Below are 72089 nucleotides of genomic sequence, written 5' to 3' on the forward strand. Positions count from 1 at the left end.
TAACTAAATAACATATCCTAGGCTGACTCTCTTCAGACCACCTTAACAGTAAGCAGATGGATTGCATGAAAGAGGACCTTCAACTTCTCATTGAGTGAACTATTGGATTTCACCCATATGTACATATTGCAATGAGCTCCCGTTAGATTTAAGCGAGTTTACTCATGAATGGCTATGCATAGGATCTCTAAATACTGGTATTGGTTAGACTGATATGAACAGTTGTGTGGCATGCACATTGGTCACATGAGGATGATTTCTCTTTTGAGACTACTAAGTGTATGCACATTATTGCCATGCATTATAAAAAAAAACTAAGACTCTGCAAGTAATGCAAAGTTATTTGTAAAGCTTCATTTCTGTTACTTGTATGAGCAATATAAATGACCAAATGCCATTACTTGCTGTGATACTGATACACATTACTTTTACACTACCCATAACTGTTATGGGTCCTATTTTCTGTCCCTTTTTTAAGAGAACATCTTCGCACTGATAACAGAATGACATCCATTTTTCAACAAAAGCCTCTAAAATGCCCTGGAACTGTGTTTCTGAAATGTAACTAGAAATGGTTATGCCAATAACGTATCTGAACATGTGCGTCATTGCCTTTGAAGTGTGACTTTGTTACACCCTTATGGCACAAAACTTTCTTTGTTACCACCAAAGGAATCATGGCGTCATAGAGTTGGAAGGGACCTGAACAGCTATTGAGTATAATCTCTTGTTCCACGCAGGAAATCCAGCTAGACCTTCTCCAGCAGATGGTTGTCCTGCCTCTTTTTGAAGCTGACCCTGAGTAATTGTTTCAATTACCAAACTGCTTTTACCATCAATAGGTTCCTTCTAATGTGTAATTGAACTCTATTCTTTTGTAAGTTAAAACCATTAAACCCGATTCTACCTTCTGGAGACAGCAGTGAATAAACCTATATCCTCCTCCATGTGACAGCTTTAAATATTTAGAGAATTCAATCATGCCATCCCCCAATCTTTTCATCACCAGCCTGAACATGTCCAACCCCTTCAGTATTTCCACATATGTTTTTCTCTTCATACTTCTTATCATTGTTGCCCTATTCTGATCCCGCTCCGGCAGCAAAATGAATCCAGAGCTCAAAATAATGTGTGCACACTCTGGTCCAACCATCCAACCATGGGTTTTAGAAAATATCTGAGAAGAGCTAGTTTTTACTGTATTCCAAATATGGTACACCCACAACACTGGATGAATATAGAGTGTGGAACATAATAAGGCAAGCAATTTTTAAAAATTGGGCACTCTACTAAAAGGACGTTGACATTTTCCATTTTGGTAGCCTATTTCTAATGAGGCCACCACCCACTTATATAGTCCTAGAAATGTTTGGCAGAACAAAACTGGCACATATATATCTAGCAGCCTCTGTCAAAATTAATGGTATGTTTGGCAATCTGAATGACTTTGCCTAAAAGCAAAAGCACACAAAGGCCAATATATTCTCAACTTTACACATTGCTGCTTCCTGCATTTTTTGTTTCTCATTTCCACAATGGGAACGCATGTCCCTTCAGTTTTCTTTTTCATTTGAAAATGAGCAAAAAGAAGAAGAAGAAGAAGAAGAAGAAGAAGAAGAAGAAGAAGAAGAAGAAGAAGAAGAGAAAAAGTACCTTGTGATACTTTTGCGACTAACATAACCACTTGTGGATTAGAATTCACTTCCTCAGGTGTACTAACGCCAGGCATGTAGCCGGGGGGGGGGGGGGGGGCTCGGGGGGCTTTAGCCCCCCCCGAAATTCTCACGGTGGTTCGCAAAAAGGCCTTACTGGTGCATTATTTAAACTGTTATGTTTATTAATATCATGATTTGATCACCATTCTCAATATATCCCATATGTATGGGGGTATTGGGGTAATGATACAAAAGGTTTGCTAGGCTAGACCCTCTTTCACTCAGACTCAGCCCCCCCCCCCCCCGAAACTCAGTCCCCCCCCCCCTGAAACCCCCCCTGAAAATTTTTTAGCCCCCCCCCCCCCCCCCCCCCGAAATGAAATCCTGGCTACGGGCCTGACTAACGCCATATATTCCATCAGTGTACCTGAGGAAAAAGGCTTTAACTCAGTGGTTCTCGGCCTTCCTAATGCCACAACCTAATTCTTCATGTTGTGGTGACCTCCAACCATAACATTATTTTCATTGCTACTTCATAACTGTAATTTTGCTACTGTTAGGAATCATAATATAAATATATGATATGCAGGATGTATTTTCATTCACTGGACCAAATTTGGCACAAATACCTGATATGCCCAAATTTGAATACTGGTGGGTTTTTTTAGGGGTGGGGATTGATTTTGTCATTTGGAAGTTGTCGTTGATGGCATTTAGAGTTAGCCTACAATCGAAGAGCACTCTGAACTGCACCAACAATGGAATTGAACCAAATGTGACACACAGACCTCCCATGACCAACAGAAAATACTGGAAGGGTCTGGTGGACATTGACCTTGAGTTTGGAATTGTAGTTCACCTACATCCAGAGAGCACTGTGCACTCAAACAATGATGGATCTGGACCAAACTTGGCACAGATACTCAATATGCCCAAATGTGAACACTGGTGGAGTTTGGGGAAAATAGACTTTGACATTTGGGAGTTGTAGTTGCTGGGATGTATAGTTCACCTACAATCAAAGAGATTCTGAACACCACCAGTGATAGATTTGGGCCAAACTTCTCACACAGAACCCTCATGTCTTGAAGGGACTGGCTGGTGTGAGCCTCCCTTCAACCTCACACACTCTTCCTTTCCCACACATGCACACCATGCTACCATGTGCCAAACATGTCTGATCTCCCCTCACTGCTTCGAGCCTCAGAAACAGCCCTCCCCCAATCACAGAAGAGGAGGGCTTTTGGTGGGAGGATTCGCTGTCTGTTTCCAAAAATGAACAGGACAGGCAGAGAGATCTACAGCCTTCTCTGCCAAAGGAATTTCTAAGACCATCAGAAATTTATGTTTTCTGATGGTCTTTGGTGACTCCTCTGAAACCCCCTTGTGACTGCCCCCTCCAAGGGTCCTGACCCCCAAGTTGAGAAATGCTGCTCTGACCCATCAGATACTGTGCTAAAATAAATATGTTAGTCATAAAGGGCTCTTTCCCCCTTACTTTCCTTTCTATGCTGAAACAGACTAGCATGGCTATGTATTAGAGGGGAAATTACTTTGTTATTGCCCTTACTATATCCTTACTATAATCAAGTATTTCTTTGACAAGGTTTTTTTCCCCCATCTACTCTTTAATCTTCTGTTTAACAGTTTGTGTACTTATACCCGCCTTGGATGTTTTATTTTGCTTTGGACATATTCCTGTTTATTTTATAGCTCTGCTTTTTTTTTATTTAAGCAAAGCTCCTGTTTAATGATTCTGTACAACTAGTTCATATACTCCTGCACTTTTGTTTTAGAAGTATTCATGAATTTTGTTGTTATTGCATGTCTTCTGGTCATTTTTGATTTCGCTGTGACCTAAGGTGAAGCTACCATGAGGGTTTCTTGGCAGAATTTCTTCAGGGGGGATTTGCCCTTGCCTTCTTTGGAGGCCAAAAGAGTGTGACTTTTTCAAAGTCACCTAATTGGGTTTCTAAATCTGAGTGAAGATTCAAACTCTGCTGACCCCCCAAGTTTCCTAAAGCTATACTCAAAACTATACCACACTGGCTTTCTTCATTAATTTTATTTCCCATACATGATTCAGATTCTTTCCATGATGAAATATAACTTTTCTGAAATTACACAGCAAACTGGAATAAAAGACTACCCCTAAAAATGAATGGAATAAAGATGATCTCAGACTCATCAAATATTTTTCTATACAGATAATTTACTTCCGGAAAAATCTTTGGCTTTTACCAGAATGGCTTGAACTATGCCCTTGGCAGCAATTGGCACATTATTTGAATTGTCCAAGCTTGTCTCAGGAGAACAAGGTTCTGACTATGCTGAGATATGATCTATATTCACAAATGATGTACTTAACCAAATCAATTGCAAGTGGAACCATGTTGAGACATTAGGCATCAGATAGAATGAAAGCAGTTTCTTTGTACTGGACAAGAAGCTTTTCCAGGAGAAAGTCATTTTCTGATCTTACCTCTCCTTCCTCGTATTGCTGACTGTGAAATATAATGCTGTCAGCAGCTCTGTATTATCTGCCATTGCTGGTAATATTTTGGCCCACAGAACCAATGTCTTATAATCAAGGAGGTGTTTGTCAGCTATATTTAGAAAATCAATTAACTTTACTAAATAGATTACTTTCGCCAACTTCATGGTGCTATTGACGATATCACAATCCCAGTCCGATCATCGTATTTCAGTTCAACACCATTAACACCATCATCATCCTTTGTAATCTGAACATAAACTGGACTTGAAAACCCATACAGTTTCCCTTTCCTGAAGTCACTTTGGCACAAGTGGCATTTCTGGCATGTTCACATGTTCACCGTATCAAGTTATTTTGGCTCACACAACTGCAGCAGCTGCAGGTTTGTTTTTTTGCTTCTTTCTGGTATGCATGAGAACATACATTCATCTGAATATCCAAATTGACCAATTGCTTTTTTGTTTTTCTATCAGTCTTGCCACTTACCTGCTCTCCCATTAAATTGTTCCTTATCTTTCATGTATAGGATGTAAAAAATGGTGACACCGTGTTTGGGATGACAAGGTAACCACCCACTAACCTGTCCCACTCGCCAACTACCCCACCTCAATTCCAGTTCAGGGTGCAGGATGCAAGTTACAACCACCCACTGGTTTTTCCTGGTAATTGGGAAGTTAAAGGGAACAATTTTTTATTCACTTCAAAGCCCTGCATTCACTTAGATACCAGAGGAACATTGTGAGTTAAAACAACATTGGGACTATTTTGCAGGTGTGGATTCAGCCTGGAACTCTTCTGGGCAATTGATTTCATAGCTCTACTAATACATGCTTCCCAAATAGAAAAAGAGCAAAAAATAGGAACCTGCCATTAAAATCTACAAGTGAAAAAGGAGATGCTTAAATGACCGACTTTTATTAATATATTATCACATTGGCATCATCAGTGCTTTTATGTATTTGTAAACATATCTTTCATCTTCAACTAAAGAGATTTGGTATTTTTGCAACATTAAGTGAGTTTTTAATCCAACAAAATCTCATTTAGATGTGAGTGAAGATAGATTTTTGTAAGAGCTAAACCTAGTAATTTACTGTTGGCATATTCTTCAGCGTTATCTACACTGTGTCAGTTGAGGGTGTTATTACTTCTCACTGAGTTTGAGCTGCCAAAGTGTTTATTAATAACAGTATACTTTCCATCTATATGTTTTCCTATCATTTTCTAAATGGATGAATATTGAATAGCACTCTTTCTGAAGAATGCATCCCATCCAGTGAGAACACTCACTTTTGAAAAGGGAAAGGAAGGAAGAAAAGCCCCATGGGGTGAGAAATATAAACATAGTTCATATTCTACCTAAACAGATAAAAGGATTTAAGAAGAGCTTGAAGAGCTTGATAGAAAAGATCTCTATGAGTGGGGCGGGGGGGGGGGGGGGGTGAGTGGGTATAAGCTAATTGGGAGGAATTCAGAAAAATGCAGCTCTTTTTTTAAAAAAATTATTAAAGTTTGAATTATTTTGTACCAAAAATCTTCTCTCTCTAAAGTTTCTCTTTTTGTCCTTATTGTAGTGATCTCTTATTTGCATAAGAGGGGTCTAGAGTGCATCTGGAGGAAATCTCACAATGCATCTGACCAAGCACAGTCTAAAGCTGTTATTAGGGCTTACTCCGCGGCTTTGTGAGCAGCCAAGAAAGCATTCTTGACTGCTCGCATAGCATCTGCAGCAAATAGACCTTCGGAGTTGTTCCAAGTTGTTGGGAAGCTCCTCCGGCCTCCTGAGGTTGGGGAGCTTCCTGACGACTCGGCAACTCGGTACAGCGATTTTGTGCACCATTTTGCAGGCAAAGTTGCTCAGATACGTCTTGAGCTGGACTCCAGTTTAAACGCAATGCCAGATGAGGTAACTGAGGCACCTGTCTGTTTGATCTTATGGGATTCTTTCCGCCTTGTTCTTCCTGATGATGTGGAGGGTCACGTCATCAGTGACTACTTGCGCTCTGGATCCTTGCCCGTCCTGTCTAGTTAAACTGGCCAGAGAGGGGTTGTTGGAATGGTTTGTTGCAATAATAAATGCTTCACTGGGCCAGGGGAAATTCCTGTCCTGCCTCAAGCAGGCTGTGATAAAACCTCTATTAAAGAAAATCTCCCTTGACCCAACCATATGTAAGAACTACAGACCAATTTCCAACCTTCCTTTTCTGGGCGAGGTTCTGGAGCGGGTGGTTGCCTCACAGCTTCAGGGATTCCTCTATGACACCGATTTTCTGGATCATTCGCAGGTACTGTGCCCAGGCTTCAGGTCTGGGCACAGTACCGAGACAGCTTTGGTTGCCTTGGTGGATGACCTCTGCAGGGAACTGGACTGGGGGAGTGTGACCGTGCTGGTTCTCTTGGACATCTCAGTGGCTTCGGTACCATCGATCATGGTATCCTTCTGGGGAAACTCACTGGAATGGGTCTTGGGGGCACGGTTTTACTGTGGCTCCGGTCCTTCCTGGAGGGTCGTTCCCAGTCGGTGAAGCTGGGGGACTTCTGCTCAGACCCCTGGTCATTGACCTGTGGGGTCTCACAAGGATCTATTCTGTCCCTCATGCTATTTAACATCTACATGAAACCACTGGGAGAGGTCATCCGGAGTTTTGGAGTACGGTGCCATCACTATGCAGATGACACCCAACTCCACTATATATTTCCACTAGATTCCAAGGAAGCCCCGAGGATACTGGACCAGTGCCTGGCTGCTGTGATGATCTGGATGAGGATGAACAAGCTGAGGATCAATCCTGACAAGACAGAGGTCCTCCAGGTCAGTCGCCCGTCTGACTGGGGTATTGGGTGGCAACCTATGCTGGATGGGGTTGCACTACTCCTGAAATCACAGGTCCGCAGTTTGGGAGTCCTCCTAGATTCAGTGCTGACACTTGATGCACAGGTGGCCGGGGGGGGGGGGGGCTTTGCACAATTAAAACTTGTGCACCATCTGCGACCTTAGTTCGTGAAGTCTGACTTGACCATGGTGGTCCATGCCTTAGTTATCTCTAGACTGGACTACTGCAATGCACTCTACATGGGGCTATCCTTGAAGATGGCCCAGAAACTAACGTTTGGCAGCCAGATAAATAACTGGGGCTAGTTACAGGGAACAATTGACCCCCCTGTTTTAGAAGCTCCACTGGCTGCCATTTATCTTCCAGGCCCAATTCAAGGTGCAGGTTATCACCTACAAGGCCCTAAATGGTTTGGGACCCACTTACCTTCGTGACCGTATCTCCCTCCAGGAACCAGCCCGGGCCCTCTGATCTTCGGGGGAGACCCTCCTTTAGCCTCTGCCAGTTTCACAAGCTCACCTTGTGGCCCCTTGACTCTGGGACTCATTACCTGGAGAGATTAGGAAAGCCCCTTCCCTAGAAACCTTTAAAAAGGACCTTAAAACCTTGCCCTTCCGCTGTGCCTTTGGTGAGCAGGTACACAACCTCACATTATTGCTTATCCTCAATGTTTCTTTTACTAGAGTACATGCCCCCCCCCCCACCGTAGGAAAGCTTGATCCCACAACCCTGTTTTTTTTATGGGCTCCCCTTCTCAAATAACCTGCTCCTCCTTTTATCTCACCCAAGTTTTTAAAATCATTTTATTCTGCACACGTGGCCCACCCATTGTCACTGTTATTGTGTTATTGTAATTTTATATTGCTAATGTATTCATATATTTTAATGTAATTATGATGTTGTTGTTTGTTGCTTGTGTTTTTGGTTTTATTTTACTGTAATTTGTTGCTTGGGCTTGGCCTCATGTAAGCTGCCCCGAGTCCCCGTTGGGGGAGATGGTGGCAGGGTAATAATAATAATAATAATAATAATAATAATAATAATAATAATAATAATTTTATTGCATGTACTGAAATGTAGGAACATGCAAGACTAGGTGATTTTCATTATATTCAGCATGGTCCCTACACCCACGGGGACTTCATGTGACTGTGTAACACTGCAAATAATAGAGCAGCCTATTTTTTCAATGGGATGAATTAGGGAGGTATCAGGTAGTCAGAAAAGGTCCTCACTTGTACAGGTTGCATTAGGTGAATAAGTGAAGCTACGAATAAGTGAAATCATGTATATTAGTTTCAAGAATACAGAGGTTATACTGTATTATTTTAATATAGGGCTGTAGTAAGAAATATGTGAAATAGCCATGGAAGGGTGATTTAGTCATTTTCTTCTAGTAAATGCAATCTGGATCAAATTGTTCTCAAGCAACACATTTTCTTTATAACTGAGAACCTATTTGATGAATTGACAGAAAAATTATAGAAACAAGAGAATGTGCTCACGTTACTGAAATAACACATTTAACCATACCACTGTTCACATTTTCCTTATCCCTGTTCCATTCCTGAAAGTTTTAAGCTATCTTAAAGGAGCTGCATTCAGGCCCATAGATTACAAAAATAAACCAAGTTGTGGCTACCCATGAACGTACATCAGCAGTTAAGCCAGGTTACCCAGTCAGGGCTGCTGTTGACAACCCGGAAATCCAGAGGTGGACCTCTAGCAAGTTGGGTCTTCCCTCCAAAAATGTAGTTAAGTGCCCATATCTCCATTCTACCTGCACCTAGGCCATCAGAAACAAAGCAGACACTCCTTTGGCATGGCATTGAGCAAGTTGTGGGAAATGATAGAATGAGCAAAAAGCTGGACCAGTAAGGACTTTGGTTTGACTCACACAGCAATTGACTTTTCTTCTAATCATAATTGGACTCCTGGTTGCTGCTGCTGAGTATATCATTCTGCCAAATCTGTAGTATCTTTCCCATAACTATAACACTTTGACCACACTTCATGCAACCTTGCCAAACAGGATTTCTTTTTTCAGTAGCTTTGAGGTTGCACTGCTATTGTGTAAAAATCGATATTTTCAATGACTTTAGTTTCCCAACAAGATAGACACCAAAGCAGAACCTAATGAGGAGGTCTTGATTACTGTGGGTGCATATATAAAAGGGACAAAAACACTGACATTGGGATGCCGAGTAGCTGTATTTATTGTGAGAAGAAGGGGAATATTTAGTATGGGACACTGGACTCCTTTTAATGTTTACTCTAGAGAATGATAATGTTGAGACGATGGATTCCCAGGCAACCAGTCAGGTCTTATCTCTTTGCACCTGCCTGCTTCTTTCATCTCTTGTGCCTGACATGGTAGAGAGAACTTCTCTGTCTCCCCAGCCAGGCTAGAGACGTAGTAGGTGCCTAAACTTCAGTAAAGATGGGAACCTTGTCCAAGTTGGTGCAGTATGAATAAGGATTTATGCCTTGTTGTAGTCCAGATATGGACCAGGACACTGCAGCTGCAAGTTACATGGTCCCATTTCAGCGAGACAACTTCTATCAGTATAATTTTTCTTGTGTACCTTTACTTCATTTCTGATTTATTGTGGCCCTGAAGTGAACCCATCACAGGATTTTCTTGCCAAGATTGTTCAGAGGGGGTGGACGTTGTCTCTGAAGCTAACAATGTAAGACTTGTCCAATTACCAAACACGACACCTTCCTTCCTCTGTATATATAAATATTGGGGAGAACTAATCTGGGATTTACCTGGGATACTACATGTGCCTTTAGGAATCCAGTCAACTTGCCACATTTGCCGTATTTAACTTTTGGAGATTTGATTATTGGTGGATTTGATTACTATAATCTCTCTAAGAATCTCTATGTCCTCTTGTGTGATTTTGATCTACAAAGTCATGGTGGGGGACTTAGAGGTCCCTAGAGAAGTCTAATGTTTTGAAATTCATAGGTTTTTAAAAAACTTTCACTGAAGTCTTGCACCCCTAACACCAGTGAACGTGGAGGACTGACTGTACTTTCTGCTCCCAGATTTGTGTATGCTGCTCATGAGTGCTTCGTTTGAATATGAAAAGATTATCCTTGAGTTTAAAAAGCAAAAGCATATTTGATTTGATGTTTGCTTTTAAAATATGCTCACTACATGAATTACAAAAGCTTTTTTCCATTTTATTAAAAACACATTTCAACAGATTAAACATAATTTAGAATAACAAGTATCCATTTATTGAGAGCACAGTATTTCTAAAATACGGTAATCTCTCTAATGAAGAAATAAATACCGATCTGCAGGTGTTTCCAATATGCAATGGATGTTCTAGGAAGCATAGGCATTATTTAGATCTTATACATCAAACAACAGTGGATGCCATAATATTTTTAAGAAATTATCTTTAGAACAAAGTGAAATCTATTGTAACTCCAATGTAGGGTGACTGGACATTGCAAGGTCAATGGGGAATGAATTCACTTCAGGTTTAGGTTTAAACCAGGGGTCCCCAAACTACGGCCCGTGGGCCGTATGCGGCCCGTCGAGGGCATTTCTCCGGCCCGCGCGGCATGGCCTGGCCTGGCCACGCCCACCAATAGTGGGAACCCTCTTCTCCGGCCGCTCTGCTCGTGTGGGAGGGAGAAGCCTCCCAGGTGGGACCTCTGGAGACCAGAGCGGCCGGAGCAGAGGGTTCCCAGCCGCTATTGGCGGAGCGGCGCCAGGTGGGCGTGGCCAGGGAACGGAAGCATTCCCTGGCCACGCCCACCCGGCGCCGCTCTGCCAATAGCAGGAACCCTCTGCTCTGGCCGCTCTGCTCGTGTGGGAGGGAGAAGCCTCCCAGGTGGGTCCTTTGGAGACCAGAGCGGCCGGGGCAGAGGGTTCCCAGCCGTTATTGGCGGAGCGGCACCGGGTGGGCATGGCCAGGGAACGGCAGCATTCCCTGGCCACGCCCACCCGGCGCCGCTCCGCCAAGAGCGGGAACCCTTTGCTCCGGCTGCTCTGTTCTCCGCGGCCACAAGGCGCCTCCTACTCCACTCCTAGCCGCGCCAGGAGAACAGGCCCCGCAGTGCCGCTCTGAAAAGGTATGACATATTTGGGCACATCAATAATAATAATAATAATAATTATTATTATTATTATTATTATTATCAGTGGCAAGTTTGGTCCAGATCCATCATTGTATGAGTTCACAGCAATCTCTGGATTCTATTTCCCCCAAACTCCACAAGTGTTCACATTTGGGCATCTGGAATATCAGTGCCAAGTTTGGTCCAGATCTATCATTGAGTCCACAGTGATTTATGGAGGCAGGTGAACTACAACTCCAAAACCAAAGGACACTGCCCACCAAACCCTTCCAGCATTTTCTGTTGGTTATGGGAGAACTGTGTGCCAAGTTTGGTTCAATTCCATCATTGATGGGGTTCAGAGTGCTCTTTGATTGTAGGTGAACTATACATCCCAGCAACTAAAATTCCCAAATGTCAAGATTCTATTTTCCCCCAAACTCCACCAGTGTTCACATTTGGGCATATTGAGTATTTGTGCCAAGTTTGATCCCGATCCATCATTGTTTGAGTCCACAATGATCTCTGAATGTAGGTGAACTACATTTGGTTTGGTTCAATTCTAATTGAAGTTTGGTTCAGTTCCATCGTTGGTGGGGTTCAGAATGCTCTTTGATTGTAGGTGAACTATAAATCCCAGCAACTACAATTCCCAAATGACAAAATCAATTTTTTGAGTGAAGGACATACTTTGGGTTGTTAGGTGTCTTGTGTCTGAAATTGGTGTCAATTTGTCCAGTGGTTTTTGAGTTCTGTTAATCCCACAAATGAATATTACATTTTTATTTATATAGAAGTGTGGGTTTTTGTTTTTTGATTTTTTCTGGGGGGGTTTTTGCACTGCAAATAATATATGTGCAGAGTGCATAGGAATTCATTCATGTTTTTTTCAAAATATAATCCGGCCCTCCAACAGTTTGCAGGACTGTGACCCGGCCCTCTGTTCAAAAAGTTTGGGGACCCCTGGTTTAAACTTTCAAGGAGTTGTCTAAGGTTGGATCTACACTGCCATACAATCCAGATTGTCAAATCACATTGTCATCTTTGAACTTAATTATATTTATTTATTTAGTATTTAAAACATTTATATTCCACCCATCTCACCCCGAAGGGAACTCAGGGTGGAGCACAGCATATATACGGAAAACATTCAGTGTTGGGACATGAATTCATTACGTGCATACATAAACATTAACAACAATTTTCTCAATATTAAAATACAGTGTTTAAAACTATCTTATAGGAGTCTACATTGCCAAATAATCCAGATCAAAGAACATAATCTGGATTTTATACGGCAATGTAGATCCAGCCTAAGCTTTCCAACCTAGCTGGAGGAATAAGAACCTGAATCTTGGGTAGCTCTTTAGCTTAAACCAGAACATACACCTGACCCACTGACATTGCCTAGCCTAGTCAGTGTGATGGCATGAGTGGTGCTACCTATATGTAGAACTTTAATTTGCAAAGGTTTAAACGGTGTAACATGCCCCAACTTGTCTGTTTTCTCTATAAATATATAGTTGGATTGATTGGTTATTTATAGCTGTCAATCAATGTTGTTTACACCAGTTGAGTTGCTCCCTCAGCTCAATTGTTTGGCCCCACATCTTCCTACAAGAGGAGGGCAGTGTTTCCTTCTTCATTCTACCATCAGACAGCTTTACAGACAGATGTGAGAAAGACTTGGCTCTAAAGCCCTTGTTTTAAGCTATCTCTCATCACCAATTCTCAGGTTTTTACCCTTAAGACTCACGCTTCATGCCCAGATCTTCCTGGACGACACTGAGGAGTCTCAAGCGCCTTCAAACCAGTCCTTTGGCACCAGAGGAAGACTTTGTGTCTTCAAATATAGGCCATTTGGACTGGGGTTGTGGATTGCACAGGCATTCACAGCCATAGAGAAAGAGGGAACTTGGAAAACTTCTCAGCTGCAAAATTCCTTGGACCCAAGGCTTCAGAGACTGTAACGTATATTTTCTTTATCCCTATTGAAACATTAAGTTTGTGCCTAAGAAAGATAACTCATCGTGAACAATAAATACCATTTTGAGTTATCTGTTGTGTCTTAGTCCTTGGGAGTTCCAGTTTCCTAAAGGAGGGCAAGAAGCAATCCCCTGGAGAGAGATGTCACATCCATGTTTCTTTCACTAAGATCCATAGACTCTGGAACTCTCTCCCACTGGAGATCAGAACCGCCCCTTCTATCCTGACATTTAGGAAACAGGTGAAGACTTGGTTATGGAGACAGGCATTCGACGAGTGAGCCAACACCCTGAGACATGGATGGAGGATAATGAGCAACGATTTTAGTATGACGACTGACCATTATAGTTATTGATTGTAATTGCTGTTTTAAAGTTTTACTGTAATATGTATTATGATGTTTTATTGATTGTATGTGATATTATGGTTGGAAACCGGTCTGAGTCCCTCAAGAGAGGTGAGAAGTTCGGTATACAAAACTTTTAAATAAATAAATAAATAAATAAATAATAGACCTCAGGCACGACAGCACAGTCAGTTCTACCAACTGAAGAACCATTATAGTCTGACAAAATATGTGGGATATATCTTACTCTGAAATTCCTGGGAAAAGTTTAAAATCACTGAATCATAGAATCATAGATTTGGAAGAGACCTCATTGGCCAAGAAAAAGGAAAGTTGCATTCAAAGCATAGACTATCATACATACAGATTGAGAGTCTGAAATTTGGTACTAATAACAAGAACAACTGCTGGTATTAGTGGTCCTTCTGGGAAAGACCCATTATCCAGCAATTTAGCTATAAACAAATAGCTAAGAAGAAAATATCAATAGAAGGATGAGATTGGTAATAATATCAATTTTGGTCCCCATCATTTGCTAGCTAGGAGACTTGATGATGAAGTCTGCTGAACTACACTGATTGATCCTGAATAGATTCAGGAGTGATGGTCCAAATTGTCTACTAGGAGAAACTGGTTGCATTTCCCCTCTAGATATTGTGGACACCATGGGCTAATTTAGACCCAGGGGAGTTCTCTTTTGGTGAAAATACTCTTATATTCCCAAGAGACATTTTGGGAAAAACATTTATTTTTCCCTTTTATTTTATTTTTTGCAGGACCAGTTGTAACCATCCAAGGAAGTAAATGCCATTTCATAGTCTTCTGCAATTGCCCACCCCTGTTGCAGGACCTGTTTAAACATTGAAGCCGTGCAAAGGGTAGTAGGTCTCCAGTCTATTACTGGGCTTCAAGACATTGGTAGTATTCAGAATGACTAGAGGGATATTTGGTAACTTGGACAAATCCTGTTCTCATGATGAGTCTCAAAATGTTATTTTGTGGACTGCATCTTCCAGGATCCTCAAGGTAGTCCTTTGGTCTTGCTGGCTATGGGAATCCAGGAGATTCAGCCTCAACCTCCCCCATCCCTCCCTCCTCCAAAAAAACTTTTCCAAGCTTTGATCCTGGATAGGCATTGTTATATTTTCATTCAGGTATAGCAATGCAGCAATTTTACACATTTAACTTTTCATGCGAAGTCAGTAGTTCAGCGCATAAGAAAACTGTAGTCCTCTTACAGAGATTCAGTCTGAGTTACACTGACAGCATGCTGTTCATACTACATAAAGAAGTTCTTGGTTCATAAAATATCTGTATTTTGTATGTTGGAGCCACACATCATATATAAACTTGTCCTGCCAAACTAAGAATGAAAAATAGCACCATCTTCTTTTATAGGTGTTACGCAAGCTAATTTGTTTGTTTAAACAAGAGTTATGCTCAATCAACATGCCCAACCCAACGATTCTGCCAGTTATGAATTACTTTATGGGAAAATGGCTAATATCACTGCAACCAAATTCTGTTCACTGAGCAGTCCATAAACCTTAATGGATTTAGAAATAAATTGGCTGGCTGAATTCTGTTAATTTGTGAAAGAAAATCAACTACTTTCTCTGGCCTGATAAAGTGGAAACACAAATTAATACCTAATGTTCCTAATTGCCTTGTAGTAAATGATATAGCCAAGCATAAGCATTTTTCAATGATTGATGAGACAGAGCTAAGAATATTTTTTATCTCAATTAACATAAGATATTTTAAAGTGCTTGGTATTATCTGCATATACACCTATCATTAGCATGCCAGGCAATTAGAAATATGATTTGATTTTTTTAAAAAATGTGGTCTACTTCTAACTTTGCATTTAATATTGTCTCCTTATAAAAGTAATCTTGTAAGGTAAGAAAATAGACTCCACTTTGAAAGCTTAAACAAACTACATTCAAGTTGTGTTTCTAAAAGGTCTCCAAAGACCTGTTAGGCCAGCGTTTCTCATCCTGGGGGTCAGGACCCTTGGAGAGTGGGTCACAAGGGGGTGTCAGAGGGGACGCCAAAGACCATAAGAAAACACAGTATTTTCTGTTAGTCATGGGGGTCCTGTGTGGGAAGTTTGGCCTAATTTTATCTTTGGTGGGGTGCAGAATACTCTTTGAATGTAGGTGAACTGTAAATCCCAGCAACTACAACTCCTAAATGTCAAGGTCTATTTTTCCCAAACTCCACCAGTATTTACATTTGGACATATTGAGTATTCATACCCAGTTTGGTCCAGATCCATCATTGTTGAGTCCACAGTGCTCTCTGGATATAAGTGAACTACAACTCCAAAACTCAAGGTCAATGCCCACCAAACCCTTCCAATACTTTCTGTTGGTAATGGGAATTCTTTGTGCTAAGTTTGGTTCAATTCCATCATTGGTGGAGTTCAGAATGCTCTTTGTTTGTAGGTTAATTCTAAATCCCAGCAACTACAACTCCCAAATGACAAAATCAATCCCCCCAACCTCACCGGTATTCAAATTTGGGCGTATCAGGTATTTGTGTCAAATTTGGTCCAGTAAATGAAAATACATCCTGGATATCAGATATTTACATTACAATTCATAACAGTAGCAAAATTCCTGTTGTGAAGTAGCAACAAAAATAATTTTATGGTTGCGAGGTCACCACAACATGAAGAACTGTATTAAGAGGCTGTGGCATTAGGAAGGTTGAGAAACACTGTGTTAGGCCAAAATAATCATTAGGAAGAGAAAAATGATATATTATTTATTAAATATTATTTATTTAAAGCATTTATGTTCCGCTCTTCTCACCCTGAAGGGGACTCCAGGCAGAGCACAACATATATACAGCGAACATTCAATGTTGTATCATAAAACAAATTATAAATATACATAAACATTAAAATCAGTCATATCCACTTTAAAATCAATTGCTTTAAACCATCTCAGATCATACCAAATCTGGTCACCAGGTAAAGTTTCCTATTGCTTCCTTATTGCACTGTCCAAAAGGCTTGGTCCTACAGCCAAATTTTTGCCATCTTTCTGAAGGACAGCAGGGAGAGGGTTGATCTAATCTCACCAGGGTGGGAGCTCCATATCCAAGGGGTGATCACTGAGAAGGCCCTCTCTCTCATCACCACCAATTGCGCCTGTGACAGTGGTGGGAATGAGAGCAGTCCTCCCCAGAAGATCTTACTCTCCACGATGGTTCATTCCCCGAAAGATCTTAATCTCCACAGTGGTTGATAGAGGGAGATGCATTTGGACAGGTAGATTGGGCTTATATATGGTACGTATTGTACATAAAAAGTCACAATGTTGCCTAATGTTAATTAGTTTCCACACAATAAACACATGCTTATACCCAATTATTGTCAATAACTGCAAAACTCAGATTACAAACCATTTGGGATCCATAACCTCATATTTTAGCATCTTCCACTGCCAATAGACAAAACAAAGAATCATGAACAATCTTGCACATATAAACCCACTGTTGATGTAGCTTAGCATGACCTGCCCAAATTATTCCCAGACCTAGGAAGAAGAGATCAGTTCTGTACAATGATCATGCCAACACTGATCATGCCTCTTCTGACCATGGAAGGTGTGCATTGCTGAGACCTGAGTAGAAGATTTGGGAGGAGCTAGTTTCTCATACCTGTATCCATTTGGGCATTTTGCACTATATTAACATTGAGGAGGGGGAAACTTTTATGAGTTACATTTTTTCCTTTTTGATCTCTGGTCCAAGTGAGTACTTATTTGTAGTGACTATATATTACTTTGGGCTATTGGAAAAGACTGCTGGCACACTGTCCTTCCCACACTTCATCAGGAAATATGATAATGCTTGGTATAGGAGGGAGCTGACATAATATGTTTTACAGAGACTTGGCTGGGAAATAATAGTGGCTCAATATAGGCTCAGTGTCTCCCATCAGGTAACTATGCTAAGCTCACTGAACTGGTTTCAGAGTTCATGCTGGAGTCATTCACAGACTCTTGGTCTTGGGTGACCTCAACATCCTATTTAAGCCCAATCTGCCAAGGTTGGTTAAGTAGCTCATGACATCCATGACAAACAGGGGCCCATTCCAATTGATCTCAAAGCCCACACACTCAGCAGGACATAACTTTAATGGTGTTCTCCTTTCTAAACATATGGATCTGTGGGTGGAAGTAATTAACATCACAGTTACAGTGGTTGCTGGTACTTGAGTCTGTTCACCTTTTTTGGCTGTGCCTTTGACTAGATATTTCCCCAAACATTCTGGTTCCAAGTTGATCCATAATTACATCTTGCCCATTATCACTGTTCCCTTTTAACGACATAGTGCTCTCCTTATACTACCTCCCAGGTCATCTGCCATTAGCACTTTATCCATCAAACCTATCCTTTGGCAAGTGATTTGCACCAGCCACTGCCCAAGCTCATAACTGTGCACTATTCAGTCACTTGAAAGTCGTTAGATTTCGCTATGTATTGTATTCTATGGTTGTTTCATATTGTTGAAATGTTTTTATGAATTTTGTTGTTACATTTTATTTTATTTTAACTATGTGGAATCTTCAGATTGTCCCCATGTAAGCCGCCTCAAGTCCCTGTGGGAAGATGGAGGCGTGGTACAAAAATAAAGTTGTTGTTGTTGTTGTTGTTGTTGTTGTTGTTGTTGTTGTTATTAATTATATCACTAAAATTGAGGTGCACATTAAATTTGACACTCCATGCAGTCATGCCGGCCACATGACCTTGGATGCGTCTACGGACAACGCCGGCTCTTTGGCTTAGAAATGGAGATGAGCACCACCACCCAGAGCTGGATACGACTAGACTTAATGTCAGGGGAAACTTTTACCTATTAGATCTGATGGCGAGTTGTCTACACTGTAAAGGCAAGAGATCCCAGCTGGGGAAAGAGGAGGGAGAGGCACTGGTGGCCACAAAAAGGCTGGTGGGAAGGCCAGACAGAGGGGTTTGGCTTCCCAACAGCCTTTTAGTGACCACCACCACTTCACATTATATTTAACAGATTATTTTTCTATTGCAATGCGTACTTTCAAAATTGAGGAGCTGATTAAATTTAATTGTATGTTATACTCGAGTAAATATGATAGATGGAATTAAGACCTGACTAGGGCATTGACATGCTTCCTCCCAGATGTCATCTCTGGCCCATTAATAATCAGTTTCCTCGGCATACAGAAATCCTCAGGGAACTGAAATAGGAAGAGAAATGATTGAGGCATAGATGGAGGGGAACATTACTCTTTACACAGCACATTTTTGTCTTGTTTTGCCACTTTTAACTCAATGCACAGCAGGTCCCACCCACATTCCTGCAAAGTAGAGGAGAAGCAATGAAAGGCACTTTCTCCTCCACTACAGGGAGGAAAGTGTAGTTTGGGAAACTTGGATGGATCTAAACACCCCCCTTTTTTTGTTTTGCCATGTGATGGCCGAAAGGAGGGAGGGCACGCTGCCCCACATGCCTTCCCTTTTGCTAGCGATTGCCAGTGCAACAGCATAGCCCAAAAGGATTGTGTGAAGAGGTCCCTAGACACATGATAAAAACATCTCTGTTCCTTTTAGGTGACAATATATGCAGTGGAGAAAGCCTTCTTCTATAAGCACACTGTTTCTGCTGAACTATTCAGGGTGGTGACAGTCTAATTCAGCCTCCTCCCTGCCAAATCTAGTTCTAGAATATTCTGCAGTTCACTGTGGTGCTTTTAATAAGAATTTCACAGTTAAAAACTATTCAATATGAATCAAGTGAGATGCCATCATTATAACAGAAGTGACAATGAGGTGTCCAGCAACTCTGTGAGTAGGAGTTGGTGAGAACCACAGCTATGGACAAACTGCTATGATGAATAAGGAGGCTAACCTGTCACCTTAATTCCTTGGCTGGTTGCCCAGGACATAGCGGCAGTTCCTTTCTAACTTCAGGCAGTTTAGGGAATGATCCATTTCAAACCAGCTTCAGAGAAAGATATGAAGTTGGGACTGCTATGATTGTCTTAGTGGATGATCTTTGTCTCAGCATTGAAAGAGGGAGTGTATCCCTCTTGGTACTTTTGAACCTTTCAGTGGTATCTAGTATTATCAACCATGAGATCCTCCTGAAAGATTTGTGGGATTTGGGAATTAGAGGCACTGTGCTACAGTGGTTCCAAACTATTTCTTGAGTAGGTTCCAGATGTTGGTGCTCAATGACAGCTAATTCTCAAAAAGCAGGCATTATATGACGTGCCAAAAGGTGTCATTTTCTCCCAATGCTGCTTGGCATTATGTGTCCTATGTGTACAGCTTGAGAATGTTTTTCAAAGCCCAGGAGCTCTATTTAAGAAAATAGAATTGTTCACATCACATGTAATGTTATTAGATCTGAAGAGTGACTAACTTCATCATACACTTATATTTGTCTGCTGGCTTATATCCCATTTGTCAATAAACAATACCTGTTCCTCTTGTGTGAGTTTTCCCCTCATTGGTTCATTAATCCAAACATTTCAGATACTCCACTTTCTTCCATTCATATCAGGACAACCTTGTAACTATTGGCAGTCTCGTGATCCTGGACTGTTCATGATGGAAGCAGCCAATTTTCTGTTTAGGACATTGAAGGAGAAAGCTCTCTGGGATTTAAAAAAATTGAGAATTGCCACTTTACCTCTTCCTCTCCCCCCCCCCCCCCCCCCGCCATATATATATATCGTAATCTATGCAATCTCTTTCTCCATAACATTAGATTCCTCAAAACTCCTTATCAGAATCCTCAGAACTCTGTGTTTTGGTGAGATGACTAAGGAAATAGACATGATTGCTCTGGAAATCCTCTCTCACATAGAAGAGCTAAATCAGCTCCTTGGTTCAACAAGGACCTGGCAGTGATGAAGCGTATGTGATGGAGACTAGAGAGCTTGTGGTGTTCAACTTGTAGCGAATCAGACTGAACATGGGTATGTGCCTATATAAGGACTTACTCTGTGGCAGTGGAGACTGCAAAGAAATATTTCATTATGGCCAACATTGCATCTGCGAAGAACCATCCAGCCAAACTGCTTAGAACAGTCAGAGGTTTTGTTAAATCCAGTCTCGCAAGATGGGAGATCATTTAGCAGCTCGCTGTGAAGCATTAGCTCGGTTCTTTGCAGAAAAAGTTTGATCCGCTCCGACCAGCACAACACTTTAACTGCAGTCTCTTAAGATGTAACACAAGCATCTGCTTGTCTTGTTTTACTGAATTCATTTCAGTTGGTGTTACCCGAGCATGTGGACAAGATCCTTGGAGAGGTGATGACAACCACATGCATCCTGGACCCGAGCCCATCCTGGCTGATAAAGCAGGCCAAGGGGGGTTTGGCGGAGTGAGTGAAGGTGGTGGTTAACTCCTCCCTGCAGGAAGGCAAGATTCCAGCCAGCCTAAAAGAGGCTGTAATAAAATCACTGTTGAAAAAAAAAACATCACTGAATCCCACTCAATTGAACAATTTTGGCCACTTTCCATTCTCCTCTTATTGGGTAAAGTCTTGGAATATGTGGTCACCTCGCAACTTCAGGTGTTCTTTGAAGAAAAGATTATCTAGATCCATCACAGGCTGGCATTAGACTGGGTCATGGAACTGAGACAGCTTTGGTCTCCTCTCTACGCAGAGAACTGGACAGGGGGAGTGTGACATCCAACTCTATCACTCCTTTCCACCGACTGCTAAGGGGGCTGTCCAGATCCTGAACCAGTGCTTGGAAACTGTGATGATCTGGATGAGGGTGAACAAATTAAAATTGAGTCTTGACAAGACAGAGGTACTCCTGGTCAATTGAAAGGCCGAACAGGGTATAGGGTTACAGCCTGTGCTGGACAGGGTTACACTCCCCCTGAAATCATAGGTTCACAGCTTGGAAGTTTTCCTGGAATCTTCACTGAGCCTGGAACTCCAGTTGGTGTCCAGTGGAGCTTTTGCACAATTAAAACTTGTGTGCATGTACCTTGAAGAACCAGACTTGGTCCATGCTATTGTCACATCTTGAATTGACTACTGCAATGCGCTCTACGTGGGGTTGCCTTTGAAGACTATTCGGAAGCTTAAAGTAATCCAATGGGTAGCAGCAGCCAAGCTGCTTAACAGGGTGGCATACAGGGAGCATACAACTCCCCCCCCCCCCATTACGCCAGCTTCACTGGCTGCCAGTGTGCTACTGAGCTCAATTCAAAGTGCTCACTTTAGCCTATAAAACTATAAATGTTTCTGGCGCAGCTTACCTGTCCGAATGTATCTCCCTCTATGAACCACTTTGGGCATTAAGATCTGCCGGGGAGGCCCTGCTCCTTTGCAGGTGCAACTGGTGAGGACAAGGGACAGGGCCTTCTCTGTGATGGCCCCTCATCTGTGGAACTCCCTCCTCAGTGAGATCAGATCAGCTTCCTTCCTCCTGGTCTTCAGAAAAAACATTATAACCTGGCTGTGGAACCAGGCATTTTGGGAATAGCTTAACTATAGTGCAATATACTTTCAGAGTATTTATTATTGGCATTTGTATCCCGTCTCTTCTCAACCCCCAAAGGGGGACTCAGGACGGCTTACATTACTAATGGTACTGATATAAATGAAGCAGTGGGGATGATGATTACAAGATTGGTGCTATGTTTTTAATATGTTTTAATGGTTTTAATTGTATTTATATGTTTAGTGATTTTATAGTTTGTGTTATATGCTGTTTTTCTTATGTATAATGTGGCATTGAATAATTGCCAAACTAGAAGCTGCTCTTAGTTGCCTTCGGGGTGAGATAGAGTGGGGTAGAAATATAGTAAATAAATAAATAACCCCAAATAAATAAATAAATAAATAAATAACATTTTGCACCAAATGGCAATGATCAGGTGAATGCATTTACTGTGCAGACATGAGCACATTTTCAAATCTTGTGAGAGCAGTAGTTCAGGACTTGGAGGCTACACAGCGTAGCATTGAGAATTGTAGTATTTGAGTGTAATGGGGCCAGTATGCATTCTTTCTGCATTCAGTATGCATTCAGTCACACACAAAAACCCTACTGATAGAAATAGATTTCCTAATGTGATGAAGACCTGAGTCTAACTGGGTTTATACACACCCACACATTTTCATGATTTTGAATTGTTTTAAGGAGTTTCAGTTGTTTCTGATCTGTCTTTGTTAGGTTGTTTAATACGTTTTTTGGCCTTCAGGTTGATTTTATTGTATGTTTTCCTGAATTTTTAGATAGAGGGCTGGATATAAAGAAATTGTACTGACAAATTAAAATCAGAGTATGAGGGTTGCAAGTTCACGAAGATCTGTACCAATCTATAAAGGTCAAATATAGCCACATGCTTTACTGAAAATGATCAGATCTCAGTGTTCCAACAACTAGTCTGCAAGGCAGGCAGTGAAGGAGATTTCTGTGAAATGTGAGCCAAGTTTTGCCATGGCAGTTAATTCTTTGCTTCCTCTGTCTGTAAATTGATTAGAGGGGATGGATTTAATTAACCATGCTCATACACACAGAGAGCATTTGGCAGCATCCTCCTTCTCAGCTTGGAGAAAAGCAGAGAGATAAACAGATTAGTGTCTTCACCAACTGAGCAGGGAGAGATAGCAAACCTCAGATAAGCAAACTCATTTGGTAAGCAGTCAGCCTAATATTGACCATGTTTACTGTCCGATAATTGTGCTAAGAAAACAAAGATGAGGATCATTTCCACACTTAAAGGTGAATTACTCACAGCCATTTAGATGTTGTTGGATTCCGCTCCCATGGTTCCTTGGTATTTATTAAACTGGCTAGGGTCAATGGGAGATACAGTTCAACATCATTTGAAACTGCATGTTTCCTATTCCTTGTCTAAGAGAGTCCCCCGATGCATTGTGTTGCAACATTGAAATAGATGGGTTCCTAATAAATAGGAACATATAAATCTTCCTGATGGTAAGAACTGTTTGGGAGTGGAATATGATGTCTACAAGCATGATGGAGTCTTGTTTTCTTTAGGTTTTTTTTAAAGCAAAAGGTAGATGGCTATCTGTCAGAGGTGTTTTGATTGTGTATTCCTGCATGGTCAAAAAAGGATTGGACTGGATGGCCTTAGTGGTGTATCCCAAATCTATGATTCTTTTGTGCACATTTACTTAAATGTAAGATCCTTTAATTTAGTAAGTCATGTACTGAGCAAACGGTTCAAACACTATACAATGGATGCAAGAACAGGAAAGATAGAGCTACTCCTTTCAAAAGAACATATATCATTTTCTTATTATTTGAAACCACTTTTCAGAAATCTAAGATTAGCCGCAAGCATATATCCACTTCAATAACCAATCGATGTCAGATTTTCTGCAGGAAAAACATCCTTAAATACTAATCATTTTATTATGGCTTTAACACAAGTGCTTTTCTGAGTTAGATTTCCCATTACAGTATTTGTTCCTCTGGCTAGATGTTCTTCCTTTCTCTTTGCATGATAGCTCAGTAAAAACAGATCTCAACTGTTGGGACATTATCCACCAAATTGTTAGTGTGTTACCCTGCAGTTCAAATCTTTTTGATGCTGTGAGACTTCCTCACAGGCAGACCGTTATTTGGCAAGACAGTATGATAGCACATCATGCTCCATATCTTGGTTTCCAGGAGAGCTAGGACATTTCCTTTATTTTTTTTTCAAAAAAAGTATACTTGAAACCAGTGGCAGTTGTTCAATCAAGTATTGAGTTGCATACCTGGAAACTATAAAATCTGACTAGCAAGTTGATACGGCAATCCTACACTTGATGGCCAGCAAATATCTGAAGTATTGTATCTTTCTTCTCTCATAGAGAATGTGCCATGGGTCAACAAAATTACAAAAAGTTTGTTTTTTGTTTTTATTTTTGGCTTGAATTGAAAATTTCCAGAAACTTAGTCAAGATCTGCCTGGAAGTCCAGGTGCTTGGTTGGAGCTCTGGATATATCTACTGGATGCCTCTCCATTTTCTGAACAGCAATTCCTTTGAAAGTTCACGTTTGTGAATCCCCATTTCATGTTAAATCTGTATATACGTGTAAATAAAGGTTGTTGTCGTAAAAATGTCATAAATCCCTAGTACTGTACTTTTAAGAAACCAAAGTCCTGGGAAATGCTTATACCTCTGGGGTTCTCAACACTCTGAAGTGCTGTGCACGTGTATAAGAATATGCTAATTTGGTGTTTTATAAAAGCAAAGTAGAGTTTCCATGTGCTCTTTCCCTCTCAAGGAAAGGCCAAAAAGGTAGCCAGCTGTGTTGATCTACATCATGTTTCCATCTTTGTCAGAAGTAGGTCTTTTATACACCTAAGATTGCTTTATAATCATTTCCTCCTGAGAGAGTGACATGCTTATTGGAAGAATGGAAAACCTTTGTTTCTCCATCAGTTTTGCCTATAATTATCATCACCTTCACACAGCATGCCCTATTGTGAAGGACTGTGGAAGTTAACAATCAAATCATGTGGCGACAGAAGGTGTATCTACACTGCTGCATCAATGCAGTTTGACACGGCTTCAGCTGCTAGGGCTTAAAATGCTATAAAATTCTGGGATTTGTATTTGGTGAGACACCAGACCAAAGGCTAAAGACCTTGTAATACTACAAGTCTCATGATTCTACAGCATTTAATCATGGCAGTTAAAGTGGTGCCAAACTACAGAGTAGATGTACCCAGAGAAGCATTGCTCTAATGAATTCCTAGAAGAGGTGATTCATTTGTTCAGGGCTTGCACAGGGAAGCAATTTGTTGTCCTCTCTCTTTTTATGCTTTCTGCTCTTTGAGTAAATACTGGATACACAGAACATATGTGAATTAGAAATCAGTTTTAAAAGACTCTTATTTTTACCCATTCATATAGTCATTTTAGGAGCATAAGTCTGATGTTTTGTACTACAGAACAGGGATGTTGTGTTTTTAACGACTAATCACAGCACAGGGGCATGACAGTACAGACCTCAAAAATAGAAGAATTCTATGTTTAGCTTTACATTTGTTCTTTGTACTTAAATATATCCATTGCTCAGTATGACATAATAATGACATCCATCAATCTGGGGCCTGAAGAGACTAAATATTATTTTGAAAGAGCTGTGCTTTGTCCCACCAACTACCGTACTTGATAATATAGCAAATGCACAACTTGTAAACATAGGCAAACTCACATTTAGGACCTCATAAAAGTGGGGTGGGGGGGGGGTGTCTTCGTTTTAGCATGCTACCAAGATGGAGCTAGGATAGAGTCCACCAGAGCCCAGCACAGATAAAGGGCTACTTCCAGTGGGGATCCATTGGGCTCTATCCTGGAAGAATGCTAAAAGGAAGAAAAGAGGATATGGGTGACTACCTGTATCCTCATTGAAGAACCTGAGGACAGTGCAGGAGGAAGCTGGGGACAGCCAGAAAACGTTGTGGAAGGAAGCCCATGAGACACAACAGTAAGGGGATAAAGCTGGGCATGGTATACCTCATGGTATTCTTCACTGTCCCATGGCTTCTGGGCCTTCATCTGATGAGGTTCTTATTGAAATAGCATGACTTTTCACATTTAAACTGTATACAACTGTACATACTGCTGATTTCAGAAGGGGGCTGCCAAAGCCCCAGTAAACACAACTCTCTTCACATCTTTGAACAACATGAATTAATACTGCAATAAAAATACTCAAGATCCTTGGCGAGTCTATTTGATGTTGACCTGCTTTTCTCACTCTTACAGGCTCATCACAATAGTCCATGGATCCACTTTAAATCAGGTTACTGCTTCCTGCAGAATTCTGGGATTTCTAGTTTAGTGAGGCCCGGGGCTTCTCTGGCTGAGCAGCTTAAAGATCCTCCTTAAACTACAAGCCCCAGAATTCTGCAGGAGGCAGAAAATCTAGTGTGATGCGGCTCCTTTTCAAATGGTAGTGCTATGGCTTTATTTTAACTGCTCTGGCAACATCCTATGGAATGCTGAGATTTGCAGTCAAGGAAAGGGCATGTACAATATTTACCGAAAGAGCTCCTCTGGTGCCTGTTACTGAATTGCACACCCCAGGATTCCCAGGGAGACAGCCTTGTCAGTTAAATTGTGCTATACACGTTTGCAGGTTTAACTTTTGCAGAGTTATTTGGGGATTCGATTTATCTATGAAAGTGTGCTGGTGTCTCGCCAAACCTCACCAAATTCCTTAGCATTTAACAATGGCAATTAAAGCTTTGTCATACTGCATTAAATCTAGAATATATATGCACTCTCAGTCTTTTTAAAAAAGAAATTCCAGAGAGTCTGAAAGGATCAAGGACAGCATGGGAAAGGTTACATGTAGTCCCAGGGCTATACTTGACCCAACATTGCCTTAGTGCGAGATCATAAAATTGTTTTATGTGCAATAGATGGAGCCAAGGACTGTATGGAGGTTGGGACTAATGCAAGCTTATCTTTTTTCCCCCAAGAGTTGGAAAAGCAACTTTTTTTGGACAAATCCTCTTTTTAGGGAATTGAAAGTCTAGTTTCCCAGAGTCTTACTCCTACATAGAAACCAACATATCATATTAGCTCTCTGTAGTTGGCTGACCAAAGTAAAAATCACACAGTTCTCCAGAACTTGTTGAAATGCACTTTTTTAGTATCACTTCTTGGATATTCTGGCAAGGAAACCTGGACACGGTAGTTCTACAATATTTGGAGGGCCACACAAAGGCAGCAGTGTGCCTCTCTGCACAATTATAGCCTTCAGATACCACTTTAATCACCTCTGTTCATCCTATGGTGCAATATTAGATCTCCTGGCTCTGAGTCATTCTGATACCATAAACTCCCAGGATTCCCGAGGTTGGAGATAAAATGGTATCAAAGCACTATAACTGGGCAGCATGGGTATCAAAGCACTATAATTGGGCAGCATGGGTATCAAAGCACTCTAATTGGGCACCATAGTGCACTGCAGTTCCGCCTTGGCCACTAGCCTTTTCCAATTTGTATAGACATCTCCCACTTTAGAAAGATGATATGGACACATCTTTCCATGGCAGGAGTATTAGGACGAAGGGTCTTAAAATGGCAGTGGACAGCAAATCAGGACAGCTGGGCTTACATTGGATCCTAGGGGAGCAGGACGGCCACATTTTAAAAAGGCAGAACTCATGTACCTTAAAGAACAAATTATGCAAGCTTCCTCCCAACATTTACTGGGATAGTAGAACTCTCCTCTTAGTGCTGCCTCACAATGAGAGACAAATTTAATCCAGGAGTAAATAAATGAGATCAGCTCATCTGCAGCAGCTCCACCTATCAAAAAGATCTATAATTCCTTCACATTCTTCTGACTGAGGCTACCACAGGGCTGTGGATCTTGGGAAAACATTTTTTTGGATTATAGCTGCCAAGTATTCTCATGCTAACAGAACCTGTTTACTTATACATTGACCAGTTTACCACACTTAATTCAAGATTGCAATATCATCAATACACAATTAAAAGGGTTTGGCATATTATAATGCAAGTCCCTAAAAAGAAAGTGCAGGTATGGGCAGGTGTCTTCAAGTCTGCATTAAACCTTGCTCAATCACTTGTTTACATGCATTCTATCAGAGATGGGAATCATGCAACCCTCTTGGTCTTTTGTGACTGCAGTTCCCAACATCCCCTGCCAATGGTAAGGAGTACTGGGAGTAGAAGTTCAACAAAACCTGGAGGACTACATGAATTCCATCCATTTTGTGGCCACTGTCTCAGGCACCTCTCTTTCTCTGCTAGCTCAACCACCAAGCAGAGAGCAATGGATGGGCATGATTGCTTTCAATATGTGGTGCATCATGGCAGAGGTTGGTTACCATTAATAAAACTGAATGTGACCATTGACTGGTTGGTGCTCTTGAGGGAGGCCACCCGTGTAGTGCTTCTGCCTGTGCTCTGGGACCGAATAAGAGGTCGGCCTTTGCAACATCTGAGCTGGTGATTGAACTGTTTCCGAAAGCTCTTGCTGAGCAAGTAGAGGGCAAAGGGATTGATGCAAGAGTTAGCAAATGCCAGGATTCGAGCGCAGAGGGAGGTGATAAAGTGCAAGACAGAAGTGTCCACTTCAGAGTAATGGTATGACCGGTATAAGTAGATGATGTGGTTAGGGAGCCAACAGATAGCAAAGATACAGACAAAAACCAGCACGGTCTTGGCTAGGCGTTTCCGAGATTCCATCTGAAAAGAACAAAGGGGATTTTATGTTAATGGCATGTAACATGGGAAGCTAGCTTTACTTTCCTATTATCTGAAGTAAACATAGGTGTCATTGCACTGGGTTAGCCATTATTGAAAATATAGTGGTGCTATATTTCATATAGTATATTGGAAAGAAAATGTTTTCTCTCAAAACAGATCCATTTCAAATACAGCTACAAATCATTTCTAAATGTGTTTCACTGAGAAGAAGCAGAACTGCATGAAACTTACTTCCATATAAAGCTGCACAGGACTGCAGCTTCAGAATATACTGGACTCTATGAAAGTCCCTATCAATGCCAAAATATAGTGGGAAAATAATGAGACAGTATATACTATATATACCAATAACATGCATCTACAAATGTTAGTCTCATAATTGTCTATTTCAAAGCCTCATAGTACTCACTGTCTTTCAGTATTGACACTTTAAAAATTGTACAATGTAAGTGTAAGGTGGGCCAAATCTTGAAAATTATTTTATTTAAAGTCATTAGTTAACTTTATAGTTTTCAAAAAACACCAAAGAAGCAATTAATTCGAAAATTGTATCAACAAAAGTGTTGAGGTAGTGTTGAGGTAGTAGCAAAGCTTGACATGTTAGGAAGTAATTAATTACAGTTATAGTTTAAAGCACCCAAACTAGTTATTCTTTACCTTCTCAATTCCAAAAAAGTAACAAGATCATTAGTTCTAGTTGCTTTCAAAAATTAGAAGTGTTGACCTATAGAACAAATCACATACTTCTCTCTTCTACTTTGTCATTGTCTCAGCTCCAAGAAGAGAGCAAGAGGGTGTAGTATGAGGAAAAGCACAAGATGCACTTGAACTATGCCTTCCAGTTTTGAAGGATGGCACATGTACCTTTGGGTTTACTTGTGATCTGTATACAAATCATAATTGAGGCATACTTAATATTCTGACCCTAGAAATGGTGGGGAATGTAGAGAACTGCAGTCCCCAAAACATTTGGATGGCCACTTCATTCTATTCCTGAGCTAGCAGTTCATCACAATGGTCAGCTATGATTGCATGCAAAACATATGATTGTATTCAAAGCAAAGTTCCATCCCCGGTTCATATATAACCACATTTTGCCTAATTATTTTACAATGTGTACATTGGGTCAAACAGTCACTCTGCTACCTCCTTTCTCACTGGGACCATTGCTTGTTTGTGTGTGCCCCTCACCAGTTCAATTCCTCTTTCACCATGGGAGCTAGTCATACTCCTGGGGGCCAGTCACACCACCAATTATATGACCATAATTCCACTTTAACTACTATGGTTCCATCTCATTGAAACATACAGGTAGGGGTATTTGGAATTCACATCCACACCAAGCTACAAAACTCAGGGTGTTGCCGTAGCAGTTAATGTGAAATTATAGCATACCCACTATCTTGATCTGGCAAGTACAGTCCTAAATAACCCTCTGACACCCTGCTTTTTCAGCTGCTTCCAAAATGTTCTCTTTTCATCTGTCCTCCTGAGTCTTCAGCTCACTTCAGTTGTTTCAAACTGAATACAAAAATAAGCTGCACTCAATTAAATCAGTAAGTTTGTTAGGAGAAGAATCCAAATTTCACCTGTGGCATGTAATATAACTGTGTTATTATTATGTAAAGTATGTAGGGGCAAGATAATATCTGGCCTGACAGAGAAGTTTCTGGCTCCTGGTTACTCTGATATTTGTGACCAAGGGGTGGGTTTTTCCTTCCTCATGATGGACTCAGCCATTCTAAGTCTAAACTACAAATTTATATCAGTCAAATTCCATTTCAATTGACATGATTCCATCCTAATCAATCATGCAAAGTGTTGTTTAATGGGGCACTTTTAATTCTCTGCTAGATATTTTCAGTGTGCCTTTCTCAACTATGGGCCCCAAGATATCCTAATTTAGCCCTCAATCCTTCTTCTTGCTAAAATTGAACTGCTGTCACAGGATATTATAGGATGGAACATGGAGCACCTTTTTGTTTCCTTGACACAATTCCTAGTGTTGCATTGTAATGTCACGGTAATAATTACCTCTCTGACATCCTGCAGATCTTTTGACTAGTAAATCTGTCCTTCTGTAACCAATGGGGCTTTTTTCAGTTGTGCTTTTCCCACTTCAGCACTTGACAATTTTGCAAATAAAAATAGTCATACCTGTTTCCTAACATGCACATTCCCTTCCACTGGTAGATTGTAGGCACTCCGGATCAGATTTTTGGCAATGAAATAATAGTAGATCGAAATCACTGATAGGGGAATGACGTAGTAGATAAGAAAGGAAGCCATTGATTGAATTTTGGGGTGCAGCTCATTGGTAAGAGGATAAGGTGTGCAACTGATGAATGTTTTATTAGTGCCTTTGTCATAAATAGGACGCAAGTCTGAAAACACAGCTTCAGGAGCAGCAAGCAGCATGGAAAAAATCCAAATGAGAGCAGCTTTCAAGCAAATCTTCAGCAGTGCATGGGATGCTTGGATGTCCATTGGTCTCACTATGGCTTTGTACCTGAGGGCAAGAGAAATAATTGCATTATGGATCATAGGGATGAATTCATTAAGATACAATCATTTTGATGAGTTGCTTCATTGCACAAAAGAGATGTTTGGTCATGAAAGCTGTATCTCGTTTTCCCCCTCCCTATCCTTACTCTTGTATTGCAGGGCTCCAGAAGACACTATGTTATATAACATTCCATATCAAATCAAGCTTGTTTTTTAAGAAGCCCTCATACAGGGGAGGGATTTGGAAATAAAATCAGAGGGAGGAGAAGCTTTAAAACTCTTTGACTGTGTCTAATGGTTCCTGTGTGTTTCAGGACCACGTGCATTTACTCATGTAAAAATGAAAATGGAAAAATGTTGACATGGAACACCATGTCAACAAGTTGGAACATGTCCACAGAATGACAACCAATCATTATGCAGAAGAACTGCCCTGATAGTAGTGGTCAACATTTCTAAATAGAAAACCATTTTACCGTATAGTAACTCCAATAGACTGGAGAATGGTAGCATTAACTATCATGGAATTGTGATTGAAATTTATTTAATACTTTAAATATACTTACTTACCATTTGTATTCAGAGTTCTATAGTGGTCCCGTTGAATATCAACACATATTTAAAGATAGGATTAAACCCAAATTCATCTAGATACCAATTCCTACTGGCATCAAAATACATAGTATACCAAATCAAAAGCTATTTTAAAATCTATTAATCTATTAAAATAAGAGTGTAACAAGAGAAATCCTTTGGGAGACATTATCATTTTTTGTAATAGTGCAGGGCATTCGTTTGACAAGTATTATTAGTCAGTACTGGACAAAAGTATAGAGAACTCTAGGAAAATTGCCCAGGTCATTTTATATACATGAACCAGAATTCAGGATTATAATTGTATAAATTTGTAAATTATAGGACAGACAGCACGCTGTAATTGGTTAATTAAATGGCAGATGATTAATCAAATAAAACATCTGCTAACAGTGGGCATTTTAAACTAGAGGACAAGTGTATAGCTGCAAATATAGTGGGACATGTCTGGCAGAATTACTTGCACTGGAAGAAAAGATTGCTTCCAGGTCCAATTCTTATTTGTTACTGTTCCACTAATTTAGGAAGTCCTCCATTTATTACCATATCTAGAAAGAAAAGGCAACATTCAAAAAGTCGAAGAAGAAGAAGAAGAAGAAATATTTCCTGTTATTTATCCTGAGTTTTTACTAACCTTGGATTGTAATAGTGTTTTACAATACATTTACATAAAATCTACATAAAGCCAAATAACAAAAACAAATTACAACAGATACACAATACAAGGAAAAAGGGAAAACAAGAAAAAACAAAGGATACAATTTATCACACAAATCTAAGCTACCAAAATTATCCCCATCTCTGGAACGCCCTCTCTACAGAAATAAAAATGGCCCACATCCTCCTCTCCTTTAAGAAACTTCTGAAAATGCCCTTATGAACTTTAGCGTATGGAGAGGAGGAGGATTATGACATTTTAACCCATTGGTACACTGGCTAAGCCACTTGTATTTTATGACTGCTATGATACATCTTAAATGAATACTGGTGTTAGCCATTTTAAAGCAATTTTAATGTAATTGTTTCAGAATTGCTTTAAGGGTATATGTTGTAATGTTTTACTCATATTTTAGTTAACTATGTCTTATTGGATTGGTTTTTTATTATTATTTTCATCTTGGTGCTTAATTCTTTTTTGTAAGTTTCTGTGCATTGTCTAAAGGCATTGAATAGTTGCCATAGTTGCCATATGTAAAGCCGCCTTGAGTCCCCTTTGGGGTAGAGAAAGGTGAGACAGAAATAGAGTAAATAAATAAATAAATACTATTGTATTTTTGGATGTATCTGTGTTCATTTGAGACATTGAGTGTTTGCGTTTTGTTTTGTTTCTGTAAACCGCCCTGAGTCCCATCGGGGAGAGAGGGCTGTCTAGAAATATATTTGTTGATGATGATGATGATGATGATGATTATTATTATTACCACCCTGGAGTTTCCACAGATATATAAACCCAATTTTCCTAGTTTCCAACAGCTCTCATACCCTCTGAGGATGCCTGTCATAGATGCAGGTGAAACATCAGAAGAGAATGCTTCTAGAACATGGCCATACAGCCGGAAACACTTACAACAACCCAATTATATGAAAGACAAGAATCCTGCAATTATAATTGTGCTTTCAACTCTGTATGGGAATTTCAGTTATATAATCTATTGATTACTTTGCAGAAATGAAACCCTGTATCATCTCAACCACTGTCTCAGTGACGTTTATTGGAAATACTGTTTTAACCCTTTTACAAGATGTGCTGCTATCATATTTCTCATGGTACAAGACTGACTATCCTATTTTCTCACCATAAAGAGGGGATGGGGAGCATTAAAGATCACTCATTTGTGGGTACAGTTCCAGCAAGGCGATTTTTTTTTTTAAAAAAAATGGCATGATTAACACTTGCTTCCTCCTGAATTCTTTTTGCAATGGTTTTCTAGGTACCTCATTTCATTTGTACCTGGCATCACCACGCATCGTGGTGAATCTGGCGGTGCCTGGTGGGGGCATGGGAAACCCATTACTCCACGTCCTGCATCACTTGACTTCCCCCTTATCTCATCCCATAGGGGAAGCACCTGCCACCCAGCTTCCCCCATTAATTTAGTAGCTCCTTCCCTTTTAGCACAGAGCCCCACCGGAAGAAGTTGTGCATCATGGCATGGGATCCAGCAGTCTCTGTGGCAAAAGGGAAGGAGAGCCTGTATTGTCACCAAATTCAGCCCTGTTTGATAAGGTCATACAGCAGGAATGAGAACTATATTGAACTTCAACTTTAAACATAGCTCACCTTTTGTTACTTATTTATTTATTTATTGGGTCAGGAGCGAACCAAAACAGTTGTATTGCATTAAAAACAAACAAACAAACAAAACACAAAGTTCGCAGACTTGGCATTTAATTGTCCTTTGACCAGTAGCTGGCCACTTGGAGTGCCTCTGGTGTTGCTGCAAGAAGGTGCATGTGGCAGGGCTCAGGTTGCATTGCAGTAGGTGGTCTATGGTTTACTCTTCTCCACACTTGCATGTCATGGATTCCACTTTGCAGCCCCATTTCTTAAGGTTGGCTCTACATCTTGTGGTGCCAGAGCACAGTCTGTTCAATGCCTTCCAAGTCGCCCAGTTTTCTGTGTGCCCAGGAGGGAGTCTCTCATTTGGTGTGAGCCTTTGATTGAGGTTCTGGGTTTGAGCCTGCTACTTTTGGACTCTCGCTTGCTGAGGTGTTCCAGCGAGTGTCTCTGTAGATCTTAGAAAACTATTTCTTTTTTTCCCCCATTTTCTTTATTGGGTTTTACAACTTTATACATACATCGGGTAAATCCAGTAAGGGTAAGGGTAAGGGTAAGATCGGGTGGGTAAAGATGGGGTGGGGGGAGGGGTCAAATTAGGTGTGGGGGATCGGGTATTGGAGGAGTGAAAGGGAGGGCGGTGTTGGGGGTTGGGTAGGAGGGGGGGAAAAGGTGGGGAGGAGATTGCTTCCCGTCAGTCTTCCAGGAATCTTTTTTTCCTGTTGTTTCTTGTACTTCGGTGTCAGCGTAGTCCTCTGTATTTTCTTTCTTCATATACAAGACAAGTGGATTTGTAAAGGGAGATCCTTGAGCATAATAAAATCTTTAAAACCTGACCAATTTGTGTGTTTATTTGTTCCTTTTAGTTTTTGGGAGAGACTATCCATTTGGATAATATCTAAAACCTTGATACACCAATCTTCTATACACGGAACATCTTTCGACTTCCAAACTTTTGCAAGTAAGATTCTTGCAGCTGTGCTGAGTAGAAAAATTATTTTTTCTTGGTTTTCGTTTAATTTTATATTTGTAATTCCTAATAAGTATGTTTCTGGTGTTTGGGGGAAGTTGATTTTTATAATTTTTTGCATTGCCTTATGCACCTCCTTCCAAATTTTTTAAACTAATTTGCAGGACCACCATTGATGGAAAAAGGTTCCCTTTTCTTTGCCACACTTCCAACACAGATTTGAGCCATTTTTATTAAATTTTGATATTTTTTCAGGTGTAAAATACCAGCGATAAAACATCTTAAACCAATTTTCCCGTAAATCGCTGGCTTCTGTATATTTTATTTTTGTTGTCCAGATCCTTTCCCATTGTTTTGTTAATATGCTGTGTCCTATATCTTTAGCCCATCTCACCTGACAATTTTTAATTTGTTCTTCTTCCGTGGTCCATGTGAGTAATTGCTGGTAGATAATTTTTATTAATTTCTTTTTCTTTTCCATTACTATTTCCCATACTCCTTGATTTTGGCTGAAGCCGTATCTACTATCTTCTTTGTATTCCTGATGAATTTGATGGTAGTTTAGCCATGATGTTTTCCTACTTATCTGCTTTACTTCATCCAATGATTTTAATGTTAGTCCCCCGTCCTCATTTTTCTTTAATAACTGTTTATAGGTCAGCCAATTCTTTTCCTCTAGTTCCCTTTTATGTTTGGCTTCTGTTGGGGATATCCATAATGGTGTTCTTGTATATAGCCTGGGTCTGTATTTTTCCCATGTTCTAATCAGGCCTGCTCTTATATAGTGGTCAGTAAAGGCTTTTTCCACCTTTCTTTTGTTATACCATAGATATCCGTGCCATCTGGCACGGATATCATGACCTTCCAGAGCTAACAATGATCTATTCTCCAATGTAGCCCATTCCTTTATTGCTACCAGATTACAGGCCTCGTAGTAGGCTTTGAAATCCGGTAGTCCGAGGCCTCCCCTTTTTTTGTCATCTGTTAAGACTTTTAGGCTGATTCTACGTTTGCGGTCTTTCCAAATGAATTTGCTCACATCTGAGTTCCATTTCTTAAAGAGGTGGTCATTTCTTAGTACTGGTAAGTTTTGGAAAAGGAACAGAAGTTGGGGTAATATTGTCATTTTAATTATAGCGATTCGCCCTAATAATGAAAAGTTTTTGTATTTCCATCTATTTAGGTCCTTTTTTATTTTTTCCCATAATAATTCGTAATTATTTTTTACTAAATTTATATTGTTTTTTGTGATATTCACCCCTAGATATTTTATTTTATTTTCAATTTGTATCCCAGAGATTTCTTGCAGCGTAGATTTTGCCTTTGGGTCCAAATTTTTAACCAGTAACTTTGTTTTTTGTTTATTTAGTTTGAAACCCGCCAATCCCCCAAAATTTTCTATTTTCTTAAGCCAATCCTTTATGTTATTTATTGGATCGTCTATTATGCACACTACATCGTCTGCATAGACCCTCAGCTTGTATTGCATTAAAAACAAACAAACAAACAAAACACAAAGTTTGCAGACTTGGCATTTAATTGTCCTTTGACCAGTAGCTGGCCACTTGGAGTGCCTCTGGTGTTGCTGCAAGAAGGTGCATGTGGCAGGGCTCAGGTTGCATTGCAGTAGGTGGTCTATGGTTTACTCTTCTCCACACTTGCATGTCATGGATTCCACTTTGTAGCCCCATTTCTTAAGGTTGGCTCTACATCTTGTGGTGCCAGAGCACAGTCTGTTCAATGCCTTCCAAGTCGCCCAGTTTTCTGTGTGCCCAGGAGAGAGTCTCTCATTTGGTGTGAGCCTTTGATTGAGGTTCTGGGTTTGAGCCTGCTACTTTTGGATTCTCGCTTGCTGAGGTGTTCCAGCGAGTGTCTCTGTAGATCTTAGAAAACTATTTCTTGATTTAAGTATTTGGCATGCTGGCTGATACCCAAACAGGGGGTGGGCCAGTGATGTCACTGCCTTAGTCCTTTCACTATTGGTTGCTACTCCCCCGCGGACGTCAGGTGGTACAATACTGGCTAAACAGTGTAATTTCTCCAGTGGTGTAAGGCGCAGATACCCCGTAATAATTTGGCATGTCTCATTAAGAGCCACATCCACTGTTTTAGCGTGGTGAGATATGTTCCACACTGGGCATGCATACTCAGTAGCAGAGTAGCATAGCGCAAGGGCGGATGTCTTCACTGTATCTGGTTGTGATCCTCAGGTTGTGCCAGTCAGTTTTCGTATGATATTGTTTCTAGTGCCCACGTTTTGCTTGATATTCAGGCAGTGCTTCTTGTAAGTCAGAGCATGGTCCAGGGTAACTCCTAGGTATTTGGGTGTGCTGCAATGCTCCAGTGGGATTCCTTCCCAGGGGGACATAAGAGAAGCCACCCCACAGGATTGCAAGACATCTGGGCATCCCCTGGGCAACATCTTTGTAGATTCTCTCATTCCAGAAGCAACCAGAAGTGACTTGCAGTATGCAACCTTTTGCTATGCCAGCTAGGATGGTGAGAGTGTTAGTGCAACAATATCTGGAAGTCCAGGTGGCTCCCACTCCTGGCCTAAATGGGTGTACTCAGATTCCAGCCAGCCAGCTCAATAGGTTTTGTTATGGCAGTGGGAGTTCCACCAGGCACCATTTCCCTTGATGTTACAGAAATCCAGTCAGGAATCTAGAATGGATTGCATGAGTATGTTTCTTAGGCATTCCTTCAGATTCTTAATTGAAATGTTCAAATGAATGAATGAATGAACATGTTGCTCCTTACATCCACAATGCTTTTCAGAGACCAGTTTTTGAGGAAGAATAATATTTAAATTTAAAAACAAAAAAATCTAGAGAAAGAAAGAAAAATAGTGTAGTGGTTGGACTACTATTCCGGAGACCAGGGTTTGAATCTCCACTCAGCCATAAAATTCATTTGTGACCTTGGACAACTCTCTTGACCTAAGACAGTGGTTCTCAACCTGTGGGTCCCCAGGTGTTTTGGCCTACAACTCCCAGAAATTCCAGCCAGTTTACCAGCTGTTGGATTTCTGGGAGCTGAAGGCCAAAACATCTGGGGACCCACAGGTTGGGAACCACTGACCGAAGAAGAAGGCAATGGCAACCTTTTTCTGAACAAATTTTATCAAGAAAATCCCATTCACATTAGGGTCACCATAAGAGGGGAAAAAATTGAAGATACACAGCAACAACAAATTCCATTAACTGTTATTTGTTTCCATACTGCATCTGAACCTGAAGATGGTACAATATTATTTATTCAGAACTCATGCTCAATGTTTTTCTTTTTGCTCTAAAATCACTAAGGCAATAGTCTTAAGACCTACGGTAATTGCTAAGATCAATTTGTAGAGAAAGCCATCAGCTGGTTCACCCCAGAGAGTAGTGATTTAGCGAGTGAGGTCCCAGCTAACTGGACTGAAACAAGAAGTTACTACAGCAACCATTTATTTGCAGAAAACAGAAAGTGTACCTAGAATTGAACTCTGTTGTGTAAAAGAAGCAAAAGAAGCTTATCCAAGAAAGAGACGCACTGTTTTGCTGACCTGAAAACTGGCCAGCAAAAAAAGCAGATACATATGTCTTTATAAAATGCAGTCATTTAAGATTAAGTTACTAATATTGTTTCTATGGAAAGATATTTCAGTGCATTTTCCTACCATGTGCAAATTGTATTGCATTATTTGCACACAGAACTTGTGGTTTTCTAAGAAATATGTAATAGATGTCAAGGGCTGAGAGCCAATGTGGTTTGAATTTTGGGCTGAGAGACTAGGGTTCAAATTCCCACTCAGCCATGGAAATTCCCATTCATTTGGACATCTCAGGCAAAAGTCCAACAGGGCCCGCATTTTGGGCCCTGTCTGGATGGGCCCTGAGTCTCATTTAAGAAAGGATATCAGAGTACGAATATCGTCATCACCATCATCTAAGTATGCAGAGAAACTATCAATAGTATTTGAACATTTAAAAAAAATACTTATCGAGATTTTTTACACTATATTTAAGTTATGAATTTCAAAGGAACATAGAATATATTGAAGAAATTTATAAATTATAACAAGTTATTAATAAATTTGACTTTTCATGAAACATTTCCTTATGTGGAACACCAAGGCATTTGAAGGGAAATGTTTAAAAAGATTGGGGTGCATCTACTAAACTGTCTAATTGATGCATTTTGACACCATTTCACCTGCCTTGGTTCAGCACAATAGAATTTTAAGAGTTGTAGTTTTGCAAGGTCTTTAGTCTTCTCTGCCAAAGGGTGCTGGTACCTCAGCAAACTACAGGATTCTATAGTCTTGACCCACAGCAATAAAAGTGGTGTCAAACTGCATTAATTCTACAGTGTAGATATACCTTGAGATAGAGCCATAAGTAAGTATGTTGTACTTTTGGGACATACACTTGATGAATTATGAACTGCATGTGTGTGATTATAAAGACAACAAAGACATAGGCAGGGATGTATCACTCTCCAGGTAGGAGTACTGTCAACATAATTACTTCTCAGAAGAAGCCTCATTTGGCAAAGTGCCTGCTCTCAACAGCATGCTTACCATAATTATAAATCTAGTCTCAGACCCAGCTATATGAGCTGAAAACACAGCCGTTTTTCTTCATAAGACTTCCAAATAATTGGCCTGTCAAAATGGATAATCTTATGGTATCACATCAATTAATCCTGTTCAATATTTTTTTAAATATTGAGAAGCAAGTCCCACAAGAGTACACTATAGAATCAATGTCGTTTGACATCACTTTAACTGCCATGGGTCAATGCTATGGAATAATGGGAGTTATCATTTTACAGGCTCTTTAGCCTTCTCTACCAAAGTACAGGTCCCAATATTCCATAGCATTGACCCATGGCAGTTAAAGTGATGTCAAACTACATTACTTCTGAATTGAAGGGTCGATACATCCTTCATTTCACCCAAAATAACATTTTGTTTTCTCAAAAATTAATAAATAGTAAACTAGAAAGGAGACATCTCAGAGAACTAGGGTGTTGTTCAAGGAGGGTGGGTGTAAGGCATGCTTATTCAAGAAAACAAGACTGTATAATTTATGGCACTATTAATAAATTAATGTCTTGCAAATGGAAAATGGATACAGAGACAAATGCCCCCCGCCCCCTTCCGAGGTTTTTTATTTACCTGAAAAGGCAAAAAGGCAGTTCTAGGTAAAACAGTCTTGTGGAAACAGTTATAAACATAATATATCATATGTTTCCTAGAACAGGAGAGGGGGGAAATGTCTTCTTGACAGATGCCTCTTACAAAAATATCTCAGTAAATGGAAAATATTCTTTTAACATAGCCAGGGTCCTTTGTTTAGACTCTACAGACATTTGGAGTTTCAATGCAGTCTCAGCCTCCCTACTTAATATATGGGATTATCTTTAAAGCAGTGGTTCTCAACCTTCCTAATGCCGCGACCCCTTAATACAGTTCCTCATATTGTGTGACCCCCAACTATAAAATTATTTTTGTTGCCACTTCATAACTGCAATTTTGCTACTGTTATGAATCATAATGTAAATGTATGTAGGATGTATTTTCATTCACTTGACCAAATTTGGCACAAATACCTGATATGCCCAAATTTGAACACTGGTGGGGCTGGAAGGATTGATTTTGTCATTTGGGAGTTATAGTTGTTGGAATGTATAGTTCACCTACAATCAAAGAGCATACTGAACTCCATCAACGATTGAATTGAACCAAATTTGGCATACAGAACTCCTACAACCAAAAGAAAATACTGAAAGGGTGTGATGGACATTGACCTTGAGTTTTGGAGATGTAGTTCAAGTATATACAGGGAGCACTGTAGACTCAGCAATGATGGATCTGGACCAAATTTGGCACAGATACTCAATATGCCCAAATGTGAACACTGGTGGAGTTTGGGAAGAATAGACCTTGGCATTTGGGAATTGTAGTTGCTGAGATTTACAATTCACCTACAGTCAAAGAGCATTCTGAACCCCACTGTAATGAATCCCTTACCTTGGCAAGCTAGCTTAGGCCTAAGAGAGTAAGCCTGGCAAAGCCATGGCATCCATTTTAGAGAAGGGAGACAAGGAGACGCCATCTTAGGTCAGGTTTGCCTTAAGGGAGCGTGTTCTAATATTAGAGGGAAAGTTAGACCACTAGGATTGGTTAGAACGATGGGGGCGGAGCCTAAGTGATCTGAAGGGAAAAGGTGACTTTTAAAACTGAGGCTTGAGTTCTCAGATTGCCAGTTTGGAGTCGAGAGTTGGAGCTTGGAAAGGGTGTTAGTGAGAGCAGTTTGGGGTTTTGGAGAAGAACTTTGGGTCAGTCTTTTGTTTAGTATTCAGGGTAGCTATAGAGAAGTATAGCTAGAATACTGTGGGGAGCAGCATCTTGTTAGTGGTCTGTTCTTTTCCTTAAGGAAGGCGAGTTCAGGTTTTTGTCTAGATTCCTAAGGAGGATTTCTGTGGGAGTTACTTTCAGAGATTCATTTCCTGAAGTAATTTTCTGTGTGTTGAAACTTTAATACTTGTAACCCAGAAGTTTTAAGATCTCTTCTCAAATGTAACCACAAGCTTTGTATGCCAGATTTTTACTGAAACCATCAAGCATTTGTACCTGAAATATCCATGTCTGTTCAGTGAAAGTTCTTGTTATTTTTACCAACTTATACCAGCCTCAGTGTTAATACCTTTGTGGTAAAAGTGTTAAAGAAGTCAGCTTTTTACCAGCCTCTAAGAAAACTAGAGTAACACAGAGTGTGTTACTGAACAACCTCTCAATAGTACCTCAGCCTTTTCTTTAGTAATATGGTGGCAGTGGAAACCTTTTAAAGAATCATTTTTAAGTGTCTCAGTTCCAGTGGTTCCCAGTTCCTAACTTCTAAATATACAGTTGGTTTCAACAACCATTACTCCCTCTATACTTTGGTGAGCTAATATAGAGTGGTGTCATCATTATAATTTGGTAGGCTGCTGTGTGACCATTATAATTGGTGGTATAGCAGTGTGATTTGTTATAATTTGAAGGAGCAGCGGTTGGATCATTATACCCACCAATGACAGAATTGGGTCAAACTTCCCACCCAGAAACCCCATGACCAACAGAGAATACTGGAGAGATTTGGGAGGGATATATAATGATTTAGGGGAGAGCACGCCTGCTCTCCCCTCCCAACTGGGAGTCTTGGAAACAGCCCTCCCCTTGGCTGAGAGGCCATTCTGAGAGGCATTGTGCATGAAATAAAGTTGGTACATATTGAACTATCAGAAAGAAAAAGTATCTCTATCACAACCACTCGGGGGGGGGGGCAATTTTAGATTTTGGAGGATTTTGGATTTCAGAATTCTGGATAAGGCTACATTTTGGATTATGGTGAAGCTTTCACCATCTAGTATACCAAAGCCAAACAAGCTAGCAGTTGTGTCTTACTTCTGTGTTCTGCATTGAATTTGGTACACTATCCTTCATTTCATATGAGGGCATCAGGACAGCTTAGGGCAGTGGCAGCGAACCTATGGTATATGTACCAGAGAGGACATGCAGAGCCCTCTCTGTGGACATGCACGGTCGCTCCAGTGTCAGTGAGCTCCCCCCTCCTCTTTTGCACATGTGTGAGCTCAGGCACGCTTTTGCCTGTGTCTTGATTTCAACAAGGCAAAAATAGGCCCATGGGCCAGATGAAACCTTTTAGGGTCTTGCCTCCAGCCCCGGTCCCAGCCACATTCTACAGCCCTGGCCTTCCCAGTCACTTGCAGCTGCACAGAGCTCTCTCACTACCTGAGAAGAGAAGTGCCCTGCAGGACATGCAGCTGTGTGGGGCTTTCCCACTAACTCTGTACAGCCGTGTGTCAAGCCCTCTCCCCTTTCACACCAACAATCCCCTGCCCCCCGTGTCCCCCCAGACTCCCCCTTGTGCCAACTGCTCTTGGCCTCCCCCGTCGTCTGCCTCCTCTCCTGGCTTGGCATGAAGTTGCCTGATTTAAACCCTGTCCCTCTCTCGCTTGATCTTGGTCACATTTCTCAGTTTGTTGTTGTATCTGCCTTGTGTAGGCATCAGCAAGATCAGGTGCTGCAGTTAAATCTCTCCCTACTGAGCAAGGAAGGAGGAGAAGGGCCACTTTGCCTCTTTCCTCAACTGCCACTGGGAGAAGGGGAGGAGAAAAGTGAGAGGAAGATGGGGGGGGGGGGAGAGAGAGAGAAAGGCGGGAATTATCATAATCTCTTTGCCAACATTACCACTCAAGGTAGTTATGAGGAAATACAGGATCCCACATCCTGCATGGTGTAGTGGTCTGAACATTGGACTATGACTTTGAAGACTGGGATTTGATTCCCTGCTTAGCCATGGAAACTCACTGTATGACAAGTCACACCCTCTCTGCCCATGAAAACCCTTTAGTAAGTTTGCTTAGGGTTGCCATTATTTGAATCAACAAGAAACCAGCTTTAGCAATGCAAAAATGTATTTGTGTAAAGGTGAGAGAAAGAAAAAGCATTTTCTAGCACTGCCGGCATAAAAAAGAATATGAAGAGGTATATGTGGGAGTAAATAATATTATGCCTGATAATATCATTCTGTGGCTAAGAAACCAACGGAGCAGTACAGATCTGTCAGTGTGGTTGCCTGTTGCTTCAATTTCAACACTTCTGAGCACTTTGATAATAGTCTACAAATGTAATCAGTTATGGCAATTAAAAGAGAAAAATATTAATTAGTCTGTATTGTAGGGAATATTTTTGTAAAAATAAACTAGCAGAAGGCATACCAACAGAGTCAAACGAAGTTATATAAAATAGTAACTATGGCCCTGCAAAATCCAGCAGGTCACTCCTTTTGTCTTCCTTTGATCTTTGCCATAAAATTCCCTTTAGAATGTTGTCCAGCTGCACCCAGGACCCATGCCCCCATCTGCATAATCTATTCACAATAGACAGGGAGACGGGTGGGGTGGGGTTAGGGGAAGAGCTTCAGCACATATATGTCAGAGCACTTCTCAAGCCCACTGATAAATTTCCTGGTCTCCATTGAGAAACATTTCACTACCATTGTTAAACCCCATATCCCATTGATGAATTTCCTGCTTTCATTGAAAAGTTTTCCTGTCCCCATTGATAAAATCTATAAATATGTGAGGGGAAGAAGTCATAGGGAGGAGGGAGCAAACTTGTTTTCTGCTGCCCTGGAGAATAAGACACAGAACAATGGCTTCAAACTACAGGAAATGAGATTCCACCTGAACATTAGGAAGAACTTCCTAACTGTGAGAGCTGTTCAGCAGTGGAACTCTCTGCCCTGGAGTGTGGTCGAGGCTCTTTCTTTGGAGGCTTTTAAACAGAGGCGGATAGCCATCTCTCAAGGGTGTTTTGAAAGCGATTTTCCAGCTTCTTGGCAGGGGGTTGGACTGGATGGCCCACAAGGTCTCTTCCAACTTAATGATTCTATGATTCTATATGCACTAGGGGCTTAGGGCTTTGGGCTAGCCTTTCCTATTGACTTGGTTATTACTTGCAATACTTATTATGTAAACTGGACTTACCCTTTTATTATTTATTTATTTACAGTATTTATATCCCACACTTCTCACCCCGAAGGGGACTCAGGGTGGATCACAATGTACATATGCATGGCAAACATTCAATGCTGTTTTTGACATACAAGACTTACAGACAGATAGAGGCCATTCAGCAGTTCTTCCACTTCAGATTCTCCTGGAGGTTGCTCAATTTGGCCACAGGGGGAGCTGTCACTTTGTCCACTATGATGTTGAGCCTTTTTGGTCGTAATATTTCCTCTTTCCTTTCTGGCATTTTTATGGTGTCATAAATTAGTCTCTCCGCTTTAAGCGGTGCCTAATTTTTCTACTCACAGCTCACAGCTGTTTTTGAATTGTTTAGGTCAACACTGAGCTGGGCATTTTTTAAATAGCTATTTCTTTAAAAAAAACAGCTATTAACAGTCGGGCACTCAACCCTGACTCAGGTCTCAAACTTGCCACCTTTCAGTCAGCAGTGATTTATTGCAACAGAGATGTGTTCGCTCTGGCTAAATCTTTAAATCTACCACTTGTGTTCACCCTGCCTAAATGTTAAAGCATATCATGGACTCTTTTATGTATTGTCACACCACATTCCTTCTCATTGCGCCCCTCTTGAAGATGGACTGTTAAACGGACTGACACTTCAAATCAATGAGTAATAGTTTATTGAATTTCCCATCACCACCAAGAACCAATCACCAGAGTCACTTCACAGAGATCCCAACCAATAGAAGCCTGGACCCTAGCTAGGCTCTTTTTCAGCCCATCAGAAGCTGGTGCAGGTTTTTTGGATAGTTGCCAAAGTGAATAAAATGCTCTGTTTGTTCTGTTGAGTTATGTCAGTTTTTTGAGTGGCTTGACATTCTCTTTGGCCATTGAGAATAAAAACATCTTCTTTTGCCTTCTAACAGTATTTCTTTTGACCTTCAGGCTGTTTGACATGCAGGGCCTCTGGACCCCGAGTTTTGAGGAACTGAAATCACCTGAAACCAACCTTGGCAAATACTGCTGCATTCTATTCCACTGCAAGTTAATAGTTAAGTGGATCATTTCAAATTGACTAGGCAAAGCACTGCTTCATACAGACTTTATGCAATGTTATCAATATCTATGAAATGTTCTAAACCCTGCTCCAGGTGGTGTTGGGAATCATCTATTAATATCCCTCATCATTCACTATGAGAACTAGATCAGGTAAGAGTTACAGCTGAACAATATCTGGAGGACATAGGTTAGCTGATTCCCTAAGTACCATTCTGTTAAGCATAATGTGAAGCATCCCTTTGACACACAGTGTGTAACTTTCTCCATCACAAAAAAAAAGATATTGAAAGAAAGCATTTCATAGTATTTCAGAAATGAGATAAAATAGATCCATCAATAGACATATAGATGACAGACTGAGTGACAGACAATAATGCCAACATAGCAATAGCTGTCAGGTATCAGTCCCCAAGCACCACTGTCTCTGGGTTGCTGTGGGTCTTCCAGGTGGTATGGCCATGTTCCAAAAGCATTCTCTCCTGGCATTTCACCCACATATATGGCAGGCGTCATTAGAGGTTGTGAGGTTTGCTGTTTCTGTTGTCCTGCCAGTTTTAACAGATTGCGGCTTGCTAGTCTCATGGTAGTGTACGAGTGGGAAGTTGCAAAGAGAGAGGATATTTTCCTCTTTCAGTCTCCATGTTTTGCCTTACCAGAAGCAATGCTGCCTTACTTGTGGTGTTTCTTTCAACAAATGATTGGTGTTTTGTTTAGCTTTGTTTGGAGGGGGCTCTGGAGGGTAGGAAAAGTAAACCACTCATTATGCAGCTGATTTATTGGTGATCTGACTGGTTTCAGGGGGAAATGACCCCCCCCCCCAAACTGGCACATATATTTGTGGGCATGGGGCCACATGTTCCATTGGCTACAATTTGCCTATCTCTGTGCTAAACAATTTAAGAACTTAGAAAAAATCATTTTGTGTGTGCAGTAAAAGACAAATTATATATTCTGACGAGAACTGTTTATTTAAAAAAGGTTTTAACCTTTTGTAAAGACAAAAGAAGGAGAGTCTGTATAAATAAGAAATATAAATGTGTATTCTATAATTATTAGGTGGAAATATAAATATCTGTTAAGTAGAATTAAGGAAGTAAAGGATATTTGTGTATCCTTGGCTTAGAAGGCAGGAAGTCCATTTTTTTTTTCATTTTTGTGCATGGTGGGTAGTAATAGGTTGTACTTTGTAGGGAAATTTGCATAGTCTGTATTAATTTTTTCCTTTTGTTGCTTTTTCTTATGTCTTTGTGTTCCATATATGTTTTATATGATGGTAGAATGTAGTGTAGCATAGTGTTTTTCTTTTTTGAATTTTTATATTAGTGTGTGTGTGTGTGAGAGAGAGAGAGTGAGTAATACTTCTTTGGAGTTCAGCACACAGTTGAGCTGTGTGAGACATACAGCTTTGTACCTTTATGGACCTCTTCACATGGTCCAAAATTTAGTGACAGGGTGGGTTTTCCCTTTTGGCAGCAGTGCACAATGGGAGGCTCACCTTCTTTCCTTTAGGAAAGATGTGTTGAGCAGGCTTACTAAGGCTTCCACCCATGTAATGGGATAAGGGGGAAGCCGGGATGGTGTGGGGTGACAGATCCCCATGCCCCCTGGGTTGGTGCCACCAAAATAACTGCGACCCATGGTGATATTGGGTGATTCTGGGGATGTATGTGAGAAGGTCACAAGCGTATAGTGAAAGCTGAACCATAGCACTGGAACGAATGTCTATGAGAACATTGTGAGAAACCTTATTTTAACTTGCCTTTTTCACTTCCTTGATTTTCACAGAGCAAAATTCTGAATAATTGATAGACATTTCAAACTATCAATTCAGAATCATATGGCCATTCCTATTTTTAAAACGTGAATATTTATTCCCCCCCAGATCAGTGCAATCCCCATAGCTCCTTGGATCAACAGCTCACAATAGCATTTCTTTAGTTTTGGATTCACACGCTGTTCATGATGATTCTGTTGTACTTTAAATCATCTGCTCTCACATAGAATCTAATTTAGGAAGGCTCTAGGAGTTTGTGCTTTGTTTCTGAATGGAGATGGACAAGTAAGGCAAAGAAATGTACATACACACTGGAAACACGGATGCTATGACGTCTAACGCTGTATTGACAGACAATGGCAGGCAGTACATTCCTACAAATCAATCACATCTCACTACAGGCACAGAATACAATGGACTCTATTCAAAACCAATCACAGGAAGTAACTTCTTAAGTGCTTACTTCACATATCTTTAAAGTTATTGTGCAAAGTCTCTATTTTCACTCAAAACTAATTGGCCAGAAATACATAGGAAATACGTTATTTGTTTGGAAGGAAAGTTTCAATAACTCCTGTCATTAACACCATCATTGGTTATGTGGTGCCTATCCTCCAAAGAGTTCAAGGCTCTCTTTATCTTTTCTTGTCTAAAAATTCTAAGGAAATATGAAAGTGGCCCATAATCCTGCCAAATTGGGGCTAGAAACCTGCGTTGTCCTAACCTAATACTTCAACTACTTCACTACACAACACCGTTGACAAAAGGCAGAGTGTGATGGGAAGCTTTACCTGCTTACCTCATCATGCATGCAAAAGCTGACTCCGCCAAGTGAAACTTACATTTTGGAACTTATCCCATGAGGCAATTGCAACTCGCTAACAACAGAACTTAATGCATTGTGTTGTTGCTCTTCTGTTGTTGTCCCAGTGGGAGACTGTTGGAAGGTACTTCTTTTAGAAAAAGAGGTCATTAAAATTATTTGTGTTTGTAAAATGTTTTCCAGGCTGTCTTCCACTGGGAAAGTGACAAGAAAATGGTGATGTCATGTAATAAGCCCCTGTCCTGTTGTAACTGTGATTTGCCTGCCTTGTATGGTAAGGTCCTAAGTAAGGTTGCACAGCCCATGCCATATATGACCTTGCCCCATGCTGTGACCTCCTTTACACACATAACTTTGCTATTAGCAAATTGCTCCCAACAACTGGAGATGTCTCTTTCTGTGAGGTGAAACACCCAAGACAACAGCATCTGTGCTACTAATGGTGGCAGGAAACAGGGATCCCAGTTGGCATCAAGGAAAGAAGGAGGGATAGCAGGATGTGGCCTCCTTCTCCTACAGGAACACAAAAGCAGCCATCCCAGAGCTCTTTGGCAAAACACTGAGATGGACGTTCCTTGGGGTTAAAGCTCAGTACATGCACAAAAAGAATCTGATCCTCTCCTAACTTGGGTATTTGTATAATAGAGTTTGGAAAAGAGCATGTGTGCACATACATACAGAGACCATTGTGCAGCACCTGGCTACCAAGAATAGCTATCATCCATTTTTCTCTGCATCTGTGGAATGAGAGGTCAACTTATGGCATGAAAGATGAACTGCCCAGGCACACTGATACTGGGTGATCAGCAGCTTTATACATGGGCCCTTAAAAACACTTTGAGAATTAATAGTCAAAACAGTAAAGGAACCGGAAGTAATCAGATTGGTATTTGCTGAAAAGGCAAGCTGTTTGACACTTTTACAGCTTCACAATATTGATTCCATGCTGTGTGTCCACCATTAAACAGATGGTCCATGTCAGAGCCTCAATATTGATTACCCATTGAGATGTGCAAGTGTGACAGGTATCATTAATGCATCTTGGCAGCTGCAGGTGATCAGTTGTCGACAGCTGAGTGGGTGGAAACTAGGGCTGGGCGGTTTCGTTTCGTAATTTCGTAATTCGTTAAAAATTCGGGTTTTTTATAACGAAGCGATATTGAACCATTCAGGAGCAACTAAAAAATGAAACGAATTTTTCCAATTCGTTTCGTAATTGTTTCGTTATTGTTTCATTATTGATTCGTTATTGATTTGTAAATGTTTCGTTATTATTTCCGCATGTCTGGTGCAAGTTTTAGGGTTGCTGTTTGTTTTCTCAGTGAAAAAAATATAATTATCACACCAACAGTCAACAACAAAGGGAGAGGGAAGCTTCTGAAGTTTTTTTAGCGTATTGCGCGATCGCGGCCGCCATTAACGAATCGATTCGTAATCGATTCGTAATTGTTTCATAATTGTTTTATGATTTCCGAAATTTCGTAAATATCGAACTTTTTTAAAGGAAAATTTCGAAATTCTTTTAAATAACAAAACGCAAAAAAACCCTAAAAACGAATCGAGTTTAGAAACAATTTTTTCCGTGTTTGGACAGCCCTAGTGGAAACCCCATTATCCACAACAAGGATATTTCATAGGCAGAATTCACAGCATACAGCAAGGACAGAATTCATTCTATACATCAGAGAATTCAAAATGTATGCCAACATATTTTTACGGGGGAAAGCCTAACTGGATGTGACTTCCTGGCTTAATAAGAAAAGAAAAAGGAGAGATGAACAAAGCAAAAAATGTATACGTGTATCTTGGGAAAGCTGGAAGAACGTGTTAGAGTACTTCAAGTGTTATAATACAAAAATAGTAATAAACTTTATTTATATCCTGCCTCATCTCCCCAGGGGAACTCAAGGTGGTTTCCAACAAGTAACGGCAAACATTCAATGCTATAATAATAAAGGCATTGCCATAAAAAATAAATAAGAAATACAAAAATTACATTCCACATCTAATCATTGAAAGACAAAACATAGGATTAAAACTAGTGACAATATAAAATTTAAAAGTCAACAGTTTATTTCATAATGGAAATATTTGTTTTTAATTATGGAAGATCATCCAAGAATAAGATGCATGGACTTCCATCTGAACTGGCTTGGGATGATCCAATTTATCCTGTGTAATGTGTAAATGGCTCTCTGACACCACCAAGATATCACCTCTCTCCCTCCCTCCACTTTGCAGTAGAATTTATGCACCTGGCTCTTGTTTGAAAGAATGTGGTAAGTACGGAAAGAGTATTAAACCAGTCTAGTAGCTAAAACAACACAGAAGTTTTGATTCATGCTCTTAAGTATTTTCATAGTCTGAGCCCATTCTATTCCCATTCATGCAAGCTTCTATTCCGAATTCATGCACCCCCCTAGGGGTCAGAAAAGCGGTATATAAATACTGCAAATAAATAAATAAAATACTAGAGCACAATTGCTATATATACTATTCGTTTAACTTGTACTCCAGTTTCTTATTCACATGCTCTTTAATAAGCAACACAAGCTAACAAATTAAAAAGGGCATTCAGCTGGCTTTTGTATAAAGATGTGAGATGCCACATTTCATAGTCATGTTTCTTATTATGCAAATCTTCAATAATGGACTGTAGCTTCTTGATTTTTTGTGAGCTGACAATAGGAATGTCAGACTAACACAAGCATTTCAGTGAGAAATAAATTCAATTATAACAGGTTGCTGCTGTATCTAATTAGCTAAATTGTCTGCTATCTATATGAAGAAGGCAATAAAAATGAATTAGTTGGTTGTTCACATTCTTTGTTCAGAAAATGTCCAGTGAGTTGGTTATTTATGTTTGTGTGTGTGTGTGCATCATTTGTAAACTGTAGAAACATGATCTGTGAAAAAGTTCTGCCAGCACTTGTTCATCCATCCATGCACAAGTACACATAACATAACTACATTTTAATGTATGAAAAATCAAGAATTAAACTTAATATATGATGCCAACCCTTTTGTTTCATGTCATTCATTCTAAACATATTGCAGGATGTGATTTAATAATGTACTAAAGATAATAGCTATGTCCTCTAGGGACATTACTTTGATTAAATAGCTATCCCCACCACCACCACCACAAGTTGAATGCTCTTGTGTTAATTGGTAATATTGATTTGTCACAACAGGAAGAGCAAATTAACTGCTCTTAAGGTTTCCAAACTGGTTTGCCTAGAAGGAAATCTCCCTTCTTCCCACAGAATTTGCTTTCAAAGAAATGATCTTGGAAACTTAGCTCGAAGATGGGGAAATGAAAATGATAAACCACAAGACAATGGCCTCATTTTCATTTTCTAAACATTGCATCTGTTTTCAAGTGTTATTTTATTTCCTTCACAGGGGTCTCTTATTAAAAACAATTTTAAAACTCAAATTCTATGGAAATCTATCTTGAACTAAATCATACCAAACTCAGTGAGAAAGCATGCATAGGACTACACTCTACCCAACCTTAAGAAATGGGGCCACCCACAACGTGGACTCCACAACATGCAAGTGTGGAGATGAGCAAATCACAGACCACCTGCTACAATGCAACCTGAGCCCTGCCACATGCACAATTGAGGACCTTCTTATAGCAGCATCAGAGGCACTCCAAGTGGCCAGCTACTGATCAAAGGACATTTAATGTAATTGCCAAGTCTTTAAACTTTGTCTGTGTTTTTAAATACATTACAACTGTAGCCTCAGTTTGCTTCTCATATGATAAATAACCAAGGTTAAAGACAAAAAGCTATGAAAGTCTTTTATCATATATCTTGCATAACTTTAGATACTGATTTTAGCACTCTAGTAAGATGAATTTGGCTCCTATTGCACACTTGTTAAGCAGAGATATATATATATTTAAATGTACTTAAAACATACCCCCAAAATGAATGTGATCTATGAAGAAGCACAGGTGTATAATAGGCTGTCCTGTACTTCTCAATGACTAACAAAGGAAGCTTACCTGTCTGCAGAAAGAGCCATGAGTGTGAAGACAGAGACCCCCACTGAAGTTAGTTGTATGAAAGGAATAAGTTTACATCCAACCCGACCAAACAGCCATTCAGGAGACAGGTACCTGCTGGCATCCACAGGAACACAGGTGAGCAAAAGAAGCAAGTCTCCAAAAGCCAAGCTAGAGATGAACAAATTAGGGACATTTCTCATGGACTTCACAGTACAGAAGATTTTGATCAGGGTGATGTTGCCAACAAGCCCTATCAAAATGATGATCCCATAAATAGTTGGAATTGCATATAGGAATTTATAGTAAAAGAAGTCCTCACCCACCAGAGAGAGATTAGCATATTGAGCAGTCGAGATGTTGCAGAGAATAAAATCATCCAATTCCACATTGAGAAAAATGCACTCCTCAGATGCCATTGTCAGGAGCCAACTTCATAGAAAAGGCTTGCTTAATACTAAAAATGCCAAACAGCTCACATAAATTCTCTGGAGCTGATTTTGTTCCTCCTCTGTCGTTCTCGATAGACGTGGAATATGCAGCGTGCAATTTACCGTAACAGGAAACACACACATAATAAATACAATCCATTCAGACAAGGAAACATTGATGCTATTTCAGTTTCCAACTTTTATCTTTATCATTTTTGCTAATCTCTTGAATGAGAACTTGAAAAAGGCCAAGAGGCAAAGTCTGAGAGAAGAAAAAAAACCTCCCAGAGTCTAGTGTTGATACTCTAGTGCGATTTCACAGCTGAAACCAATAGATTCCCTTCCACCAGACCTAGTACTAATAGCTACTCGTTCCCAAGCTTTTCAGGTCCTGGACTTGAAGGCTGTATTTAGCACAAAGGCAAGGAGCAGCCCTCTTAAATACACAGCAATTCCTAGAGGCAGGATCTTTGGAACGTCAGCTCTCTCCCTGCTTCAGCCCATGTAGCAGGCTTATTTCAATGAGTACAGTACTTGTAGGAAATGCTGTCTGTTTTTGGAGAATGCCAGCCACCTGCTGGACAATTTTATCACTGCTTGGCAAAATACATTTTTAAATGTGCTTCTCAGTGCGCACAGCCTTGCAACATGTTTGATTGAAACTGTTTACTTCTTGGGAGGAGAGCAATGACCAATCTCGATAAAATAGTGAAGAGTAGTGACATCACACTGGCAACGAAGATCCGCATAGTTAAAGCAATGGTATTCCCCGTAGTAACCTATGGATGCGAGAGCTGGACCATAAGGAAGGCTGAGTGAAGGAAGATAAATGCTTTTGAACTGTGGAGTTGGAGGGAAATTCTGAGAGTGCCTTGGACCGCAAGAAGATCAAACCAGTCCATACTCCAGGAAATAATGCCCGGCTGCTCACTGGAGGGAAGGATATTAGAGGCAAAGATGAAGTACTAGGTCCACATAATGAGAATATAGGAAAGCTTGGAGAAGATAATGATGCTGGGAAAAATGGAAGGAAGAGGGGCCAACCAAGGGCAAGATGGATGGATAGTATTCTTCAAGTGATTGACTTGACCTTGAAGGAGCTGGGGGTGGCAATGACCAACAGGGAGCTCTGGTGTGGGCTGGTCCATGAGGTCATGAAGAGTTGGAAGCGAGTGAACAAATAAAGAACAACAAGCTTTTTAACAACCGTGAAAGTATCACTCTGCTGGTTGCTAGTATCTTTTACTATGAATTCACATATGCAGTTACGATTCTCAATATGTTTTATAGGGTTTGATGATAATCTCACACTGATAAAATATTCTGCATAATGAAGGACATGAGAAATGTCCCCAACTTGTTTATCTTCAGCTTGACTTTTGGAGATTAGCATATTTTGCTCACCTGTATTCCTGTGAATGCCTACTATTACTGAATGCTGTTTGTACACCCATTCCATAAATTTATCCCATTCTCATAAAAATGACTTATGTATAAATGACAACAGTTTCATATTTACAGCAGTACTGAGCTGGAGGGTGTGAAGGGGAGAAAGTCATTTTATGTTTTGTCCTATAAATGTGATTTACACTCGAGTTCTTCACTAAAATCACAGCGACTCAAATTGTTTGCTGTTTCCAGGCGGGATTCTATTAGAATAAATAATGAAAATTGTGGATGTTTGACTGTATTAGGATTAGAGAAACTGTAGCCTCCCAGATGTTTTTGAACTCCATCAGAGGCAATAGCCATAGATGGTGGAGTTTGTAGGCTACGAACAATTACAACACCTGGTTGGCCAGATACTTCACATCTGACCAATAAGGACATTGATACATGTTTTACACCACTGGAGACCAATGACCATTCAACCATAGTGCCAATGAAGACTCCAGGACCCATTTGCCTCTTGACAGAGACCCAATCCATTACTGGCTGCTTCTCAAATTTTTTATCTTCAGGATTTCTTACTGGATGTTAGAGGTATGGCAGCATACTCCTATACAAAGCTATTAATAACTATAAGCAGCATTTTACTGCCAAATAAGTTGACAGCAATCTGAATTATCTATTTTTATTTCAAAACTAGAAATATAATGGATTAAAAAAAAAAGACTGGCAAAGTCGTTTCCACATTCAGGTGTTGCAGCTTTCTGTTTCTTTTCTTTATTTGTATCTCTCCCCTAACCCATGTATGCATCTATTGCAAATTTATATACGTATTAAGAAAATATCCCCCTACTCCTCAACAAAGAAAAGAAACCTCAATTTTAATCACAGACAATACTGTAAAAGACCTTTTTTTTTTTGCAACATTTCATTTTGGCAATCCTGCACAAAAACAAGCTAAATACGATTTGTGATTTATTTGTACAGATGCTCTAACATGCTTTGTGTGTACTACAAGCCCAGACTGTTTGCATCGGGGGGGGGGGGGGGGGGAAGCAGAAAAAGACACCATGCAACCATATGTAAAAAAATAATTTCAATAATTAATTCATTAATTTGTTATAATTATTTTCATTTACTATTTTTAAAAAGTATTTTAATTATTTTGCTATCAGTTTTTTTTTTAAAAAAAAAACTAACATCAAGCTTTAAGAGAGTGCAGAGCTTTCCCTTCCTTGTAGGTTCCTTTCTTTCCCTGCCCTGCTTTCAGACTTTCCAAATCAGTATAACAGTTTCAGGATGTCATTACTTAAAACAGAATTTTTCATGTTCTTCTTTATTACTTTTACTCTCTTGTTGCCTGGCTATACCCTTGTGATCATATGCTGCTGTTGCCCATTCACATATCTCATGGTTTTCATCTGTGAATTGTTAGAAGCTATGCTCTTGGCTTATGTGGCCCAGCTTTCCCCTACAAATTGCCTGGGCATGCCATTTGGGAAGCTAAAGATCACCCTAAAGAAGAAAGGAAAAAGAAGGAGGTCTGGAGGTCTCCAAAAGCAACATTAAACTCCAACACACACACACCAATACCCTAGTGCTATGAATTTCAGAAAAGGAAAACTAGAAGCTACGACTGATTTGGGGGCAATTGGTCCTCTGACTAGTTTCTGGTTTATGTGAACAAAGTAAAGGAAGGCCAAGAAGTCACACTTCATTTTGATCAGAGTCTCATGACTTCATCATACAACCACCAAAATCACCATGAGCCAGCGACCCTCTTCAGGGGGAATGTGGAACCAGTCGCCTCATGCCCCACACCCCACATCGCCCAGTTCATGAGAAAGCTGACCCAGTGGGGGGGAAGCATTGACTGCACAGCCTCCCCACATTGCTTTCTATGCAATGCGGGAAGCATGGGCCAGCTCTGCCCTAGATCATCCACGAAACCTCACTGGAAGTTCCTGTGCATCATTTGATGGGAGCCCGCAGGCTCCGTGGATGACCTAGGGCTTAACTGGCATATGCCACCAGAAAAAAGCCCTGTCTGATGAAGTAGTAAGGAAAATGCAGAAGCTTTAAAAGTTCACAACTTTTTTTCCTGAAAACTTTTACAAGCCCGATTTTTCTAAATACAAAATGGAACTATTAAATATTGGCTCCATCTACAGCAGTGGTTCCCAACCTGTGGTTTGTGGACCACCAGTGGTCCCCAAGAATGAAAATATGTTTTGTGGCCTCACCATTACTACACCGTTGCCTTAAAACCATGCGACAATGAGAGCGACTGGTCTTGCAAAACCTTTTATAGTGCCAAAGAAACGAGGATGTTGGGAGGGGAGAAGCTGACTATCCACAAAAGATTACTAGTACCACATTAGCTCTAGATTATTAAATATGGCTTTCTATGGGCAAGCAGATAGTGACTATTGGATGGCACATTTTCTATATCAGAAACTGGAGCTGACATGGTCTTTCCAATGCAATTTTCTGAATCAGCCCTCCAAAATAACCAAACTAAATCTAAAGTTGACCAAAAACTGATTCGTAACCCTTTTGGTACTAATGTTGGAGCATGGTCCCTATTCAAAGTGTCCCTGTTCAAGTGGTCCTTGGTCAAAAAGGTTGGGAAACATTATTTCTGAATAATGCAGTTTCAAACTGAATTATATGGCAATGTAGATGGGGCCATTACACTATGTAACATGATATTTGTTCCTGTGTTATAAATGTCATTTCCTAATTGCTTCTGTCATAAAAACATGAAAAGATGTTCATTAAACTGCAAAAACTACAGCACATTTTGCCACAGGTTTTCCATGAATATCTCATATTTCATAGAGTCTCAGCCTATTCAATATAGTTTTTCGCAGCTGCAAAAAACTGCACAATAAAACAAGAAATAACACTTTCAAACCAGGAACAGAAACTTTTTCAAATTTTGTTATATAGTGTCATTTGTTTTTAAAAGACGTACATTATTTCCATGCTGGAAATGGCTTGTGAAGTGAACTTTATATTCACAGAGATAAGTGGATTTTTATTCATCTCACACTCCAGGTTCATAGATCACTTTTCCCTTTATATGTGAAAAAGTACACTCTCATCATTTTTTTAATCCAAGAAAGTTCCAAATTAATCCATAAAGAAACTAGGTTGAATTTAATGTCATATTGATAATTCAATAAAATTGGTTAATAAAACCGTAAATCTCTGTATATTAACACTGTGCCATAAACTAAAGAGGTCTTTCAAAACTATTGATTAAAACAGTATGAAAGGAATATACCATTTAAATTAAATACTATCCATTTTTAAGCCTGCAATACTGATAGAAAAGCATTACATTCTGTATTTCATTTGCATTAAGATTAATTGGATACACATACAACAACTGTACCCATAGACATGAAAATTGGTATTTAGATAAGGCATTGCATTTTGCAAGCGCATGCAGTAGGTTTAATATTTATTATTATTTATTTATTTATTTATTATTTGCATTTGTTAACCGCCACTCTCAGCCCGAAGGCGACTCGTGGCGGTGTACAAAACATAGAACATAAAGACAACAATTACAATAGATTGGGACTATAACATACATCTTACTAACACACACTAATTAAGCTAAAAATCCGCTTCGTCATGTTTGAATCATAATCAATCTCGTAGACATAGTCCATTCCGATGGTCATTCCAAGAAAAACAAGCACTTAATTGAAGGCCTTTTCGAAGAGCCAAGTCTTCAGGCCCCTGCGGAAGGCCATGAGGGAAGGCGCCTGCCTGATCGCAGCAGGGAGGGAGTTCCACAGCCGGGGGGCCACCACCGAGAAGGCCCGTTCTCTAGTCCCCGCCAGGCGTGCCTGTGAGGCAGGCGGGACCGAGAGAAGGGCCTCCCCGGACGATCTCAAGGTCCTCGTGGGCTCGTAGGCCGAGATGCGGTACTCAAGATATTTTGGGCCGGAACCGTTTAGGGCTTTGTAGGTTAACACCAGCACCTTAAATTGGGCCCGGTAGCTGATCGGCAACCAGTGGAGCTGGGACAGCAAGGGCGTTGTGCGCTCCCTGCGTCCCGCTCCGGTTAACAACATGGCTGCCGCGCGCTGAACTAGCTGGAGCTTCCGGGCCGTCTTCAAGGGCAGCCCCACGTAGAGAGCGTTGCAGTAGTCGAGGCGGGATGTGACCAAAGCGTGTACCACCGTGGCCAAGTCAGACTTCCCAAGATACGGGCGCAGCTGGCGCACGAGCCGAAGCTGTGCAAATGCTCCCCTGGTCACCGCTGAAACCTGGGGATCCAGGCTCAGCGATGAGTCCAGGGTCACACCCAAGCTGCGAACCTGCGCCTTCAAGGGGAGTGCGACCCCGTCCAGCACAGGCTGTAACCCTATACCCTGTTCGGCCTTGCGACTGACCAGGAGTACCTCTGTCTTGTCTGGATTTAATTTCAGTTTGTTCGCCCTCATCCAGACCGTCACAGCGGCCAGGCACCGGTTCAGGACTTCGACAGCCTCCTTAGTAGCAGGTGGGAAGGAGTGACAGAGTTGGACGTCATCTGCGTACAGGTGACACCGCACCCCGAAACTCCGGATGATCTCACCCAGCGGCTTCATGTAGATGTTAAACAGCATGGGGGACAGTATGGAGCCCTGAGGAACGCCACAGGTCAAAGGCTGTGGTGTTGAACAGGAGTCCCCCAATAACACCTTCTGGGTACGACCCTCCAGAAATGACTGGAGCCACCGCAAAGCGGTGCCCCCAAGGCCCATCTCTGCAAGGCGTCCCAGAAGAATACCGTGGTCGACGGTATCGAAGGCCGCTGAGAGGTCCAGAAGCACCAACAGGGACACACTCCCCCTGTCTAGCTCCCGGCGGAGATCATCCACTAAGGCGACCAAGACCGTCTCGGTACCATGTCCCGGTCTGAAGCCAGACTGTGCCGGATCCAGATAATCCGTGTCTCTCAAGAATACCTGGAGTTGTGAGGCCACCACGCTTTCCATGACTTTGCCCAAAAAGGGAAGATTGGAAACAGGCCGAAAGTTGTCAAATTTAGTGGGGTCCAGTGATGGTTTCTTCAACAGCGGCTTTATAATAGCCTGTTTTAGGCTCGCTGGAATCGTGCCTTCCCGAAGGGAGGCATTAACCACCACCGTTACCCACTCAGCCAATCCCCCTCTGGCCTCTTTCAGAAGCCAGGATGGGCAGGGGTCTAGGATGGACGTGGTAGGCCTCATTCCTCCAAGTATCTTGTCCACATCCTCGGGTTTCACAAACTGAAAAGAATCCAACAAAATAGGACAAGCAGGTGCTTGTGTCACATCCACAGAGACTGCATTTAATGTGGCGTCCAGCCCAGAACGGATCAAAGCGACTTTGTCTGCAAAGAACCGAGCAAATGCTTCACAGCGCGTGGCCGAATTGTCAGGGCTCCCGCCTAAGGTAGGGGGAGTTAAAAGACCTCTGACAATCCGAAACAACTCCGCCGGACGGTTTGTTGCAGACGCAATAGTAGCCGCAAAGAAAGTTTTCTTTGCGGCTTTTATTGCCGCGGCATATGCCCTTAAAAAGGACACAAACCGTGTTCGATTTGGCTCGCTTGGGTCCGAGCGCCACACGCTCTCTAGTACCCTCTTCCTTCGCTTCATCGCTGCCAGCTCCTCAGTGAACCAAGGAGCTGGTTTAGCTCGGTTACTTGAGAGGGGACGTTCCGGAGCGATCCTGTCAATTGCCCTGGTCATCTCCCCATTCCAGAGAGCGACCAAGGCCTCGACATGGTCACCTACCGAGGTGGCGGGAAAATCCCCAAGAGCCGTCAGGAATCCGTTCGGATCCATAAGCCTCCTGGGGCGGACCTTCTTAATGGGTCCTCCACCCTTGCGGAGGTTAGGGGGCGCAGTGAGCCTAAATCTGATCAGGAAGTGGTCGGTCCATGGCAACGGAGAGATGGACAACTCCTCCACACCGCCACCCTGCTCCCATCCCTGGCAGAAAACCAAGTCCAATGTGTGTCCAGCACAGTGGGTGGGGCCAGTTATTTGCTGGGACAGCCCCATGGTTGCCATGGCAGACATGAAGTCCTGAGCCGCTCCTGTGAGGGTCGCCTCGGCGTGGATGTTGAAGTCCCCCAGCACAAGAAGCCGTTGGGACTCCACCACCAGGCTCGAGACCACCCCCGCTAGCTCAGGCAGGGAGACTGTAGTGCAGCGAGGTGGACGGTACACTACCAGAATCCCTATTCTGTCCCGGTCACCCACCCTCAGGTGGACGCATTCGAAATTTGTGGTCTGCGGGATGGGACTCCTGGTCAGATGGATGGAATCTCTATAGACCACTGCGACCCCGCCTCCCCGTCCTCCGGCTCTTGGTTGGTGTTGCACGGAGAAACCTGGAGGACAAAGCTGGGAGAGATTCACGCCCCCCGCTTCATCCAACCAGGTCTCCGTGATGCACGCCAGATCTGCCCGCTCTTCCAGGATTAAGTCCTGGATCCAGGTCGTTTTTCCGTTGACAGACCTGGCGTTCAACAACACCACCTTCAAACCAGAGGGCCCGCTCACCCGGTTACACCAATTTACCTTAGGAGACCGGTTGGGGGTTGTTAATATGGATAAGCGGTCCGAATTAGGCCGAATTCGAGGTCTCCTTTTCCCGCATCTCCTCCTTCCCACCACGACCTCTATGGGGGCCCCTCGGCTAGCGGAACACCTCCCTTCCTCCATGCCGCAGTTTATGACCAGGATCTTATTCTCTATTCCAACAGATGTTTGAGATGCTGGCGTTTTTTCTTGCCACTTGTTTTGGTCTCCTTTATCCCCCCTCCCCTCCTCATTGTTCTTCAGCGGCACCGGCCCTCCTCCTCCCCTGCTCCCTCCACCAATCAATAATGACAGGGACAGGATACATAGGAGGGTAGGGAACCACATGGGTGGAAACGACACACTTTGGTAGATGGAAGACACAGTAGTGAACGTTCAGTCGAGAGCAAGGTGGTCCCTAGAGAGCTGGAGACTTAAGTGCAGCAGTCACAGCAGGTAGCAAATTACCACGGCAACACAACTCGTTCTTAAGGTGCAAGTTTTAAGATTTTAAAGTGCATCAAGGTATTAAAGTGCAATAAGCCAAAAACTTAGCCCTCGATATTATTAAAGTGCGGCAGGAGGATACGGGTAGGTAAAGTGCAAATCAAACGGCAATGGAGGCAAGCGCCTTTAAAGTGCTATGTAACGGTCTTATTCCCACATTAGCAGCAAATATGGAGGAGCTATCACACGAGATATACACAGAATGTAACACGCTAATCAAGAATTAACAATTAGCAATGCGTTATGATTCAGATGTAAACTGAATATCACTTTCTATTTGCAAGTTTAAACAATGCTACTGGGAAAGAAAAATATCTCATTTATGAATAACTATTATCATAGTGTCCTAATATCAAGTGAAAATAATCCAATACGCACATTTCCTCAGTCATGAAATGTCAATGATGGTATGCTCTGACTTTAAAGCAGTACATTGGTGTTGCGAGAGGTCTTCTCCAAGGAGGTAATCAATACCTCCACAAACATCACATTCAAAACCTAACATTAAGTGCACATGTCACTAACAGGACATATGCTTTCTCATCACAAAACAATAACAACTATATATGATTTGTCCTTGCTTTGACTGCCCTCCCAACAAATAACCATCAATCAAGAAAAAGGAAAGAACATGGCAGGATACCCTATGATTCACCTTGCTTTCTTTAGCAACATGCTTGAGTTTGTGTATGTGTATTGATCTATCTGTCTGTGTCTCTATCTTACCTTTGATTAATTATAACCACTTCTGAAGCAATGCACTTGAACATCTCTTCCTTGTAAAACAGAATTTGTTGATCTATACTTCCATGAAAAAAGAAGGGAAAAGATATGGCATACATACGCTTTGGGGCTACAGTTTTCAAAATGTTTCCAGTATGACCAACATGGATTCTGAGACTTGTGTTCCAAGAGGGCAACTTTGCCAGATTCACATCTGAACTTTGGGACTGCATCTATAGCATAATGAAATTAATTATTTGGATATAGCAGAAAGTGTGAAGCACAGCAATTTTCATGTTTTATTAAAAAGTGTAAAATACATGAAAACTCCAATAAACGTTAAGTCATTGTCAATAGATGATGTATATTGATTTTGTCATGTTGGCATAGTTAAATGCATACTGTAAAGCACTTAAGAATGCATTTCTATGTCTGCTTATCCAGAAGTAAACCCCCACTGAACCTTCCAGCTGGAAATCCATCATGCTAGCATTATCAGTGGAAGTGCTAGTGGATTTATGATAACAATGTTACATAAGGGAGTATCTAGTACTTCTTTATTCAGGAGGTTTGTTTGGCAGAGCAACAGCTGTTGAAGCATGGCTACTCACAAATCCACCTTCGCTCAAAGGGTCATCAATTGGCTATGGTGACGTGCCAGGAGACGTTCTTTATGGAACCGCCAGACTACCCATTTTGATCTTCCCTCCCTGGAAGACCAATGTAAATAAGATGATAGAACTTTACCCTGTCGTTGTTAACTGTGGTCAAGTCAACTTTGATTTATGGTGATGCTGTGAAAGAGAGATCTCCAAGTCACTCTGCCATGAATGGTCTTGCAAACTTGGGGCTGTGGCTTCCTTGAATGGGTTTATCATCTGGGATGTGGTCTTCCTGTTTTCTTACTGCCTTTTACCTTACCAGAAAAGGGAAATTAAATGGCCTGGTCAACTTACCTTCTACCATCTCTATATAGGATCATAGCCAATGAGACTTCCTTCAGAATAAGCATGTATAAGATAGGGTTGTTCACATTTTAGTAAGACTCCAAGGGGCACATTTATCAAGAGAAATACACCCATATTGGCCCTGAAGAAACTGTACTAACACCATTTCTATGTCTGTTCAAATCATACATTACCATCCTGCAATCATGGCCTCCAATTCTATTTCTGCAGAGACAGAGATTATTCCTTAATGAAAGGTGACTGCTCAATACCAAACCTGATGTTTAACATACCATGCACTATTTCTGTTCTTAATTACAATTTACAGAAACATCAGTATAGTTCTCAAGGGGCTGAAAAGATCCGGAGGTTAATGGAAGCCAAACACTCTAATGAGTTTCCTGTAGTTCACGGGAAAACTAAATAAATAAATATGCAAAAGAAAATGGATTTGATTAAGGATACAAACCAGTGGGGCCAAAATAATTAATTAATAAATAAACATGCAACTAACAAGGAAATCATTGCAGACATCCTTTAAATGAGAGGGGGGAAAGCAACAAATGGCACTTTATGAATTCTGTGAAGCATAATAAAAGAAAGTCTTCATAACATTCTCTGTTTGATATTTCCATTCATTTAGTCTGCCCTTGAATAGGCCCTTAAGAGACCATCCCAGATCTTCTCAGAGAATATAACATGAAGTTCAACTTCTGAGCAAGACCAGATATTCAACCTTAGATAATTCTTCTCCTCTAGAAAGCTTTGTGGCCCTGCGTCTCCAACAATGGAAGAGACAAGGAGGTACTATAATGGTGGGTATATCAGAGAAGCTTGGAAGAAGCTTTGGATCTATTGAATCAAAAGGCCTCCCAAGATGAGATCCCATAGGACAAGTAGTAGAGTACAAGTTTACCTTACATATCCTTAGTATTTGGGATATGCATGGCCCTATCTTTCCAAACAGAAATCCCAGCAACAGTGGGATATATCTGTCATTAAAAAGGTAAAGGTTTCCCCTTGACATTAAGTCTAGTCATGTCTGACTCTGGGGGATGGTGCTCATTTTCATTTCAAAGCTGAAGAGCCGGCATTGCCCATGGATGCCTCCAAGGTCATGTGGCTGGTATGACTGCAAGGAGTGCCATTACCTTTCCAACGGAATGGTACCTATTGATCTACTCACATTTGCATGTTTTTGAACTGCTACTTTGGCAGACGCTGGGGCTAATGGCAGGAGCTCATCCCACTCTCTGGATTGGAACCACCAACCTTATCATCAGGAAGTTCAGCAGCTCAGCTGTTTAATGAATTGTGCCACCTGGGGCTCATTGTTTGACCCCAGTTTCCAACCCACATCATTAGAGTTACTGTGCCATGGTTAATGATTCAGTGCAAATACTGGAGACACTTTCCCTACATATCCTCCTACTGAAAATAAATTACTTCTACATGTAGGGTCAGATATGACCTAATGAAAAAACATGAATCTGCTTTGCATCTAATTTGGCAATTCTAATTCACCAGTAGTGTAAATGGTATCCTGCACTTTCCCCAGGGGTTTGATATATACACCAGTTTAAAGCAAACACAGGACACCATTTTGGCTTTAGCTGAAACAGGAATGAAAACAAGTTTTCCTTCCTGGTTTTCACAGTTAAAAATCAAAAACAGACTTTAAAAAAGCAAAAACCACTGAAACTGAACAAAATAAGTATGAGTTGGGCAGATTTATAAATATGGCTATGGCATAAAAAGTGCTAGGAAATTTATTATTATTATTATTAAACTTTATTTGTACCCCGCTAGCATCTCCCGAAGGATTCGATGCGGCTTACACAGGCCGAGGCCTCAACACACAACACAACAATACAATCTAAGCAAATCAAACAATTAAAAACAGAATAAAGCAAAATAAACAACAGGCACAATACACTAAACACAATAAAACTGGGCCGGGCCAGAGCAATGGGTACAAGATTAAAAGTGCTGATGTGGCAGGAGGTGTATATAGGGCTTCCAGGGCAAGTGCGATGTGCGATGTGCAGCAATCATTGGTTCTGATAAAGTGCTTATGGGACTTGGTAGTGGAGATTTCCTAATCTGGGAAGGCGCATCGGAAAAGCCAGGTCTTCAAGTTCTTTCTGAAGACAGCCAATGTAGGGGCCTGTCTAAGGTCTTTGGGGAGGGTGTTCCAGAGTCGGGGGGCTACCACGGAAAAGGCCCTGTCCCGCATCCCCACCAAGCGCGCTTGCGATGCCAGTGGGATCACGAGCAGGGCCTCTCCAGATGACCGAAGTGAACGTGTGGGTTCGTAGATGGAAATGCGGTCACGCAGGTAGGCTGGTCCCAAACCGTTCAGGGCTTTGTAGGTAAGCACCTGCACCTTGAATTGGGCTCGGAAAACAAATGGCAGCCAGTGGAGCTCCTTGAACAGGAGGGTTGACCTCTCTCTGTAAGGGGCCCCAGTTAGCATCCTGGCTGCTGATCGTTGGACCAGTTGGAGCTTCCGAGCCGTCTTCAAGGGCAGCCCCACGTAGAGCGCATTGCAGTAGTCGAATCTGGAGGTGACCAAGGCATGGACCACTCCGGCCAGATCCGCCTTCGCGAGGTACGGTCGCAGTTGGCGCACGAGTCTCAGTTGTGCGAAAGCCCTCCCAGACACCGCCGACGCCTGAGCCTCAAGCGTAAGCGTTGAATCCAAGAGGACTCCCAAACTGCGGACCTGTGACTTCAGGAGGAGTGTAACCCCGTCCAGCACAGGTTGCCACCATATACCCCGGTAAGGTATAGGGTGGCAACAATCGACCAGAAGCACCTCTGTCTTGTTGGGATTGATCTTCAGCTTGTTCCTCCTCATCCAGATAGACACAGCAGCCAGGCACTCGTCCAGCACCTGAGAGGCCTCCTTGGAATTGGGTGGAAAGGAGTAGTGGAGTTGTGTGTCATCTGCATAGAGGTGGCACCTAGCTCCAAACTCCGGGTGACCTCTCCCAGTGGTTTCATGTAGATGTTAAAGAGCATGGGAGACAGAATAGAGCCTTGCGGGACCCCACAGGTCAAAGGCCAGGGGTCTGAGCAGGCGTCTCCCAGCTTCACCATCTGGGATCGACCCTCCAGGAAGGATCGGAGCCACGACAAAACCGTGCCCCCGAGACCCATCCCAGAGAGTCGTCCCAGAAGGATACCATGATCGATGGTATCGAAAGCCGCTGAGATGTCCAAGAGAACCAACAGAGTCACACTCCCCCTGTCCAGCTCTCTACGGAGGTCATCCACCAAGGCGACCAAGGCTGTCTCGGTGCCGTGACCAGGCCTGAAACCAGACTGTGACTGATCTAGGTAGTTGATGTCATCTAAAAAGCCCTGGAGCTGGGAGGCAACCACCCGCTCCAACACCTTACCCAAGAAAGGGAGGTTGGAGATCGGTCTGAAATTGTTCAGCACCGTGGAGTCAAGGGAAACTGTTGGGGTTCAGCCTGAGTTTGAACTTGAACCTGATTCTCTGTTTGTTCCTTCTGATGCTAATGAAAGTATATTTACTGATGCTAATGGAAATGTACCTTTTGATGCCAATGATCCTGAAATTAGTGAGGAAGAAACTGCTGTAGGTTTGGAAAATGCCAATGTTCCTGAAATTAGTGAGGAAGGAACTTCTGTAGATTTGGAAAATGAAAGTACCAGTGTTCATGAGAATGTTTCAGAGGGAGACCTTGAACTTTCCCTCCCTTCTGCACCTGTTAACTGTAATGACAACAGAAGGGGCCAAATTTGGGAAGACAGAAGTAAATCACTCAGTTTGCTTCAATCCTCCCGAATTCAAGAATTAAAAACATTGGCTTCAAAAAAGAAGGGCGGTACATGGAACCAATTCTTTAGTTTTAATTGCCTTACGCCGGGCTGACTGTCTCAGTTCAGGCATCGTTTCAGAATTGATGAAGACTTTGGCAGTTCTCCCGGTTCCCTGGCCATAGTCTGGGAAGATTTCTAGGATATCAAGTACGGTTAGTGGATTGCTAACAGGTTCCAGTATTTCACAGTGAGGCTTTTGGTTTTGCTTTGTCCATTTAAATTAATGTTTGCCGATTTTGCTGTGGCTTTTGACTTGCATTTTTCCTTTATTTCGTAACCATTTTTCTTCAATAAACAAGGATTGTTTTTCACAGCCAAGTGTGGTGGATAGTTATCTTAGGGCCTCGTTCCCTGCTCTGGATTGCAACAGAAACCTTTTTAAGGAGCGGACGAACCACAGCTTGTTTCAGGAGAGATGGAAAAAACTCCTGCTCCAATGATGCATTGATGATCAACCCAAACCAATCAGCCAAACCCTCCCTGGCCGATTTAATTAGCCAGGATGGGCAAGGGTCCAGAGCCGAAGTGGTTGCCCTCACAGCCCCAAGGACCTCCTCCACAGTCTCAGGAGGAACAAGCCTAAAAGAATCCCACAAAGTTGGACAAGCAGATGCCTCAATCACCTCCTCTGGCACTGCGGTGAAATTGGAGTCGAGCTGAAGGCGTATCTGAGCGACTTTGTCTGCAAAGTGTTGTGCGAAATCGCAACACCGAGTTTCTGGGTCGTCGAAAACCTCCTCCACCATAGGTGGCTGAAGGAGCTCCCCAACGACCTGGAACAACTCCGATGATCTATTTGCTGCAGACGCTATACAGGTAGTCGTATAGGACTCCTTGGCTACCCGTATAGCCATGGTATACACCCTAAGAGAGGCTGTAGCCCGTGCTCGATCAGACACGTCCCGAGATCTCCTCCAAGTGTGCTCTAGCCCCCTCCTCGCATGCTTCATCACAGCCAGCTCCCCGGTGAACCAGGGAGATGGCTTGTCATGACGCAACGTGATGGGGCGTTCGGGAGCAATCGTATCTATCGCCCTGGTCATTTCCCTATTGTAGAGCTCGACCAAGACGTCGACAGGATCGCCAGGCTCCATGGCAGAAAGAACCCCAAGATTCCTCAGGAAACCATCCAGATCCATTAGTCTCCTGGGGCGGACCATCTTAATTTGTCCTCCACCCCTGCGGAGGTTAAGGGTCACAGAAAGTCTAAAACTGATCAGATAGTGATCAGACCATGACACAGGAAGGATGTTTTGTTCTTCCACTCTGATCATTCCACTGTCCGCCACAAAAACTAGGTTGAGTGTGTGTCCAGCATGATGGGTAGGGCCAGATATAATTTGTGATAGCCCCATGGTCGTCATGGCGGCCATGAAATCTTGAGCTGCACCAGTCAAGGAGGTCTCAGCATGAATGTTAAAGTCTCCCAGCAAAACCAGGCGCTGGGAGACCAAGGCTGAATTGGAGACCACCTCTGCTAGCTCAGTCAGGGAATCTACTGGGTCGCGGGGTGGGCGGTACACCAGCAGAAACCCCCCGCTATCACGGTTCCCCACCCTCAGGTGGACACACTCAAACCCAGATGCTTGCAGGACAGAGCATCTGACCACGGCGATGGATTGCCGATAGACAACTGCGACCCCTCCTCCCCGCCCCCCCCCCAGGCCTGGCCTTCTGATGAACTCCGAAGCCCGGTGGGCACAGCTGAGTGAGATTTACTCCCCCCAGCTCGTCCAACCAGGTCTCGGTAATGCAAGCCAGATCCGCCCCCTCATCCAGGATCAAGTCCTGAATGGCAGCAGTCTTACCATTGACGGATCTGGTATTAATCAGCAGGATCTTAAGACCATATATATTTAAAACATTGTACTATTTCTTTGCAAGACCTAAATATCCTATGAAATTCTTGATGTCACTGTAAAACAACAGGCAACTTGAAGGCACACATACAAAAAACACACACATTCTAGTTCTTTTTACAAAATCTTGGAAATATTACTTTTTAGATTAGAACTTCCTGACTCCTCTAACCAATATTGCCCTTGCTAGGCTTCTTTAGAAGTCCAAAGAACTAACTTTCCCTAAGCTCTGCTTTGTAATAAACTTTAGAGAAATTGTGGCATGTCTCACCACTCACTCTTAAGTTGCATCTACACTGTAGAATTAATGCAGTTTGACACAAATTTAACTGCCACAGCTCAATGCTATGAAATCTTGGAATGTGTAGTTCGGTGCTATACCAATGCTCTTGTAAAACTACAACTCCCATGACTCCACAGCCCGCCGGTGGTGCAGTGGGTTAAACCCCTGTGCTGGCAGGACTGAAGACCGACAGGTCGCAGGTTCGAATCCGGAGAGAGGCGGGTGAGCTCCCTCTATCAGCTCCAGCTCTTCATGCGTGGACATGAGAGAAGCCTCCCACAAGGATGATAAAAACATCAAATCACCCAGACGTCCCCTGGGCAACGTCCTTGCAGACGGCCAATTCTCTCACACCAGGAGTCACTCCTGACACGACCAAAAAAAAAAAAAAATGACTCCACAGCAATGAGCAAGAGCGATTTAAAAAGTGATCACACAACAGTAATATTACTGGATACATGCATTCTTAGTAGGAACGGTAAAGCAACTAACCAAGTTGCTGAATCTATTTCTGAGAAGGGATACATTTCGGTACCATGGATAGCTCCTTTTAAGAGCACATTCACTGCCTCACTCATATGCATGAAGGCTACCATCTAACACTGCTTTAGGGAAAAGGAAATGCCGCTCCTTTTCAATCTCAAGGTGGCTTCATATTTGGAGGAAAGGAACTTTCTACTTCATCACACCAGAGAGAGAAAAAAATCCACTTAAAATCTGGTTTCTGCCTCCTGCAGAATTCTGGGCTTTGTAGTTTAGTGAGGCTGTAAAGGCTCCTTCCCAAACTACAAACCCCAGAATTCTACAGGAGGCAGAAACCAGATTTTAAGTGGATTTTTTCTCTAGTGTGATGAAGCCCGAGCTTCAACTGGCTTGGAATAGCAATGGATTATTTGAAGCGAACCAAACAGTTGTATTGTATTTTTTTTTTTAAAAAAAACTACACACACAAAGTTTGCAAACTTGGTATTTTATTAAATGTCCTTTTACCAGTAGCTGGCCACTTGGAGTGCCTCTGGTGTTGCTGCAAGAAGGTCCTCCATTGTGCATGTGGCAGGGCTCAGGTTGCATTGCAGTAGGTGGGCTGTGGTTTGCTCTTCTCCACACTCACATGTCATGGATTTCACTTTGTGGCCCCATTTCTTAAGGTTGGCTCTGCATCTCATGGTGCCAGAGTGCCTTCCAAGTCACCCAATTTTCTGTGTGCCCAGGAGGGAGTCTCTCATTTGGTATCAGCCATTGATTGAGGTTCTGAGTTTTAGTCTGCCACTTTGGACTCCCACTTGCTGAGGTGTATCAGCAAGTGTCTCTGTAGATATTAGGAAGCTATTTCTTGATTTAAGTCATTGGTGTGATGGCTGATATATGAACAGGGATGAGCTGGAGATGTCACTGCCTTAGTCCTTTAACTATTGGTTGCTACTTCCTGGTGGATGTCGGGTGGTGCAAGACTAGCTAAACAGTGTAATTTCTCCAGTGGTGTAGGGCACAGACACTCTGTGATAATGGGGCATGTCTCATTAAAAGTCACATCCACTGTTTTAGCATGGTAAGATGTGTTCCACATTGGGCATGCATACTCAGCAGCAGAGTAGCAAAGCGCAAGGGCAGATGTCTTCACTGTATCTGGTCATGATCCCCAGATTGTGCCAGTCAGTTTTCGTATGATATTGTTTCTAGTGCCACCTTTTTGCTTTAGACAGTTCTTCTTGTAGGTTAGAGAACAGTCCAGGGTAACTCCCAAGTATTTGGGTGTGCTGCAATGCTCCAGTAGGATTCCTTCCCAGTCATCCTTAGAGCTCGAGATGCTTATCTGTTCTTAAGATGAAAAGCACATGTCTGTGTTTTAGATGGATTAGAAATCAGCTGGTTTTCCCTGTAATAGGCAGGAAGAGCACCTAGAGCTTCAGAGAGCTTCTGTTCAACCATCTCAAAGCTCCTTGCTTGAGCAGTAATGGCATGATTGTCAGCATAGATGAAACTCTCTGTCCCTTCTGGCAGTGATTGAGCATTTGTGTGAACGTTGAACATTGAGATGGAGCAAGCATGCTCCCCTGAGACAGGACATTGTTCTGTTTTTGCCATCTGCTTCTTTGGCCCTGGAACTCAACAAAAAAGCTCCTCCTGTTTTGTAGTAGATTTCCTATGAGGCGGGTGAGATGGTAATCCTTTTGTGATATTATGATATATTTTCCCCAGAAGCAACCAGAAGTGATGGCAATGGGTGAGCTACTCCTTTTAAAGAAAATAGACTTTCAGCAAACCATGAAGGAATGCAATGATCCTTAACCTGATAACTGAATCAGCCTCTCACAGGATAACTGAAATTTCCAACCCTATGCATTGCTATGGCAATAATGTCCCCATGTAATGTGAATGTCACTGTAAATTCATCAGGCAACTTGGGGATTTCCCTTTCTTGCTGTATCTTGTTTGTAAAACTGCTTGGCCTGAACAAATGTCTACCTTGAGATTATCCAGATATTCCCATTTGTAATATTTAGTAGGCTTGGGCGATCGTGTTAGTTATTTTCGTTACTCGTTATGGATTCGTATTTAAATTAGCTTATGATCCAATATTGAGCCATGCAGGAATAGTGTGAGGAGTAATTAAGAATCGAAACAATTTTTCCAATTTTTGTAATTATTTTCATATGTCTGGTGCAAGTTTTACAATCTCGTTGTTTCTCTTCCCTCCCTGGTAGCAAGCTAGCAAGTGGCACATTTACCCCACTTCCGGTCTCTCCCCTCCTGCCAGCCACCTTTGCTCTGCTGCTTCCCTTCCTCGCCCAGCAGCTTAAAACTATTATTACTATATATCATATATTATATTATTTTATATTATAATATATTATTATATTACTATATTATTATTATATTATATTATAATTGTATATTATATTATAATATATATATATATATTATAATATTATTATAATATAATATTCTATTCTATTCTATTCTATCCATCAAAAACAATCCGAATTAAGAATGGTCAGCACTTACAGGAATCCAGTCTTTAAAACGCTTTAAAACGGCTTATCTTAAGCCAGCTAATTGTCTTCCTGGCCAGCAGCTTAAAACTATTATTACTATATATCAGGGGTCCTCAAACTTTTTAAACGGAGAGCCAGATTACTGTCACAACATGGGTAAGAGTCTTAATATAACAGCAGGAAATCCATGAATATGTTTACTGATCAGCCTATCAGCCGAACTATCAGGAATGTGGACTCAGATAACCCAGGGCGATTCCACACAGCCATATAACTCAGAATATCAAAGCAGAAAATCCCACAATATGTCCTTTGAACCGAATTATATGGCAGTGTGGACTCAG

At 41.5% G+C, this 72089-nt stretch overlaps 1 protein-coding gene across 1 annotated transcript; it reads right to left on the bottom strand.

Moving 5' to 3' along the window:
- Window positions 1–23765: 23765 nt before the first annotated feature.
- GRPR (gastrin releasing peptide receptor) lies at window positions 23766–53097 on the bottom strand. The gene is made up of 3 exons (XM_060770022.2): window positions 52184–53097; window positions 30795–31146; window positions 23766–28616 (listed from the first exon to the last, which is right to left on the bottom strand). Exons 1-3 carry the CDS (start codon window positions 52600–52602, stop codon window positions 28236–28238), a joined length of 1152 nt encoding a protein of 383 aa, XP_060626005.1. The 5' UTR covers window positions 52603–53097; the 3' UTR covers window positions 23766–28235.
- Window positions 53098–72089: the final 18992 nt, after the last annotated feature.

This window comes from Anolis sagrei, chromosome 3 (assembly GCF_037176765.1).
Source record: "Anolis sagrei isolate rAnoSag1 chromosome 3, rAnoSag1.mat, whole genome shotgun sequence".
Classification (NCBI taxonomy): domain Eukaryota; kingdom Metazoa; phylum Chordata; class Lepidosauria; order Squamata; family Dactyloidae; genus Anolis; species Anolis sagrei.

Excerpts from the sequence above, each read along its gene's own strand:
- GRPR (XM_060770022.2), bottom strand. The coding sequence starts at position 52,602 with ATGGCATCTGAGGAGTGCATTTTTCTCAATGTGGAATTGGATGATTTT. Across the intron at positions 31,147-52,183 it reads ATGGCTCTTTCTGCAGACAG|GTACAAAGCCATAGTGAGAC; the intron begins GTAAGCTTCCTT and ends TCTTGCCCTCAG. Across the intron at positions 28,617-30,794 it reads ATGTGCATGTTAGGAAACAG|ATGGAATCTCGGAAACGCCT; the intron begins GTATGACTATTT and ends TGTTCTTTTCAG.